At 41.8% G+C, this 72,089-nt stretch overlaps 1 protein-coding gene across 1 annotated transcript; it reads right to left on the bottom strand.

Annotated features, from left to right (window-relative positions):
- Positions 1-38,981: 38,981 nt before the first annotated feature.
- Positions 38,982-52,978, bottom strand: LOC147427489 (CRAL-TRIO domain-containing protein C23B6.04c-like). Its single transcript, XM_086496523.1, has 8 exons — positions 52,875-52,978; positions 52,614-52,759; positions 40,962-41,220; positions 40,323-40,359; positions 40,130-40,235; positions 39,797-39,862; positions 39,583-39,693; positions 38,982-39,484 (listed from the first exon to the last, which is right to left on the bottom strand). The coding sequence occupies exons 2-8, from the start codon at positions 52,755-52,757 to the stop codon at positions 39,377-39,379; spliced, it is 831 nt and encodes a 276-aa protein (XP_086352649.1). The 5' UTR covers positions 52,758-52,759; positions 52,875-52,978; the 3' UTR covers positions 38,982-39,376.
- Between the last annotated feature and the right edge of the window lie 19,111 nt (positions 52,979-72,089).

Genomic DNA, 72,089 nt, shown 5'->3' with positions numbered 1-72,089 from the left:
AGTGAGAGAACCATTTGTATTACTCTTCATGCGGATTGATGGCATTGCCTGCAATAATTCTCATGTCCATGCTATCTCAATTGTTCTACCACTTTGGGATTTAATGAGACACACACCATTATTGAACATCAAGTTTCCTCCACATTCTTCTCCTTACCACAATAAAAACCTCATATGATCCTTGTTTGGACCAGCTTTAACTAGCAATGCTCATTGTATTTCTATTCCATCTACAACAAGAAAAAGATGCAATTCATACAAACAATTACCATTGTAGTGTTGTGAAATCTCTTCAACCAATCCAATAATTGTAAAGCTAAAAGTGATTTTTCTTAATCTATGATACTTATGCTTAGTTGAAACAATACATTGCAAAGTGCTTTCGACAGCTACTTCTATAGACAAAGCACACACAAAACCTTCCATGTTGGATTATGTGCAATGGCTGTATAGTTGCAAGGAAGCTATGGTCATGTACTATTCCTTTGTTGTGACTGGCACTATTTTCCTCAAATTAATTAGAAGAAACAAAAATTGGTTTTTTTCTCAAGCTCATGCAAAGAGCTATCTTAAAGATCAATAAAAGGAACTCTGTTATCTTTGGGAAACATGTCTAGAGTGAGATTACTTGAGGATCCTTCATTTTGAATGAGCAAGCATTTTTTTTCAAATACTAAATCCAGCACACACACAAAATTTCATTACCTATTGTGACACCATTCCTCACTCGAGTTTGAATGTAGAAACAGTTGCAAATATCTCAGTGTTGCTTGATCATCCATGATCTTCTGGATTGATCATGGCATATCTCTATGGAAAACCAACAAAAATTGGATGCAAATCAACAGATCCCAAGAACAAAATCACCTTGTTAGAGGAATCCATAAGATGAGACTCGATTATTAATTTGTACATTTAGGTGCTCTATTTATAGAAAAATTGGTTACTTATTGCTAGAAAATACGAGAACATCAATTGACCACTTAAACATGGTTATAACATTGTTGAGAGAGAGAGAGAGAGAGAGAGAGAGAGAGAGAGAGAGATCTTGAGCTCTTGAAAGCTGTCATAATAATCAATATCTAATTCTCCTCAATGATTTTCTCATATTAAACTGATCATTTAATGTGGGGAAGTGCCAAGGGAGAAAAAGCTAGAATATTGGTTAAGTTAGCAGACCGGCCACAGTAGGGATCCAAAGGAGGGAAAATAGGGATCCAAAGGGGGGGCCATCTGCAAAAGAGCCATGTGAAACAATGGGCTAAAAAGACCCTAAGGTTCAGCCCATTAAGACTTCCAAAATGCTAAGGTTCCAAAATTCAAAGGTTGTGTCCAAAGGTCAACCTTAGGGAAAATTGGATGCTTAGTGTATGCCCAAAAAGTCTTTCTACATCCCTACATGGGAGGGGGCGAGCCCCAAAGCTAGGGGATGAGAGAGAAAGCCACACACACACACACACAGGCTCCCTTTACACAAAGGGAATGAGGGACACATGTCAGCTCCCTAGGCCAGATGCCCACAAGGTGTGCCCAATTCCTATTGGAAGACCCTTGAAGTGGACCAATGAGAATTAGGCTAGAGTAAATCTAGTTTAATTAATTTAAAAACATTTAATAAAAGAAACCAATAAGAATTAAGTGTCCTAGAAGACTATTGGGCAGTCTCCCAAGGGGTCCAATGAGCATTCAGGAGCCCCATGGCTTGCCTGATTCCTATTGGCCAGGAGGAAAAGGGGTCCAATGAGAGTTTAGTTTAATTATTTAATTATCTAAAGCTCTCACAAAAGGGGAAAGGGGGACACATGTCAGAAGGCTATCACTTATGCTGCTTAATCCCTATTGGCTTGACCTGGGGAGGTCCAATGAGGCAAAAGCCAGACTAACTTAGCAGCTAGGGCTCGCCCAAGAGAGAGGGGGGCTGATTTTTGCTTGGCATTGACACACACACTCTCACACTTGACCATGTGTGAAGGGAAAATACTCTATCTCCTCCCAAGCTTTAATGGAGAGCTCATCACCTACTCCAAGCTTGTGAGATAGAAGCCTACATCAACACTCTCTTGGCATGTGGATGCAAATCCAACCAAGAGCCAAGCTTCAATGCATGCTCATCTTCTCTACCAAGCTAATTACTAAGCTAAGCTATGCTAATATGAGTGATTATGTGAGGAGATGTACTTCTTTCTCGTAAGATACTTCTTTTTCCTCTCAATCTACTCTCATACCCTGCTAGCTCTCACCATCTTCGAAGGTGTGTGAGGTCTTGGGTCTGAGAACGGGGATAATTCAAGTTGTGTTTGATTAAGTGTTTTGCTTGGTGTATGAAGCTTCCATCTTCATTGCACTAGCTAGTCTTGAAGGAACACAAAGAATTGTATTGTACAATGTCTCTCTTGATGGGAGAAACCATAATACAAAGCCTTTTGGAGGGGGGACCGGCTCCATGCAAATCCGGTCCTCAACTGTTGTCAATAGCTTAATTGCTCTCTCTTTTGAAAGTATTGTCGATGCTATCTAACTAGGTGTTATGCTTTTGGTTGCTCTCTCCACCCAAGCACTCTTGTAATTCTCCTTAGGAATCTATTCTAATGAAATGCCCACTATGTTCATGCTAATTTCCGCTACAAATAAGATTTTAGGCCATTAAATGTTACATTGGTATCAGAGCTCAAGGTTTCTCTTTTCTTGCTCAAGAAGGGAGGTCCTCAAGCTAGCTACAAATGGTTGGTATTATTAATTGCCTGTGAGTAAGTAGAATAGGGATTTTTCAGCCTTGCAGTGCGCCTGCCTTTGTGCAGTTAACGGGGCATCACCGTCGAGAGCTATGGTCTTAATAGTGGAGTCCTACGGGGCTTGCCTACGGCTTAACCACTATTGAGCTATTAGAAGCTTGACAGGAGCCGGTGCTGTTTTGGTGTCGAAAGACCCTCTCTTCTATTCCTTGCAATTAATGGTATTCGAGCCGCGGGTACAGTAGCTTGAGTGCTTTTTCTAAAGGGGTAAAGAGGAGTAGCAACTAGGGCTTGAAGTGCCAAAGTACACCTAAAAAGTTTACACCTAAAAGTTGTTAGAATGGCTGACAATATTAAAGAGAGTGAAATTAATGTTGATAACTTTGATTTTGCTCATGAGCAAGCTACTAATGATGCTTCAATGCTTGTTAATTATCTTGTTTCTAGGCTTCAACAAGCCATGGGCAATCCATCTCTCCAAAGTGAAGTGCAACGGCAGCTCCGTGCTCACGGGATTCTCCAAGCTCATCACCATGACGAGAGAATACCTAGGAAGCCTCCTTGTGAGACTACCAAAAGAGGTCTCTCTCCGATTCGGGAAGAAGAAGAGAATCCATATGAAGGGCTCAAGAACTTACTTCTTGATGATGCATCTCCTTCCCAAAGGAGAACTCAAGAGCCTCCACCGAAGGAACGAGAAAGAAGCGAGTCTCCCGCCACCTCGGCGGAGATGGCTCCACGAAGACGGCGGGCTAAACGCTCTCCATCACCACCAAAGCGGAGAAGACCATCACACTCTTCTCCACGCCATAATTCAAAGAGGGATGATAAAAAGCAAGAGAAGAAAAAGGCGAGAAAGAGGACACCCTCTTCTCCATCTTCTTCATCCTCTTCCTCTTATGAAAGCTATGGTGAAGACGACAAAGATCAAGACAAGAAAAAGGCGAGAAAGAGGTCACCCTCTTCTCCACCTTCTTCAAATTCTTCATCTTCTGAAGAAAGTGATGGTGCAACTTTTGAACCATCAAAAAGAAGAGGCCATAGGAAATCCTATGCCGCATGGAAGAGGTCGTCCAAGCTGAAGAAATTCAAAGAGGGAGGGAAGAGCATCTCTTTCCTTACCTATGATGGCACCTTCGGTGCTACAGACAAAGTTTTGGCCTTTATCCAGCAATTCGATGCGGCGTTTGGAGATGAGGGCTTCACGGAGTCCTCTAAGCTACGCCATGTAGCTATGCACTTTCAAAAGTCCGCCAGACAATGGTGGTCTAGCCTACGAGCCAACGGTGAAGCTCCACGAACATGGAAGGCTTTAAGAGCTTCCATTATGAAGCAGTTTTTGGCCACCGATGCCAAAGACAAAGTACTCACCGAATGGCGAAGCTTAAAGCTCTCTCCCAATGAATCCATCCACAAATATGTAGACAAGTTTTGGGACCTACAACTCAAAGCCACTGTCTTCAAAAAGTTGGATTTTGGAGAGCAAAAGCAACAATTTTGTGCGGGCTTAACCGAAGAAATGGCGGAGTATGTCAACTCCCAAAGGCCACGTACCATATCGGCGGTAATACACCATACTATGGTGGCCTCGCGAATTAATTTCCAAACGGGGGTAAAAGAAATAATAAGCCCCCGGAAAACAAGGGTTCCAATGAGCCTAAGGGGAAGGACAACGTCCAAAAGTCTCCTAAGGGCAATCCCAACAAAGCTAAAGAGAAGGGAGTTTACAAAGGAAATAATAAACTCTCTCCTGAAGAGCTTGAGCGTTATCGTAAAGATAACCGGTGTTTCAAGTGCGGCGAACAAGGGCATGCGTACCGCGCTTGTCCCCAAAAGAACAACCGCCAAGATCCTCCTAGAGCTTCTTTGGTTGAAATCCAAGAGGAGGAGATTCATCAAACTCACCACAAAGGATCTCCTCTATGCCATGCTTGGGGAAAGGTAAGAGAACATGATGTTTTTATTCTCTTTGACCCTGGTTCTACTCACAATTTCATATCTATGGAGTTAGCCACCAAGCTAGGCATACAATCCTACGAGATGGGAGATATCCTACCCGCAGACAGTGCCTTCAAGGGGCAAGAAGCTTCAGTCACTCCCTTAATCGGGAAATTGAGGCTTCATGTCAAGGCTATGTGGACAGAGGACTTCTTTATCTCTCCTCTCAAGCATGAGGATGTAATCCTAGGGGCACCATGGTTTGACCGTCTGGCTGCCCATGTTAAATTTCCTGAAAGGAAATCTCCTTTAAGTTCAGGGAAAAGGACATGTATATAGATGCTAGGGAGATGGGTAACACCATTCCCATTGTACATACACCAGCTTTCAACAAGTCAATAAAGAGCTCTATTTCCGTGTACATGATTTTTGTTAAAGATTCTCAAAATGAACCTAATGCTTTAGCAAAAGAAAATAAAAGCAACCAAAAGGAATTAGAGTTATCCAATTTTCTCAAGGGGTTTCAAGATGTCTTTATTGACGACATCCCTTGTGAGCTACCTCCTAAACGAGGTAATGACGACCATGCAATTGAACTTCTTCCAGGAAGTTCACCGCCTAACAAACCTCCTTATAGAGTTTCTCAAGCTCAACAAGAGGAGATTATGCGGCAAGTGCATGAGTTAGTTGAGAAGGGCATGGTTAGGCCTAGCTCATCTCCATTTTGCTCACCTGTGCTATTAGTGCAAAAGAAAGACGGCACATATCGTATGTGTGTCGACTATAGAGCACTAAATAGGATCACTATCAAGAATAGGTTTCCCGTTCCACGGGTAGAAGACCTATTTGATAAGCTACAAGGATCGACCTACTTCAGTAGGATTGACCTAAAAAGTGGCTATCATCAAATAAGGATAGTTGATCAAGACATTGTAAAGACCGCATTTCGTACTACATTTGGTCTTTACGAATACATTGTCATGCCTTTTGGCTTGACTAATGCACCAGCCACATTTAACCGCTTGATGGAGAAGCTGTTCAGACCTCATCGAACCTTCACTGGAGTGTTCTTTGATGATATTATCATCTACTCTAATTCATTAGAGGAACACAAGCAACACCTCCAGGTAATATTTCAAGTTTTAAGAGAGAATAAACTTTATGTTAATCGAAAGAAAAGTGAATTTTTCTTGCAAGAGATTCAATATTTAGGTCACATTATCTCTCAAGATGGAATCCAAATGGATCCATCCAAGTTAGAGGTAATAAAAGGATGGCCTAAACCAAGGAATCTTCATGAATTAAGAAGCTTTATAGGTATGTGTGCATACTATAGACGCTTCATAGAAAAGTTCTCACAAATTGCGGGACCATTACATGACCTAACAAAGAAAAATGTTAGGTATACGTGGTCTGCTAAGGAGAACAATGCTTTCGAAAAGCTTAAAGAAAAGCTTATCTCTCAACCTGTGCTTACACTACCGGATCTCTCAAAACCATTTGAGGTCCAATGTGATGCTTGTGGTGATTGCCTTGGGGCTGTTTTGCTCCAAGAAGGGCACGCCATAGGCTATGAGAGTCGAAGGCTCGACCCTGTTGAGCAAGCTCTAGGCATATACGAAAAATAACTCCTTGCAGTTCTACATGCCTTAGACTCATGGAAGCACTATTTATTAGGGACTCCTTTCATTCTGCGAACGGATCACCAAAGTCTTAAGTACTTCATGACGCAGACCAAGCTCTCCGACAAACAAATGAGGTGGGCAAATTTCCTTTCGCAATTTCATTTTCATATTGCTCACATTGCTGGCAAGCATAATCAAGTAGCCGATGCACTCTCAAGACAACCGAGAGTGAATGCGGTTTCCATAGCAACTCACAATGATCTATCTTCAATGATAGATGAGTATGCTATTGATCCCGATTTTAGAGATGTGATTTCAGCCCTTGCATTAGGGAAGAAAGAAGAACCATTTACTTTACAAGATGGTTATCTTCTCTATGGCAATAGACTATGCGTTACTAACTCACTACGTGAGAAAGTAATGTATGAATCTCATGCTCCCCCATATGCGGGGCATAGAGGGATTCAGTCTACCCTAAAGGGAATTGAAACATATTTCTATTGGCCTACCATGAAAGTGAACATACATGAGTATGTTTCCAAATGTGTGGTATGTCAAAAGACAAAATTTGATAGAGGGAAGCTACTTGGATTGCTTCAACCCTTGCCAATCCCTAATTCACCGTGGGAGAGCATATCCATGGATTTTATCTTTGGATTGCCTAAGTCTATCCATGGGAATACGGGAATATGGACGATAGTAGACAGGTTCAGTAAACAAGCTCATTTTATACCTGTCAAAAAGACTATCAAAGCCCATCAAATGGCAACCCTCTTCATTTCACAAATTTTCAAGTACCATGGCTTGCCAATGTTCATAGTGTCGGATAGAGATCCTAGAATGACCAGTAATTTCTGGAAGGGTCTCTTTGAGAATTTAGGAACAAGGCTAAACTTCTCTTCGGCCTATCATCCACAAACTGATGGCCAAAGTGAAATAGCTAACCTAACTATTCTCGATCTACTAAAAGCCTATGTAACGGAAGTAGATCAAAGATCCCAATGGGAGAAGTACTTACCCTTAGTAGAGTATGCTTACAATAACACTGTACATACTTCTACAGGAAAAGCACCTTTCGAGGTAATTGAGGGAAGATCAAAAAGTCCCTTGCTACTTAAGGTACATGGGAAGATCTTCGTTGCAGATGAGTATAGCCGAGACCTACAAGAATCTTTCCAAAAGATTAAGGATGCTATCTCTATCTCACAGCAAAGGCAAAAGGCTGCTGCTGACAAACACAGAAGAGCCCAAGCCTTTAAAGAAAACGATTGGGTCTTGTTAAAGTTTCCCAAGGCTCGATTAAGACACACAACGGGCAAGAATCCTACGGGCCACCAAAAGTACTATGCTAAACTAGCAAAAAGGTACTATGGTCCCTTCCAGATTCTTAGGCCAATCAATGAGATGGCCTATCAACTTAAGTTGCCCAATCATTGGCTCATACACAATGCTTTTCATGTGAGCCTCTTGAAGCCTTACAAAGGAGAGCCACCTCAAGAACCAACTATTGAAGACCCACCGGAGATCGAGGACCACGAGGAGGTGCTGCAGCCCGAGTCCATTCTCCGACATGAAGACAAGGTATTAAGAGGCGGTAAGACTATCCGACGATATCTTATTAAGTTTAAGAATTATCCTTTTGAAGATGCTAGATGGATGCAAGGCATACAATTAAAGGATAACCTAAACCTTGTCAATGCTTACAATGTTTCCCAAGAGTAAGCAAATGTACAAAATGTTAAAAATGAACAAAAATTTTTTGTCTTATAAGACTCTCTTTTTCTTTATTTGTGCACAAAAATGAAGTAGTATGCATGCTTAGATCAAGTTTGCGGAGACGACGTCTCCCGAACACCAAGTAGAGCTTGTCACTCTACTATGGAAGACTGATAGGACTAATGTGCAGACATGCTTGCGGCAGCCTCAAGCTCTCAAGCGCCAAATGGACTAGTCATCCATTATGGAATGATGTCGTAGGGTAACATAGGGATCCTCTACCCGCTAAGAAAAGGACTCATGCATATGCTTTATCTTCTCTACACCATAGTCGAGGACGACTATGATTTCAAGAGAGAGGTAATGTCATAATAATCAATATCTAATTCTCCTAAATGATTTTCTCATATTAAACTGATCATTTAATGTGGGGAAGTGCCAAGGGAGAAAAAGCTAGAATATTGGTTAAGTTAGCAGACCGGCCACAGTAGGGATCCAAAGGAGGGAAAATAGGGATCCAAAGGGGGGGCCATCTGCAAAAGAGCCATGTGAAACAATGGGCTAAAAAGACCCTAAGGTTCAGCCCATTAAGACTTCCAAAATGCTAAGGTTCCAAAATTCAAAGGTTGTGTCCAAAGGTCAACCTTAGGGAAAATTGGATGCTTAGTGTATGCCCAAAAAGTCTTTCTACATCCCTACATGGGAGGGGGCGAGCCCCAAAGCTAGGGGATGAGAGAGAAAGCCACACACACACACACACAGGCTCCCTTTACACAAAGGGAATGAGGGACACATGTCAGCTCCCTAGGCCAGATGCCCACAAGGTGTGCCCAATTCCTATTGGAAGACCCTTGAAGTGGACCAATGAGAATTAGGCTAGAGTAAATCTAGTTTAATTAATTTAAAAACATTTAATAAAAGAAACCAATAAGAATTAAGTGTCCTAGAAGACTATTGGGCAGTCTCCCAAGGGGTCCAATGAGCATTCAGGAGCCCCATGGCTTGCCTGATTCCTATTGGCCAAGAGGCAAAGGGGTCCAATGAGAGTTTAGTTTAATTATTTAATTATCTAAAGCTCTCACAAAAGGGGAAAGGGGGACACATGTCAGAAGGCTATCACTTATGCTGCTTAATCCCTATTGGCTTGACCTGGGGAGGTCCAATGAGGCAAAAGCCAGACTAACTTAGCAGCTAGGGCTCGCCCAAGAGAGAGGGGGGGCTGATTTTTGCTTGGCATTGACACACACACTCTCACACTTGACCATGTGTGAAGGGAAAATACTCTATCTCCTCCCAAGCTTTAATGGAGAGCTCATCACCTACTCCAAGCTTGTGAGATAGAAGCCTACATCAACACTCTCTTGGCATGTGGATGCAAATCCAACCAAGAGCCAAGCTTCAATGCATGCTCATCTTCTCTACCAAGCTAATTACTAAGCTAAGCTATGCTAATATGAGTGATTATGTGAGGAGATGTACTTCTTTCTCGTAAGATACTTCTTTTTCCTCTCAATCTACTCTCATACCCTGCTAGCTCTCACCATCTTCGAAGGTGTGTGAGGTCTTGGGTCTGAGAACGGGGATAATTCAAGTTGTGTTTGATTAAGTGTTTTGCTTGGTGTATGAAGCTTCCATCTTCATTGCACTAGCTAGTCTTGAAGGAACACAAAGAATTGTATTGTACAATGTCTCTCTTGATGGGAGAAACCATAATACAAAGCCTTTTGGAGGGGGGACCGGCTCCATGCAAATCCGGTCCTCAACTGTTGTCAATAGCTTAATTGCTCTCTCTTTTGAAAGTATTGTCGATGCTATCTAACTAGGTGTTATGCTTTTGGTTGCTCTCTCCACCCAAGCACTCTTGTAATTCTCCTTAGGAATCTATTCTAATGAAATGCCCACTATGTTCATGCTAATTTCCGCTACAAATAAGATTTTAGGCCATTAAATGTTACAAAAGCACACATACACACTCACACAAATACATGCACACAAAGATGGAGGAAAAAGATTGTACTTCTTCTTCTTCAATAACTCAAGATAAGAGGTCTACAAAACTTAAAGGAAAATACAACATAAAAGGGGACTAGTAGAACGATCTAGTGAAAACTGCTAGTGAGTGAGGTGAGTGGATAAGTGTGCCATCACTCCGGTAGGTAGAACAACTTGGTGTAGTACATATGTAGTACCATTGTAAAAGATATGCATATCCACCCAGACGTGCCAGTGATGACTGTGGGTGGTAGCCATCTAGGAGTTGTACATGTTGAGCTTGACATCTCAACACTCCTTCTCAAGATCAATTCCAACTCTTGTATGCCAAGCATCGCTCAAAATTGCCGTAGCTTCTCCGTTCCAAGGGCCTTCGCGCGCGGGGTGTCCACTAGGAAATATGTAAGATAGTACGTGCGAACAAAATAAGGAATTTATAATTAGGTACATTTACAAAAAAGTGTACTTACATTAAGGGTTTTGTAATTGAGAAAGTTAAAATTTTCATACATAGGGACTAGTTTTTTTACAAAAATACATACATAAAGGGTACATATAATACTTGAAAATATACAGTTAAGGGATTATTTAAATACTTCTTGTGCACACGTGCTGTATGAAATTTTTACATAGTGGACTCCTTGGGCACAATAAATGGCAACCGCCCTTTACATTAGGAAGAGGATGGGTCTAGGAGGGCCTCTTTATTTGCCATGAGATTATGGAGGTGATTAATATCTTGACAATTAGATGCAATCCATGTGTGCAAGAATGGTGGGTGTGTAAGAGAGGTGTAAGAGTGGTCAAAGGATGCATTTTTTTCCCTAGAAAAGAGGTGGACAACTTTATTATTTTTGGCCTTTCATAACTCCTACATATAATCTTTGATTTTAATGGACATAATAGATATGTAATCTACATGCCAAGATCTTTTCGTAGATACGCTTCATGATATGATTTTGCCCACTAAATTTTAAATTTCATTTTGGGAGGAACATTTGAATTCAAATAAACTAGCTATTTTGTATATTTGAATTCAAAAGTTGTCCTTTGATTGCTTTCTTAATGCTAGAGGTTTGACTCTCTTAAACTACCAAATAAAGAGGTCCTCCTAGACCCCATTCTCTTCCTTATGGTCCATGTACTCCAAAGTCCTAAAGTAGCAATCCCAGCCATGCTACCTCACATGCCGCTATTGTAGCACCCCTCTACTCTATCTTTGTACTCGGAAGAGAAACCATAGGTTTCTTCTTACTCGTAGCAGCACTCCCAAGCCAAAACATGAATCCAATGGTAGACCTGCAATCGTATGTACTACAAGCCCAATCTGCATCTGTGTAGCCATAAAGTTGCAACGCCACATCAACCCTATAAAAGAGTGTATAATCCAAAGTAGCACTCACATAGTGCAATTTTTACCTCACTGCATCCAAGTGTGGTTTCGTGGGAGGCTACATAAACTGACTCACCAATCCAAGTGTATAGCTCAAATCTTGACGTGAGATAGTCAAGTAGATCAAGTTGGCCACAATCTTCTTTACATGGCAACATTTTCAAGCACTTGATCCACATCATTCCCCAATTGCAAATTCTGATCTCAGGGCATCGCAATTGACTTACAATTAGTCATACCATACTTTTTTAGCATGTACATGGAATATTGTCTTTGTGATAGCCAACACCCTCTTATGTGCAAATGAATTCAATGTCCAAGAAATACCGCAAGTCTCCCAAGTCTTTCATCTCAAACTCCTGCATAAGTAGAGCATGTACACCCTCTAATTTAGCCACATTATCACCTCCAGCAATCAAATCATCCACTAAATGTATATCATCAGAATTCCTACTTCATTCTTTCACATAGAAAGAATGACCTGCATCAAACATCTCAAAGCTCAATGAAAGGAGAAATGCCACAATTTTCTCATACTAAGCTCTAGATGCTTACTTTAGTCCATACAGTGCTTTCTTTGTTGTGCATACAAGGTCACTTAGCCTCATATTTGCATAACCTTGTGGCTGCTCCATATACAAAATTTCCTCCAAGTCTCCATTTAGAAACACATTCTTTACATCCATTTGTTTCAACACCCATTTTAGCACGGTAGCAACTACAATAAACTCACAAACATTAGCCATCTTGGCTACGGGGCTGAATGTCTCCTCAAAATCAATCCCATAAGTCTGTGCATAATGTTTGGCCAGAAGCTTAGCCTTGTATATGCTCACAATGCCATCATTATTTTATTTTGTAAACCCACAAGTACATCCAATTGCCTTTTTACCTTTTGTTAATGGCACCAATTCCCATGTTCCACTTGCATCAACATTTGCATCAAGTGCAGTCATCTCTTCATTCATAGCTTGCCATCATTTTTCAGCTTTGATAGCATCCTCAAAACATGTGGGCTCTACCTCCTTCGCCATGTATGCACAATGACGAGCTACATAATTGTCATCATAAGTCAATCTCTACATAGGATTTCGTAATCTTTCAAACTTGAACACCATAAATACTAGAGAGTTTGAGACTATCAAGCCGATTTGGGAATCACCAATGTCTTAAATATTTGGCCATATGGACAGATCTATTTTTTAATGCCATATCCTTCCACATGGTAGTACTTGAAAAAGCTCTTTCAAGGCATACTCTCAAAACTTTGGCTAATATTTGGCCATGTGGTTAAATCTTCAGCTCATTTTTAAAGTGGAAATTGGAAAATTCCTAGATTCACGAATATGGTGTTCTTACATGGTCCACGATCACTTCTAGGTGCATTGTTCCCTAAGTGTAACCTTCTTCCACCCGGAGTCTTCACAGAGGATATGTCAAACTCCTCATCCAAGCTCTACTCAGATCCACTACTATCGCCATCATCATGGCCAACATTCAAATTTGGAAACTAAGGGACATAACAAGTCTTGAGTTCAAGACTGGATAAACCTCTGAGGTCTCTTGGGATTGTTCCTATGATGCTCTCTCTCTCTCTCTCTCTCTCTCTCTCTCTCTCTCTCTCTCTCTCTCTCTCTCTCTCACACACACACACACACACACACACACAATGTCTACTCATTTACTCTCCCTTAAGAGAAATGTTACATATACCACATAATTTCCACAAGTCAAATTGCAAAACCGGGTTAATTGATTGGTCATGAGTTCGCAACTTAGTGAACAACTGATGGTGATGGTGAGTTACGGCTTTTCTAAAAGTGGTGGTTAAAGGTACTCCCTTTTCTTACAAGAAGAGCTTACAATCAAATGCCTAAACTATATCAAGGGTCTCATTTCCTTGATAGCATGAAATTGGTCTTATAAGAACTGTATATCAATCCATTTCAATGTTGTTCAAATTCATGTATTTATTATCTTTTTGTAAAGAGCTTACAAGTGGTCAACATTAAGAAATATCAACTTGGAAAAAGTATGTCACTAGAAGAGATACTTCACATTAGTGACGCTCGCAATGCGACGCTCAAAAGTGAAATTCACGGAGTCGTTATGAGCATCGCTATGGGCGTCGCTATTTTGTTTCTTACATAGCGACGCCGACAGTGGTAAAAAAATAAACCGATAGCGTCAAAAACTCAGATCTCAGATCTGAGTTTTGGCGCTCAAGCAAAAGAGGTAAACTCGCGCTCTCCCTCTCTCTCTCTCTCTCTCTCTCTTTCTTCTCCACACACACACACACACACACACACACACACGAGGAGAGAAAGGAGATCCAAGTATGCTCCTTCCCTCTCCTCTCTCTCTCATGTTCCCTTCCTCTCTCTCTCTCTCTCTCTCTCTCTCTCTCTCTCTCTCACACACACACACACACACACACACACACATTGTGTCTTTGAGAGAGAGAGAGAGAGAGAGAGAGAGAGAGAGAGAGAGAGAGTACACACATGCATAAACAAAAAACACATACACACACATACATGCATAAACAAAGAATGCATATACACACACATTGAGAGAGGAAGAGAGAGAGAGAGAGAGAGAGAGAGAGAGAGAGAGAGAGAGAGAGAAAACTAAAGAGAGAGAGACAGAGGGGGGGGAGAGAGAGAGAGAGAGGGGTGGGGGGGGAGAGAGAGAGAGAGAGAGAGAGATAAAGCAGAGAGAGAGAGAGGAGAAAACAAAGAGAGAGAGAGAGAGAGAGAGAGAGAGAGAACCAAAGAGAAAGAGAGAGGGAGAAGACGGAAAGAGAGAGGTAAGGGGAGAAAATAGAGAGAGAGAGAGAGAGAGAGAGAGAGAGAGAGAGAGAGAGAGAGATAAAAAGTAGAGAAAATATATAATGAACTGTTGTATTAAGATTTAGGGTTAGGTTAGATTTAAAATTACATTTAATTAAAATTAGGTTAGATTAAGATCTAAGATTGAGTTAGATTACATTTAACTTATATTTAAATTTTATGCTAAATTTAAAATTCGATTAGATTAAAATTAGGTTAAGATTTTAATTAGATTTAAGATTAGGTTAGATTACATTTAGGTTTAGGTTAGATTTATATTTATGTTGAGTTTGAAATTAAGTTAGATTTAGATTTACGTTAGATTTAAAACTAGGGCAAAATTTAAGATTAGCCAGGATAGATTTAAGTTAGATTACATTTAGATTTAGGATTTAAGATTGGATTAGATTTAGGTTTATGTTGAGTTTAAGATTAGATTAGATTTAGATTTGAGATTAGATTAGATTTAGATTATAGTTAGATTACAATTTAGGTTTAGGTTAGATTTAAGATTAGATTAGACTTAGGTTTATGTTGAGTTTAAGATCGATTAGATTAGATCTAAATTTATGTTAGATTTCAGATTAGATTATATTATATTAGATTTAGGTTAGATTTTAGGGCATGTCAATGAAGGCTTTGCTCAAAGAGCAAACCCTAGTTACACAACAATATGTATATTCCCATCAGAATCTAGCACCTATTAACTCACCCACTAACGATGTTCAATTAGCTCACGATCACTATATGTTCAATTTGGTTAGATTTAAGATTAGATTTTGGATTTAGTTTTTATATTAAAGTCTACCTTTGGGATTACGCAAAAAAATTAGAGTTAGGCAAACGGTGATCCCTCTCTTCCTCTATACGGATGCGACCTTAAGTTGGAAAGCTTTCAACGGCATGATACTCAGATTGGAGGCCAACATGTAATGTGTGAAATAATCCCTTGAACAAGGATCTGTTGTGAAGTGATGTTAAGATGCTATGAATTGCTACAACTAGAGAAGAGGCAAAGGGGTTGTGTCCACTACATGCACTATCATGTAGACGTGGGTGTGTAGATTTCTCATACCCATAAATATAGGCATTGACCAATAAAGAGGAGATTATAACCCGGTGGTTCTGATCTTCGTGCACCTCTAGACCGAGGTGTGCGAGGATCAGACATGACTAGAGAATGTGATGTAGTTTATAGTGTGAAGAGAGAGAGAGAGAGAGAGAGAGAGAGAGAGAGAGAGAGAGAGAGAGAGAGATAAGACGGAGGCTGCCAATAGAAGATTAAATTTACGTTTAGGTTATAAGGTTTGTACATTCATTATGAGTAGTGACGAGGATGTGGGGCCGTCCAACCAAAACACCTATCTCTCAATAAGGATCTTATATCCTTGTATTCAATGCAAGCACAATATGTTTACAATGTGTTTACTTCATTAAAAAACTCTTGATGTATAATGATCTGATAGATTACTTACACAAGTGTACCGCATTTTTTTCGCTTTGTAAATTGCTCAAAGAGCACATACTGCCAGCTGATAATGTGATGCCAGATTCCAGAGAGGAAGCAAGAAAGATCTTCCGAAACTTGGGGATGGATTACAATTCGATTCACGCTTGTCCTAACGATTGCATTCTTTTCAGAGGGGAATACATAGACATGGAGAAGTGTCCAAAATGTGATTCCGAGAGATATGGAGTAGATCTCCACGGAACAAAAATTCCACAAAAGGTTTTGTGACATTTTTCTCTGCTTCCTCGCATCAAGCATTTCTTCGAATGTAAGTCCATGGCCGCCCTAGCATCATGGCACAAGGAGAATAGATCTCCAGATGGTGTGTTACGAATTCCTGCAGATTGCGCAGCCTGGTAAGATATAGAAGATACATGGCCGGATTTTTCTAGGGAAGCTCGAAATTTGTGCATAGGCATGGCTATGGATGGCGTAAATCCATTTGGTCAGAGATCAACATCTTACAATCTATGGCCCTTTGCCATCGTCAACTACAACATTCCCCCGTGGTTGACTACCAAGAAGGGGAACCTATGGTATGAAAACGCTTCATGAAAACACTCAAGGGATATGTGCGTCAGAAGGCACGTTGGAGGATATCATGGCGGAAGGTTGACTGGTATTAGAGTCCCTAGTTTACATTGGAGAGTGGCTAGATGGATTTGATAAAGCCCGGGACAACCATAGATGATGAGCACATATCTGGGATTGTCATGTGCAATCTCGGTGTGGAGAAGAACATGAATGAAGATCTAAAGGCTAAAATCAACCGATTTTGCATGCTTCACAATCAAGTGATGCAAAAGTGGATTTCACAATACGAGGATGCAAAGCAAGAGCGACAAAGGGCACGAATCGAGTGGAGAAGGGGAAGATGACCGCCGATGCATTATTAGGAGGGTCTGGAGAGCCTACCAACATTCATGAGCTTAAGATGGTTGCACAATCAATTGAAAAGCGCACAACAGTGCGGTGAAGAAGTGATCGAGGAGGAGTGGGAGTACTCTCAAAGTTGCACGACCAAGGTAAGTTTGTAATGTACGACTAGCGACTTTTTAGATGTTTGAACGGCCACTCATAATATTTGTGGGTTGTAATATAAGCATACACAGTAGCATGGTATAAAGGTCGACATTTTAGGGTGGAACGGGTCAACAAAAAGCGTTTTACTCAAGATTGTGGAATCATGGCAAAATTTGAACAGTCTAGTCGAAGACGGTCCTCTGATGCACATCCTGTGGTGGCGGAACTCACTTACTTTGGCACGCTACAAAAGATTTTGAGGATCGATTATAGAGGATTTTTTGTCGACTTGTTCGACGTGCAATGATTCAAGATAAACATGGAGGGTCGTGACGCTACTGTTCGCAAAGGAGAGTTTGGCTTCCTTGATGTGGATTCAACTAAAAAATGGGCCGACCTAAGAGACATTTTTGTACTACCCGAGCATTGTGAACAAGTAAGTCTGGAAATAGTTAACATCAAATTTTAGAAGTTGTGCTTGGAAGCGCTCATGTAAGTTATGTGACTATGGGTAGGTAATGTTTCATCCTACAAAGTTTGCATCAAACTGGTGGTATGTCATAGAGGTAGCCCCTCGTAGTGCACGGATGTATGAGGGCTACCATGTGTCAATCATAGCGGCATCAATGGAGGAGATTGAAGAAGATGCTCAGTCAAAAGCCACTGAGGTGGTGCCAGACGAGCATCAAGCTGCTACTCTATATAGGGTGCATGCAAAGGATCTACATAATGAAACGGCGGACATTTGCCTAAACGGAGAGCTCTATATAGACATAGGGAGTTATGATGAGCTATGCGAGGATGAGAGAGAGACCTCTTAAAGCCATAAACATTGTTTTTGAACAATTTTGCTCCGTTTTATAATATACATTGTATTCACGTGGCTTTTTGTCCATTCCTGTCTATATGCTATACTTGAGAAATTTAAATTCTGTTTAATCGTCATTGCTACCACTCCAGGTATGCTCTAGGTGTCGTTAAAGGCTGATACATCGACGCAGCACTGTGCTTTGAGTGCGATGGAGACTTAGGCTGCAATCCCAAAGGGGGTGATCCGTCTCTGCTCATACATGCTACTCGTCCCTCCACTAGATCTAGTGGAGGGACGAGAAACATCTATGAGTAGGGGTGGATCACCTCTTTCGCGATTGCAGCCTCAGTCTCCATCGCAGTACGAGTTTCATTGTTTTACAAGATATGTAGAATGCACACGAGAGACAAATTCACAAGAACTTCACAAGAATCTCTCTACACAGGAATCCCTCCCCCTTTATGAGTCCTCTCTCTCTCTCTCTCTCTCTCTCTCTCTCTCTCTCTCTCTCTCTCTCTCTCTCTCTCTCTCCACAGGAATCCCTCTCCCTATTATCTATAGTATAGATTATAATTTATCCATGTTTTCTTCTCCATTCAATATTAAGATTAAACGTTCATGTATTTAATGCAGGTATGGATGATGATGAGTTTCTTTCTTCTTTGTCACCCCAGCAGAGGAGGTGGTACGAGGACCGTCATCGCTCTGGAGCACCATCACGTCGTTCCACTCCTTTAGCATCTCCCTCTGTTTCGGAGCATTCAGCGCACTCCGAAGCTTTGGTGTCGACGAGACGATCTTCACACTTATCTAGGCATCGATGCTCTAGTGGTGGCGACGGTGGTTGTTATGGGGATACCGCCACCGATGCCTCGACACCGCCTCGTGTTTGATGAGTCTCCTTACTTTCCCCTTCTTTGCCCGCCCCCACACCAGTCATGGCATCGTCATCTACACCAAGTTTTGCACGGCTATCGGCCGTTCCTAGCTACACACCACTAGCTACTCCTCCGGGAGTCACTCCAGTCGACACTCCTCGCTTCGAGGCCCAGACTCCAGTGGAGACACCTGACGTACGTACCCCCATCGAGACGCCGCTAGAGACCCGTGCAGAGACACCCAAGTTCACGCGTCATAGATTAGAGGGCTTGTTGTACTCGATCGACATGAGGGGCGGCATCATCTTGGATGACGAAGGTAAGAAGGTGATCTCGCGCGTACGCGGTCTTTGCTCTCAGGTGTTTAGACACTACATACTAAACACCTGGAGTGAAGTGCCAAGTGAATTAAAAGACAGAGTCATCAGCATGCTGCATGACGAGTTTCTCGTATCAAGTCAAGATGAGCGCTTCAATGAAGACCTGATGAAGGTTCGAATGAGCGAATACTGCAAGCACTAGCGTTCTGAAGTACAAAAAACAATAAAGCATGGGTGGAACAGACCAGATTGATTGGCCAAAGAAGATTTGAAGAATGTGAAGCGAGCAGCGCACTAGAATCCTGACAAGTGGAAGCAACAAAATAAGGCAGCCAAAGCACCAATGGATCAGACTACAGTGGCTGCTAGTATCGATAGCAAGAGGTTCGGCTTCTCTCTTGCTAATAAATTTAACACTTTGGATCATTCCGGCTCTGACCCCCTCGCAGACCATTTACTACCACATTGCCTAGTGCTCCCTCTCTCTCTCTCTCTCTCTCTCTCTCTCTCTCTCTCTCTCTCTCTCTCTCTCTCTCTCTCTCTCTCTCTCTGTGTGTGTGTGTGTGTGTGTGTGTGTGTGCAGAGCGGGCGCCTAGCAAGCTTGCCGTGCAATGCAAAACACTGAAGATAGCGAGAAGAGAATATTTATTGTTGTAGACTGCTCTCAAGACAATGATGAAACATTACCCACGGTAAAGCTCAACGTCATTTGAGAGAAATGGAGAAGCGACAGAAATGGAGAGGCAGAGGAGGAAAGGGATAGAGAGAGAGTATTGAGCGTAGAGTATCGTCTTGCAATGAGTGTTGTTCGTGAGGATGAGTGTATAAGGTGTATACAAACAATGAGTACCCACTACCTCATCTGCCAATAAAAAAAAATATGAATTAAAAAATTTAACTCTCCATGTTGACATGTTGTAGCTGATAAATCCCTCTTTCTAGGGATGCTTTGGGACTTTCGTAAATGCATACTTGCCAACTAGGATGCAAATGATGTGTCACACGATAAGGTGTCACATAAACCTCAACTAGGGTAGAGAGGATACATATGGATACTCATCAAAATTGCCAAACGTTATAAGCAGCAGCTATACCCAACAATCCTTCCCTTGAGCTTTAAACTATTGACAAATGTAGAAGGCACTCATTCTCACATATTCTATTATGCCATGCTAGCTGCTTATGTCACACATGCTACAATGCCACATAGCTACAAAGGTGTCCCCTTAAGCTAGGAAACCATGGTAGGACTAGGCTCTCAAGGTTTGTCCGAAATTGGCCCTAAAGCATACAACAAAGAAAAATTTATCAGCTACAACATGTCACCATCATTATTATCACTATCCATGGTGTAAACATGATCAACGCTCCTTTCTCAACTTTTTCTTATTCTTCCCTTGACTTTGGGTTGTATATGTTGCTTTGGGTGATTTCCTTTGGGTTGTATATGTTGCTGGATTGGCTCTTTGAGTGACACTTGGAAGGAGGATGCAACTTCTGCCATGATGGATGAAACTTCTTGCAACAACGCATACAAAATTGTTTTGTGAAACAATTTGAAAAGAGTCTTTGCTTTCCACATTCATAGAATTTCTTCACATTATTGGTTTAGGATGCATAACTAGATGATGTAATTGACGCTCCTCTCCTTGAAGTGTGTTCCTTTTGTGCTTTCACTTTGCCTTCTGTGGGGTGTTTTTGATGTCATCTTGGATGGCATATGGAGGCCCTAGATGATTAATAATGTAGGTAAGGTGCTTAAGAGAGCAACAAATTTCTCATTGTTTGCAATCTGATGTATGTAAGTTGGGTGGATAGGATAAAGTGAATAGTCCAATTTGACCCTAATGTTTCTTTTGGCTTTAGGTATTTATTTTACTTATTTGTCAAAGTTTGGGCATGACGATTCCCTTAGGAGAGTTTATGAGTACACTTAACTCCTATTGTATAATAATCTATCCATTGCCAAGGTTGGTTGGTTTAGAAGTCTCTCTCTCTCTCTCTCTCTCTCTCTCTCTCTCTCTCTCTCATGCTTCCCTCGTCGGTTCATTGCTTCCGCATCGTCAACTTTGACATGGTATCAGAGCCTTGGAGGAGTCACACACGGATTGAGAAGAGCATGCCACGAAGGAGGAGAACTTGTCATCGACGGCATTTCAAAACGTAGGCTTCAACAATTGCTCTACGCCTTCTCCCTCTCCAGCATTTTGAAACACTATCACATGCTCTCTTCATCGACGGCCATAACTTACCAGGTAGCCTTTTAAAATGCTAGCCCTTTTACTCATCGACGGCCCCACAATTCTTTCTATTGTAGTGTTTTATAACATTATGCGCTACACATTGCATCAACCACCACCCTTCTCCTTTGCATTTTTAAAGGCAACTAGTGATGGGGTCTTTGTATTGTGGCATGCCCAATGTGGCATTTTGGAAAGCCAAAAGTTGTGAGGCATTAGCCAAGTTAGGTGAAGTGAGGGGCTCCTTTTGAGATAGTTGTGGTATTAACAATTTTTTAAAGGTTATTCATGATCAACTATCGGCTATGAAAGTGCATTGACAAGTACTCAGCTAGCTGCTTTGGTCGGGATGGTGTTTGGGATACTATGCTAACAAATCATGAAGGAAAAGTCAAAATTTGATGATCTCAACTCTTTTCTCATCGAGGAGGAAGTCGTGTTACTCAAGGAGAAATCTTAGTTTCTAACAAAAGTGATGGAGCACTTGTTGCTTTGGATTCCACAACGAAGTCTACTAGCCGTTGTCACAATTGTGGAAAGCGCGATCAATTGTCTAAAGATTGCAGATTCAAAGGCAAAGACAAAATTTTTATAGAGGACAAAGAAAAGGTGAAAAGGTGCAAGTAGCAAATCCGAGGTATATATAGTAGGGGCCACTGTTGGAGTGTCCATGGTAGCTTCGCCACTGTTGGAGTGTCCATGGTAGCTTCTTCATCGACTGGGTCTTCCTACATATGTCCACTATGATTTGCAGAGAGGGTATTAAAGTTTCTAGCATATAAAGTGAATAGCCCAATGCTTATTGTGGCTTTAGGTATTTATTTTAACTTTTGTTTAAAGTTTAGGTAGGACAGTTTTGTAAGGAATGTATATAAGCATGCCTAGCCTCCATTGTATAATAATCAATTCGTTGACAAGGTTGGTTGGTTTAGAAGTCAGTCTCTCTCTCTCTCTCTCTCTCTCTCTCTCTCTCTCTCTCTCTCTCTCTCTCTCTCTGTGGATCCCCCCCCCCCCCCCCCCCCACTCTTGATTCATCGCTTTTGCATTGTCAATTTTGACAATTCCACCTATTACCTAAGCTAGCAGTAAATTCTTCTTTGTCCATGATGAGTTAATGATGTTTCTTAAGGCTTACTTTGCTCCTTTTTTCTCAAAGTTTTATGTGCATCATCACACTTGTCCATGAAATAAACATAATTATCATGTAAAGATGTGATAATGACTTCATTATCATCATTTTTGCAGTTACAGTGATCCAAATGGAGCAATATCAACTACATGTTGTACACGGCATGGATAAATGGGATCCAAATTCAATCGCATAGAGAATCTTGGTTAGACATCATTACAAGCTTCCTGTAGTCTCTCTGAATTGCACTACATTTTTCATCTTTTGCCTCAAATTTAAGGTGTTTTGGTGTTGTGCAGCTCTGCTCCCATGCAAAGAAAGATGCCAGGAAAATGCACATTAAGTTTTTTTGAAGCTTATGTGTTTAATGAACAGTGATTAAGGGCTGGTTGCAGGCCGAGTTCAATGCTGAATGTATGTCAAATGCGGCTGAAAAAGCCAAAACATGCTTTAATGATGCTAAAAAGTGTTATGCTTGAAGTGAACACAGATGAGGTATTGTGCCATAGAAGTGCAGTGCTCGATGTGCTCTACCAACCTATTTTTACGGCTCGTCGATTGGAGCTAAGGTGAAGAAGTTATGGTATTGTGCCATAGAACTGCAGTGCTTGATGTGCTCTACCAACCTGTCTTTACGGCTCGTCGATTGGAGCTAAGGTGAAGAAGTTATGGTAGTTCGAAGTTTAAGTCAATTGTAGATCCGTGCCGGGTTGGGCAGCAGTAGATGAGGGGATAAAAATGAAATAAATGCATCAGGCTGAAGTGCTCACTTTGTGGAGCATGTCGGTCTTTTCGGATCAAAGATTGGACTTATGGTTACCAAATTATTGATTGTTTAAGATTTACCAGGGGTCGAGTCCACATTAGCCGGTCCACTCGATTGGAGTGCCAACACTGCTATGGTTTGTTGTAGAAAATTGAGTAACTTGGCAGAGCTTCGCCGATATGTATGCAAAATGTGGTGCTATTACGAAAGCACAAAAAGTTCTTGTCAAAAATGTCGTCTTTTGGAATGCAATGATTACGGGATAAACCTAACATAAGCAGGGCCAAGAAGCTGGCTATTTTCAACAAATGCAAGGTGGCGGTTGTAGAGAGATGTTGTTAATGGCAATGCTTTAATCAGTATGTATGCCAAATGGGGAGGTGACAAGGCTACCGAGTGTTTGGAATTTCCTTGGCCGATTTGTATGCTAAATATGATGCCTTTACGAAGTTTGACTGCCCAATTGTTGAGCCTGGTAAGTCTTTGCCGATATGTATGCCAAATGTGGTGCCCTACAAGGGCTTAAAACCCTCCAAGACCAAAGCTTAAGCGGCCGCCCAAAGTCCCAAGGGTTATACCCTAAAAGGCTGCCCGGCCATTACCTAAGAGGGGTGGCCACCCTATTAATAAAAGGAGTAAGTGTGAATGGGGAAGAAAAAGAAAAAAGGAAAGGAATGTCATGGCGTGTGCAGCCAGCAGCGGGCAGACAACCGGACAGGGACTCGCGTTGGGCGCTAGAATCATCGGACGCGCACGACACAGAAACGAGAAATGGTCACGATGCCGGCGCGAACAGATTTGGTGTTACTGCCGCTGCAAACCGTGTTGGGCATCCGACGGCCTTGCCACGTCACAAGGGGGAGGACCCATTAGCGACATCGCTAATGGGTGCCTCGCTTTTTTTAGCAAGAGGAGGGCCATGCAAAAAGAGGGAAGAACGTGTGGTTCAAAAGGGGGGGGGGGGGGGGGAGCTTTTCTTCTCCTCCTCCTCATAATCTGAGAGTTCTTCTTAAGCTCTATGCTCGGAAGCTCCATAGCCTTAAGCCATTCATAATCGAGTTCTTCTTAAGCTATATCTTCTTAAGATCCATAGCCTTAAGCCCTTCTTAATCGAGATCAACTTAAACTCTCTTCCTTCTTACGGGAAGAAAAATTGGGGAATACTCTTAAGCTCTTAATACGTCCTCTTAATCTCCATCTCCGAACCTCCATAGCCGGAACGAAGCCTAATCTCAAACTGTTAGCAGTGTCCATTTGAATCAGGAAGCAGAAGGCAGAGTAAGCAAAATTCCATCAATTTTTCTGCTTAGCACCTGGTTTTAGCCAGGGTTTCTTCTTGTAAAGAGCATTTAAGCTCCATTAGTGATCGATAAATCATGGATTTTGTCAATTACCTGGGAATTAAATGGACTGCCAGTTTTAAATACTGATGTCGATAAATTGTATGTGCTACACCTTGTTTTTCGCACCTCTCATAGCCAAGGGCCCGGTGCCTTCCCTGCTCACCTTTCGCACAATTATCCCCCGACATTCTTGATGAACCCGATGTGAAACGAGCCGGGGTGAGCAGTGTGGTGAAGAAGAATTTCGACACCGCAAGAGGCTGCCATGCAGCAAATGATGCAGCAATTTGCTGCTTACATGCAACAACAGCAGGCTTCTCAACAGCAGTACAATTTGCAGGAGAGGATCCGTAAATCTCGGCACACAGTTACCGAGAAATTACATCTATTTGAAGGCCGGGATATTAGCAAATTCTGCAATATCTATGAACAGGCAATGGAAGAGAATGGAATTGGTGATTAGAACGTAGTAGAAGGGTTCCATTTGATTGCTGAGACGGAACTTAGGAGTCGAATTAAAGAAATTATGGTGCTTCAAGGCGCGAATTGCAAGATTTCAAGGATGCGCTTCAGGAGGAGTACTTCCTGGAGGATTCTCAAAGAGTAACCAGGCAAAGTTTCATGAAGTGGGTGCAGAAGAAGAACAAAAATCTGTCTGCACAAGAGTTAATGCGGGAATTTGAGAAGAAATTTGAGCAACTGTCTTCGACAGAGAAACGTTCAATGAGGGATCAGAAGGTTGAGTTCTTCATTCACGCTGTTGATCCTCGACTTCAAAAGAGTTTCGTGCAGTTGCTAGAGGATCCAAGTGGAGAATTGGGCTTAACATCTGACTGGAAGGTAGTCACCGAAGTAGTCAACATGATTGTGAAACGACAGATGAGAGTTGACAAGATGATCGTGGCTGACATCATGGATGTTGCGGAGGAGGAATCTAAAGAGAAAACAACCTTGACAATACCCAGAGTGGAGGAGCCAGTTCTTGACGAATTGGTGAAAGGTATTCAAGAATTGAATTTGAATTTTAAAGCTGTTAAATTTGATGGTCTAGCTGCAAAGGGGTCTACATCGGAGCCTAGGCAGCAGCCACCATGCAAAGGCTAGGACCGATGAATGTGGTGTGACAGTGAAGACAGCAAGTATGTTAAGGAATGTGATGAATTTGACGAAGCATATAAAAATAATGTGGTGTTTTGGAAGGACAAGAAGATACACCTTAGGGAAACAGGTGAGATGCTCCGCCTGAACTTCGGTAGGGGCGGCATGAAGAAGATAGTTGATGAGATTCAGCATAATGTTGCTCTTGTGGAGGCAGCTACTTATGGGCTGCAAGTCTGCGGGAAGTGTGATGAAGATGGTGCAGGTACCAAGGGTCAATTATGGCCTTATGCTTTGAAGACAGCAGAAACTGGACAGGTAACTTATGGGAAGTTGCGGCAAGTAGGGAATTCAATTCGAGAAACCACAGGGTGGACTGATCTAGTGGATTCCCTCTCAGTGTATGCATTCATTGCGAAGTCTCAAGCTAATGATTCTATGGTGGAGGATAAGGGGAAAAGAGATGAAGAAGCTCCTGGGACATCAAAGAGGACAACACGGTTCAACAGCAAGAAAGAAGAAAGTCCTGCTCCAAAGCCCACTCTTGAAGTGGTGATGGAGGATGCACCTTAGGACAAAAAGCAAGGTAAACCCAGGGGACCCTCTTATAAGCTCAATTCTGACATTGAATTAGCTATAGATTTAAAGAAAGTCTTTGAAGAGCGAATTCTGAATAGCAAGGTGGAGCTTACATTGGGTGATATATTGGGGATTGCCAAATGTGAGTTTCATGAGGAGATAATAGATATCATCAAAAGGAAGCGGCAGATACCAAGTGAACAGGAGCTGGAGTCAGTGAAAAGCCAGGCGGTACGCCACATTGAAGCAATTCTAGACAACTATGAAGAGTATTTTGCGAATCTTGAAGAAGAAGAAGAAGAAGAAGAGTCGAGGTCTGTGGTGGTGTCAAATCCAACCGTACCTGAGGTAAGGCATGTTCATTTCAATGAATATGAAGATAGTGAAAGCATACCAAGGAGTCACTTTTCAAGGACTCATTGGGCAAGAGCAACAACCGAAACTGTTGGAAAGCTTGGTGACATCAAAGAACCGGTTTTAGCACTCATAGATCATGGATCGGAGATCGATTTGATGGCTAAAAGCTTGCACAAAAAGGGGAAATGGCCTATTGATGTGGACCATCGTTGGCGGATTCGAGCTGCCAATATGCTTCCAGGCGACCTCTATGGTGCATGTGCCAATGTTAAGGTAACTGTAGGGGATGTCTATGATGAGCAAAATTTCTTTATACAGGAGCATTCCTCTTATCCTTTAATTTTGGGGCAACCATACATTACGGCTGTGCAAATGGAAACCAAAGTGCTGGATGATGGCTCCGCCTATGCCAGGGTTCGGAGCCGTGATGGTAAGAAAGCAGTGCAATTCTTCACTGTATGTGTTGACCATGCTAGGAATAAGGACAATCTACGGGATCATCCAATGCCGAAGATACGCAAGGAGTTTAGAGAACAGAGGTTTGCACAGGATTTTCTCAGAGTGCCATTATAAAGCGGGACTATGGTGGTACAAGTGAGGAGAAGTTCTCGCAAAGAGAAGCTTTCTCTTCGGGGTTTTTGGGGTTAACATCTGAAGGTTCAATCTCTTTCAGAAAATTTAATGATTTGCCGAAGTGGGAAAACAGTATATCTCAGGTATTCAAAGTGAATTGCAGGGTTGCGATGTGCTTGAATCTGATGATGTGATTTCAGGAGTCTTTGAAGAGGTATCTTATGAAGATACTATGTTAGTGCTTGAAGAGATCAGGCAAAACAAGTTACAAAGTGTAACTGAAGTAGTCAAGGTTCATTCAATGGACATGTATGATGAGTTAAGTTCATATGAATCACTTATTCATATTGAAGATGAGTCAGGTGACACTGTTGAAGCACAGGTAGAGACCAAATATAAAACTGTTGCAAAGAAAGTGAGGCCAGTGGCTACACTGCTGCCAGAAGGAAGTGATGGGATGATCAAGGAGGCTTCTCGACAACCTATACTCAAAGATCTGAAGAACATAGGGCATAAGTTTACTAAGGAGACAGTACAACAGCTGAAGGTTGGTGAAGACGGTTTCCTCAACGAAGAGGAGATCAAATGTTTTCAAGGTATGCTCAAAAAACATGGTAAAGCTTTCTCTTTTGAGCCAAGTGAGATAGGGTGTGTGGATCCGAGTATTGTTTCACCAATGGTTATTTTCACTATTCCACACATGCCATGGAGCTTGCATCCTATTCCAGTTCCTAAAGCTCACTTGCCAAAGCTCATCAATTTGCTCAATGAAAAGATTCAAATGGGAATTTTGGAGTCATCATGTGCTCTTGATTCTAATCGATGGTTTACTGTTCCAAAGAAAAATGGCACATTAAGGTTCATTCAGGATATGCAACCAGTTAACAAGGTAACAATCCGCAATGTGGGTACTGGCCCAATTGTGGATGAATTTGTTGAGGCCTTTGCAGGTAGATCTATTTACTCCATGGGCGATCTTTATTCAGGATATGATCAATTCCAGTTAGCTTTGGAGAGCAGGGATCTTACTACAATGCGTACTCCTCTTGGTTTGGTAAGGATGTGCACTCTGCCACAGGGTGCTACTAATTCAGTAGCTCATCTGATGAACAGCATGAATAAGGTATTAAGGGACTTTATCCCACATGTTACCATGCCTTTTATTGATGATCTACCAATTAAGGGCTATGAAGAAGGCTCAAAAGATGAAGCAAAAGACCAGAGGGGGTGCAGACAGTTTGTTGCTCAACATATTGCTGACAGTGATGCTATATTATCAAGGCTTGAAAAAGTTAACTTAACACTTTCAGGTCAAAAATCGACTTTTGGAGCTAAGGAGGCCTTAATTGTGGGACACATGTGTAGTTCTGAAGGAAGAAGGCCAAGTCCTGCAAAAGTTGAAGCAATCCAAAAGATGAAGGACATGTGTGCTTCAGATACTGAGGCTCGTCGATTCTTAGGCGCGTGTGTGTTCTATCGTATTTGGCTGCCACACTTTGCCCATGTTGCAGAGGTGTTGTATCGATTGCTACGAAAAGGTAAGAGGTTTGTTTGGGAAGAAGTTCACACACAAGCTATTAAGAAATTAAAGAAGATGCTTCTTGAGGCTCCGACCTTGAGGAAAGATGATTATAAATGCAACAGGCCAGTTATTTTAACAGTTGACACTAGCCCGACAGGTATTGGATGGGCTATAGGTCAAGATGATGCTGAAGGACACAGGTATGCAGTGAGATTTGGAGCCAAGGTGCTCAATGCTCGTCAACGAGGATATCCACAGGTTAAGAGGGAAATTTGGGGCATTGTTACTGCTCTAAGGACCGATAAAGAATACTTTATTGGAGCTACAGTTGTGGTAGAGACAGATTGCTTTCCACTAATAGGAATGATTGCAAATTGCTCTACTCCAGACATTGCCATGCTACGATGGATAGCGTATATCAAGTCTCTTAACCCTGAATTTTGTCATATTGCAGGTAGAGATAACCCTGTTGCAGATATGTTATCAAGAGCCAGATTTGAAGATGAAGAAGAGATGCTAACCACAAGTGATGATGTTGGCTTGAAGTTCTACACGTCTTCTTATCTACATGCCAACTGCGGTAGTATTGCTCATGTTTTTGAAGTCTTTTCTGAAGAGTTTTATGATGGAGAGTGGCTTATGATTGGCCGCTACCTAAGTACTCTCACTAGACAAGAAGGATGGAGTGATCAAGAATTCAGGAAGATCAGGAAAAAGGCCTATGGTTATTTCCTGAAAGACGGACATTTATGGAAGCAACCGAAGCGCCCAGGAGGGGTACCACAACGAGTTATTTGCGACAAAGCAACCCAACAGCAGGTGATTAAAGAGTTTCATGAAAGTCTATGGGCTGGACACAGAGGAGTCTGGGCAACCTTTGTCAAAATTAAAGACCGATATTGATGGAGAGGTATGTATAAAGATGTGGTTCAATTTTTGGAATCATGCTTAATATGTCAACATTACTCTAATGTGCGACATAGAGATGGGTTGCATGCCACCTATCCATTGGCTATGCACTACAAGTGGGTGGTGGACCTTATTACAATGCCAGTAGGAGTGTGGCAGATGAGATATATTGTTCTTTCCAGGGAAGATCTTACTAATCAGGTGGAAGGCAGAGCTTTGCGTACGAAAGCTACCAGTTCAGCATGCAAGTTCTTGCTTGAAGATGTTATCTCTAGGTATGGATGTGTTGGCAGAATTACTGCAGATAGAGGAGAGCTGGACGCAGATGAAGCTCGGGAGTTTTTTGCTCAGATGGGCATTAAGCTCGCCCTCACCACAGCATATAATCTAGAAGGAAACGGGAAGAGTGAAAGAGGACATCCGCCTATTGTTAAAGCTTTAGCAAAGGCGTGTGAAGGACATATTGGTGATTGGCCTAAACTCTTGCCATTTGCTTTGTGGGCTGATCGCACTACTCACAGTTCAGTTACAGGATTTATGCCATTCGAATTAATGCATGGGCAGAAACCCATAATGCCTACGGAGGAATCAGTTACAACTTGGACCATATGGGAAGAAGGTATGTCTACTGAAGACTTGCTTGCTCTACGTATTCAGCAGCTTGAGAGGCGTCAAGAGGATATTGAGCAGGCCAAAGAGAAGCTTAAGGAGGCAAGACTGAAGAACAAGGAAGCATTTGATGGAAAGCATAGACTGAAACCACATGCTATCAAGGAAGGTGACTGGGTACTTGTCTATGGCAGTAGCTTGGAGAACCAATACTCTGCTATGCGGAAAATGGTGAAACGGTGGTTTGGACCATATGTGGTGCAACATGTTTTTGATAATGCGACATATCAATTGTGTGAACTAGATGGTACTATGCTTAAAGTGCCTATAGCAGGAAAAAGAATCAAGCTGTTCAAGAAGCGAGAAGGCGAGATTGTTCTTGAAGATTCTCATTTAGATCCGCCTCCAGAGGATCATGTTATGTATACATCAGATGATATATCTGATGATGATTTTAATGAAGCTAATTAAGTGCAATTGGCACAGACGAAGGCTGTGCAGGTTCAGAGGGGGTGAATGTCGTGCAGCTCTGCTCCCATGCAAAGAAAGATTCCAGGAAAATTCACATTAAGTTTGTTTGAAGCTTATGTGTTTAATGAACAGTGATTAAGGGCTGGTTGTAGGCCGAGTTCAATGCTGAATGTATGTCAAATGCGACTGAAAGAGCCAAAACATGCTTTAATGATGCTAAAAAGTGTTATGCTTGAAGTGAACACGGATGAGGTATTGTGCCATAGAACTGCAGTGCTCAATGTGCTCTACCAACCTGTCTTTACGGCTCGTCGATTGGAGCTACGGTGAAGAAGTTATGGCAGTTCGAAGTTTAAGTCAATTGCAGATCCGTGCCGGGTTGGGCAACAACAGCTAAGGGGATAAAAATGAAATAAATGCATCAGGCTGAAGTGCTCACTTTGTGGAGCATGTCGGTCTTTTCAGATCAGAGATTGGACTTATGGTTACAAAATTATTGATTGTTTAAGATTTACCGGGGGCCAAGTCCACATTAGCCGGTCCACTCGGTTGGAGTGCCAACACTGCTATGGTTTGCTGTAGAAAACTGAGTAACTTGGCAGAGCTTCGCCGATATGTATGCAAAATGTGGTGCTTTTACGAAAGCACAAAAAGTTCTTGTCAAAAATGTCGTCTTTTGGAATGCAATGATTACGGGATAAACCTAACATAAGCAGGGCCAAGAAGCTGGCTATTTTCAACAAATGCAAGGTGGCGGCTGCAGAGAGATGTTGTTAATGGCAATGCTTTAATCAGTATGTATGCCAAATGGGGAGGTGACAAGGCTACCGAGTGTTTGGAATTTCCTTGGCCGATTTGTATGCTAAATATGATGCCTTTACGAAGTTCGACTGCCCAATTGTTGAGCCTGGTAAGTCTTTGCCGATATGTATGCCAAATGTGGTGCCCTACAAGGGCTTAAAACCCTCCAAGACCAAAGCTTAAGCGGCCGCCCAAAGTCCCAAGGGTTATACCCTAAAAGGCTACCCGGCCATTACCTAAGAGGGGTGGCCACCCTATTAATAAAAGGAGTAAGTGTGAATGGGGAAGAAAAAGAAAAAAGGAAAGGAATGTCATGGCGTGTGCAGCCAGCAGCGGGCAGACAACCGGACAGGGACTCGCGTTGGGCGCTAGAATCATCGGACGCGCACGACACAGAAACGAGAAATGGTCACGATGCCGGCGCGAACAGATTTGGTGTTACTGCCGCTGCAAACCGTGTTGGGCATCCGACAGCCTTGCCACGTCACAAGGGGGAGGACCCATTAGCGACATCGCTAATGGGTGCCTCGCTTTTTTTAGCAAGAGGAGGGCCATGCAAAAAGAGGGAAGAACGTGTGGTTCAAAAGCCGGGGGGGGGGGGGGGGGGGGGGGGAGCTTTTCTTCTCCTCCTCCTCATAATCTGAGAGTTCTTCTTAAGCTCTATGCTCGGAAGCTCCATAGCCTTAAGCCATTCATAATCGAGTTCTTCTTAAGCTCCATAGGCTTAAGCCCTTCTTAATCGAGATCAACTTAAACTCTCTTCCTCCTCACGGGAAGAAAAAGTGGGGAATACTCTTAAGCTCTTAATACGTCCTCTTAATCTCCATCTCCGAACCTCCATAGCCGGAATGAAGCCTAATCTCAAACTGTTAGCAGTGTCCATGTGAATCAGGAAGCAGAAGGCAGAGTAAGCAAAATTCCATCAATTTTTTTGCTTAGCACCTGGTTTTAGCCAGGGTTTCTTCTTGTAAAGAGCATTTAAGCTCCATTAGTGATTGATTAATCATAGATTTTGTCAATTAACTGGGAATTAAATGGAGTGCATGTTTTAAATACTATTGTCGGTAAATTGTATCTGCTACACCTTGTTTTCCGCACCTCTCACAGCCAGGGGCCCGGTGCCTTCCCGGCTCACCTTTCGCACAATTATCCCCCGACATTGGCATCATACACTCTCTTTGAATTGCACTACATTTTTCACTTTTTGCCTCAAAATTGATTAGTGAGAACACATGTTTGGCCTTGATACCGAACATGCTTTTTCAATACGTCAAAATTATATAGTTTTGATAGTTTGTTTGGCAAATCAACCCTCCATGTCCCTCTTCAACGGAAGATAGGCCACCAAGACTCTTTGAAATCCTTTGCATTTTTTCATCGTCGTCATTTGTTCTAGTTGCAACTTTTCAAACGGAACAGGATCAATTGTGTGTGTTCTACATGCATGGGTAAATGGGATCCAAGTTTAGTTAGAGAGAAAATCTTGGCTTTATGTGCGTGCAACTTCGCCAAAGTGACAAACATCCATGTCATTCCATTCCATTGTAGATACTGTTGGGAGTCTAAATATTGCACAGTTTGTTGGCAAAAATATGATCAATGTAATCATTGAAGAGCCACCCACTCCACATCACGAACATTAGCACAATCTTGTCCTCACTCACACGTCCCTCCATCCTTGCCAACATGGAGATTTTCTTCCAAGCTTATATTGAAATAGATGATTGTCACATTTCGGTCGTTGAAGATTGATTTCAATCATCAAAATCCAAATAGCATGTCAACAACTACACTAACAAACAGCCTTGTAAAAGAAATATGATAAGGGATTTTTGAATCAACCTTGCTTAGTGCTTGCCATAATTGGTAGATCTCCCTTGTGCTCTATCATATGCTTCAAATACTAGGAGTATTCTTTGAGCTCTTTTTCTGTTAGCTTGATTCTTTCATGGTCTACATTACAAAATAGTCACAATGATATCTCTGGTGATCTCTACATTACTTTCACAACTCACTTATTTTCTTCAAAAAAATTCTACATAGTGCTTTCTACCAATGTCCTTTGGTGTTCTAGTCTACATTGGACAAATTGTGAGTCTACTCACATGCATTTGATAGAGAATGAGGCAACGATAGAACAACCAATAGAACTATAAACGCATTTCTAATCAATATATAAGAGCATTTTTTTAATCTCTGGGTTGCCTCTTCCAGATGATTTTATTTTATTGATTTTGTATTGAAATACCTTATTCCCATGTGCTAGCTTGCTTCCTCTATAAAAGAATCCAACATCTTCAAGTCCCATGGCCCAAGCTTTTGTATAATATCTCTCAAATTGTTGTCCATGATCTGGGATTCGCATTCTATGGTATTTGAAAGTACCTCCAACCACTTATATTGATGATTTCAATTTCACATAACAAAAGAGAAAACAATACTTGTTTGAGGGATCTCCAAAATCTTGACATTTACTAGATCACTTGATGTCATTCCTTGGAGAATGTATGTTTTCTTTTGCTTAGGAAGATCAACACACGCCAAGACATACAATCTATTCTTGATGATTCACTTGCGATGATTAGTCCATTCAATAGTTTAGGAAATCCCAAAAAAATAGCATGTTACAAACTACTAAAACTCCCAGGCATGATAAAGAGTATGGAAACACAATGCTTTTGTATACCTCCACTAGTCATTTCCCACATTGGGATCCACAATAGTAAGGTCTTGCTTTGTCCTCCTTTTGATTTGGCATCTACAATTGTATGTTTATTGGTATAATCTCTTGGAAATTTTTCAAAAGATAATATACCAAAAAAAATTTAATTGCAAATCTCAAATTTAATTACTTTCATTTTTTTGAGATACTTAGAAAGCATGTCTTGTCGTAGAGTTATGCCTTTTTTTATTGGGAACTCTCCATCCGCATTCCTGCCCTCCTTGATGTATGCTTCTAGATCTTCCTCGTGAGCTCTTTCTCTGATTCATCCCTTTTTATGTTTGTTAACGAATCCACTTGTACTTGCATCTTTTTAGTTATAATTTTGGAAATATTTTCCTTTCTTTGGTATACAATAGAGGGATCATCACTAACACCATGAACCGTGGTCTCACTCTATCCACCTAACTGTGTTTGTGATGGGATATCTTCTGGACTCTTAGTTGATACGGCTTCATGTCTAGCGGTGTTGAGATTTTTTTTTAAATGATTGAAATTGCAATAAACCAATCAAATTTTAGAGTACATAGGAAAACATTTAGAGAATACAATCCTACCAGTTCTTCTTTGGGCCAAAAAATTACCGCAAAGCACAAAGTTTTAGTGTCTTCATCCATAGGATTGAAATGATGCAAAGTTGTATCCTTTCCACCATAAACTTACAACACAGGTACTCCATCGCATCCTTTTGGCATCCTCAACCCAAGTGAAACGTCCATTCAAAAAATTTGGTTATTGTTCATCGACCAGTGGTTGGTCCATTGTTCAAGATTGTTATAAGAGCACCTAGCTTTTTTCGGCCTTAGATAACGGAGTAGATTGCTTGGCTTTGGTGGGAGCCATATCTTTCATAGTACTACAAACAAGAGATTTAAAATTGACTATCTAATTCAAAGCACATAAATGTAAAAGCACTAACTACCTGATGACAAATATGCGGCTCTTTTTCTTCAATAGATTGTTTTTTTTTTATAGATTTTCTCCAATTTGGAACTCAAAAACCCCAATCCTATGGCCTCTTTTATAGAGAAAGAGATAGGATTGCCATGCAGATATGTGTAGATTGTGCTTTGGAATGATTTTTTGTGTCTTGTGTGTAAAAGCTTGAGCATACTAGTCTGAGCAAGGTAGTTTATTGCAAACTAAATCTTTGTTTAAGCTAGACAAAAATCCTATGGCAGTCACTTTTCAAAATGTGTATCATATCATGTGAGTTAACCAAAGAGGATTATTGATTATCCAAATTATATACTTTTTGTATACATTAGAGAGGGCTAGGTGTTTTTTAAATAGGCCCATAGTGTAAATGTAGCATGTATCTTGATGTATATAATAACCTTTTGAATGCACGTGATATAGAGAGCCTTTGATAAGTGACCTCCTTGGGACAAAAAGTCACCAGTGGGTGACATCTTTGGTTGGATGCAAATTTGGTAAATTCTTTTGCGTGAGAACAAGGCTGAAAACAAGGCAATTTAAATGGTTGAGAGTAGAGTTGATTCTATTTCATGCGAGTGGGTGTGAAAATATGGAGTGTAAGTGTTGTAATGGGGTGCATGATTATTGCTACTAATGCCACTTGGGTAGATCTTGGGGAAACTCCATGTCTTGTAGCATCTCGGGGCACCTACCACCCTAGAAGGTGAAGGTATGGGAGAATGAAATGAGTTGTTAGGGTACCTAGCACCCCAAAAGATGAAGGTAAGGCATAATAAACCATGCTTCAATAAAGCTCGGAACACAAAATTGCAAGATGTGCCAAGCTAGGTTCAGGGATAAAAATCAAGCAAGATAGGTTAAGAGAGAGGAAGCATAATAAATTTCTCACAATTTATCTTTTATTGTGCAAGGATTTCTATATTTCATCAAAGAGATGGGATTCAAACTTGAGATAAGGACTTCTATGAAGATCCAATATGTGATGTCAATTCAGGTCGTGTTAAGCATCCCAAGGTGTGGTTGAATGCTCTGAGATCTTCCAACTTGGGGTTAAATGCCCAAAGATCTTCCAAGAAGTTGTATTCAAAGTAATTTGGGGTGCTAGGTGCTGCAAGAAATTGTAGTCAGATTAATTTGCCACCCTTGGGTGATACAAATGTAATTTCCCCCCTAATTTAATATCCCAAAATCATTTTGCAATCTTGGGTGCTAGGCACCCCAAGATACTTTTTTAAAAAATCACTAGTGAAAAATCCCATGTTATCTGCAAAATTGAATAAATCACTATCTGCATAATTAGATGTGTGAATGGCATAGCACTATCAGTATTTAAAGTTTGTATGGTATGATCGGGGTTTGCATTAAGAGCATGTCAAATGAACATCATCATTCTTATTTAGGCATGTGCAACAATTACATTTATCACATCACATTACATAAAATGTCTTGCAAGGAATCATCAAAAGGATTACATTATTTGAAATCTGCTTAATCTATTTAACATTTAAGATAGTAAGTGAGTGAATTATGGTGTGGGTTTGCATTAAGATTATAGAAAATTCTTTGAGTTAATGAGTTTTGGTGTGGGTTTGCATTGAGATTATGAAATATCCTCTGAGGGAGGGATTAAATGGATTTCGTCATTTTGCAAAGACATATATACAACAAGGTTCCAAATTTCTATTATATCAGCACAAGAAGGCTTTGTGTTAGGGACATCAGTCATTTTTATCAATGCATGCTAACATCACACAACCAAAGCTTCAAAGGTTTGGTGTTGCAGCCTTGAAATACCTGCATGCCAAGATTTGAGATGCACAATAGGATGCATAGAGAAGTTTCCATGTTTGTTGAGATATTAAGCTCCACATGTACGACTCCTGGATGACTATCAGTGACAGTCATCATCGGGCGTGCCTTGGTGGATACACATATTTTTGCTAGTGATACTATAGTTGTACTACACTGAGTTGGTCTACCTACTGGCCTCATGGCACACTTATCCACTCACCTCATTCACTAACTGTTTACACCAAACCGTTGTACTAGTCTTCTTTTATGTTTTGTAGACCCAGTCTTCTTTTCTGTTTTGTAGACCCCTTATCTTGAGTTAGTGAAGAAGAAGTACAGTCTTTTGTCTCTATCTATGTGTGCACGCACGTACGCACGTGCTTGCAAGAGCTCTCTCTCTCTCTCTCTCTCTCTCTCTCTCTCTCCCCCAACATGGTATCAAAGTTTGGTTGTGCCTGAGGAGCTTGGAGCAGTCTAGGAAGCAACCTTGGTATTTTCGGAAGCCATTGTCAAACGATCTCCGATTGAGGTGATTCCTTTTAGAGAATGTGCATCTTAGGATTTTGTGTAATCCTTTGGATTACACTTGTGCTGACGAATTTTTATTTTAGATGCGTTTTGATCCTCATTTTGGAGTTACATTGCATTCGTATGCAAAAATGTTAAGATTCGAGATTTTGCAGATTTACAGTTTGATTACAGTATACATATATATTGTTTGGCTCAATGAAACATGTGTATGTGATGGATTGTGGTTGCAGGTGATAATTTACTATTTTTACCATACTATTTCAAGACTTGATGAAGGGTTAAAAACATGTCATCCAAAAATGATGAGATTAACTAGATTGTTAGTGAGAAGCTGAACAAAAACAACTTCCATGCTTGGAACTTCAAAATGACCAATTTTCCTATGAATAGAGATATTGAGACCACATTGATCGAGAGCATGAGACAACACCACCGTTACTAGAGGAAGATGCAAGTGCTATGCAAATAAAGCCGTTCAAAGATTGAAACTAAGGAGCTTAGAAGGTCATGTATTGGCTTTTTGTGAATGTGCAAGACACTATGATTAAGCACATACAAGATACTTATACCCCTAAAGAGACTTGAGACACGTTACTGTCATTGGATGTGACCACACAAAGACAAGGAAGCTGTAGTTGGAGACTGAGATGAATACGTGCAGAAGAAAAAACTATCCATCAATGACTATTCACTGAAAATAAAGAACATATGTGAATCACTTGCACTGAATGGTGTTACAGTTGATGATGATGATAAAGTTGAAGTCTGTCTACGAGGTTTGGGTCCAACATACAAACAGTCTAAACCTAGTATCCATATTTGAGAAAACATTCTCTCATTTACAAATTTGATGTCCTTATTCATTGTGAAAGAGAAGTAACTTAAGAAAGACTCCTCTATGCAAGGTGGAAATAATTTTGAACATATCTTTTTCAATAACAAAGGAAGATGAAGAAGACATGGTACAAGTCGTGGATGAGACCGAGGAAGAGGCAACCACCAAGCACAACAAAAAATTAACAATTAGGATCAAAATGCAGATGATTAAAGAAACTTTGAAAGTAGGGGAAGTCCAAGTGGTCGTGGAAATGCACAACACAATAACACCAAGTCAACACGAGAATATAGTATGTTGAGGTTGTGGGAGACTGTTTAGACAAGAGACAACAAAACAATTATGTAACAATAACAGAAATGTAGATAGTTTATTTATGGTGCAACACATGCTGAATACTATCTGCAAATGTGACAAAATTCAATGATAGTATCTGGTATGTTGATTTTGGTGCATCAAATCACATGACTAGTCATGGTGAATGGTTCAAAGAAATGCATGTCATGGTGAATGGTTCAAAGAAATGAAGACTTTACAAAATCTTAGCTATGTAAAAATTGAGAATAATACTCCACATTCCATTATGCATATAAGGAATGTTATATTGTCCTAACATATGGTAAAGTGAAGTACCTGGCTGGTATATTGCATGCACCCAACATCACAAAGAATCTAGGAAAATTGTTGAGCAAAACTTGCATGTCAGGTTTAACTCTGATACTCTCTTTATTGAAGAGTATAAGACGAATCAAAGGCTAGTTGTAAGGAAAGAAAGTGGACATAATGTTTACTTTGGATGTAAATGTGCCCGAAGTGAATGCTGCCATGTTTGCACGAGGTACAGGTGTTGTTCAAGATATTGAGATTTGACACAAACGTATTGGTCATGTAAGTTTGCAGAGGCTGAAGATGATGCAAACTAAAGAGATGGTTAGAGGTTTGTCGACATTTAAAGTTTCTAAAAAACAGAAGATTTGTGAAGCCTGTCACATTTGAATGATAGAAAGGTTATTCCAGTTTCTTATCTTATTCACACACACACACACACACACACGAGAGGAGATATCTTTTACATCGTAGGAACAATCCTAATCCCAAGAGAGAAGAAGAAGAAGAAGAAGAGAGTTTGAACGTCGTGGGAACTATCCCAAGAGACCTTAAAGATCTATCCAACAAGGAGAGTTGAACTCAAGACCTGTCATGTGAGAGAGAGAGAGAGAGAGAGAGAGAGAGAGAGAGAGCATTTCACCAGTGTCCAGGTCTCACCAAACACCGGTAATGCACATATGCAAAACAGCCCACTTAAAAAGGGCATCAACTGCCACCAATGTATCAGTCTACCACATCAATGCTATCTAGCAAGCTTGCAAATTGCATGCTGACATGTGAGTTCTAGACCGGAACAAGAGACATCTTGCCCCCATATGTATCTGGAAGTTGATCTTCATCGATCTCATCGAGCAACACTGACTGTAATTCTTTATCCTCCACAAAGAGCATCTGCAGCATGCACCACCATTTACCAAAAGCTAGCCTGAAGCCAAACATTTAGTTCATTTTGCAATGGTGGATGTGGACACAAGGAACAGGACACTTACCCTCTCTCTGGTAAATTTGTTGAAAAATGGAGATGTAACCTTCCATGCTGCCCAGAATATGAAGGGTACATGTATCAAAATCATCTTACCCAGATGATTCATGTAGTGATCCTGCTCAATGCGCCAGAGAAGAATGAGTACGAGTGTTTTGACAAGAGATTTATGAAGGAAACTTTTCCGAATCAACAATCATTTGAACAGCTTTGGACGCTACGTATTGATGGATCAATTCCCTTCCCTTCCCTTCCAGAAATGAAACCCGAACTTGCGCCAAATAGAGCTGCAGAACTTCCATAATCAAATAATCGTCTGACCAAGGATATGGGACTTTGGCCTTCTTTTGAAGAGTGAAGGCATGCATAGGTAAAGCTTTTGCTAAATGAAGAACAAAGTGCAACGAATTTAAAAACGAAATGATGCATCTAGACATAGTATATCTAGAATCTGCCATCAGAAATTTTGAGCATAACAAGTGCCTATTTCAGCAAATGTCTAAATTCATCAAACCATCAGTTTCCATTGCATGAAGCAATAGTACAACGCAAACCTGTAGTATATCCAGAAGAGCCAAGTAACCGCGAACATCTACGCTTTTGTAGCTCCAGCCAGCCAGGTCTACTATCACCATGAGCTCCTTACACCTATGTTTTGTGCTGCAATCATTTGTGACATCAGCAATAAAATTAAGCAGTTTTCTAGTAACTTCCACAAGAAAAAGAAAATTGGGTGCCTGGGCATACCTGAAAACAGCTTTTTCAAATGAATAAACAATATAACCTGTGAGGAAGAAAAATCACAAAAACTAGTATGTAATATTAGCGTCTCAATCAAGGAAGATTAAGGAAGCTTACACTAAAAATTCGTGGAACTCTTAAATATTGAATTGTACTGAACAAATGAAACAAAGAAATAGAGTGTACAGAAACAGTCCCCTTGAGAAACCTTGCAAATTCTCTCAAGCAACAAGCATTCTAGATTCATGCTAGCGAGACATCACAAGAAACCAGGAAAAAAGTGTGTCGATGAGCACAAATGGTCCTGATCCTGGCAAAGCATTCTCTAGAGCAAGGACCAACAGGAAATGAAATCACTCCAAAACCTAAAACTCATGTGAGTAAAGAAACCGATAAATTAGCAAAAATGCTAAGGAAAACCAGAGGCTAAGAGAATCCCATGTAAGCAAGCTGTGGAAGTAATTGCATCTTTGGGCAGTGGCGCATGATTTTTGTTCTGGCAATATATAAAAGCAAAAATGCTGGCATGCCCACAATCTGCTACCATTCCTTGAAAATTTTTGATGATATGAACGCGTTTTGCAGTGTTGGTTATTGAATAGCATACATAAAGATAGACCAAATTACATAGAGACAGACACATACGCTTGAACTCTTCCAAATCTCGATCAAAAGCATCGTGCCTCACAATAAGAAATACTCCTATAGTTCTGCCCTTCTTGTCGTGGCCTTGTAAACAAAGCTTCCCCTTTTTGCGCTCTGTACTAATGTCATCTTCTGGGATATGACCAAGTGGAGCGTAAGTACGCCACCACTTTAAGTGATACACTAGAGCTTCAGATGCCTTTTTGGGATCCCAAGAGTTTGTGGCCAAAAATCGTTCAAGAGTTGCCTCATCCAACTCCTGAGATGATATAAAACATAAACATAAATCATTGATATCTCTTCTCCGAAAGTTTATACATGGTGTAACTGAACAAAAGAACATTCTAGCCATAGAGATTGATACTTTGTCAAGTGCACAATAAAATGGGTCCATGATGGGGTGCCAATGTACTGAATGCATTGTTTCATCACTCATCTTCATTGTATGTGTGTGCAAGTGTGTGCATTTGGGCTCATGCCTGTGCAGCATGACTATGTGCAAGCAAGCGTGCATACATGCAGGCATGTGTTTCAAGATTCATGCTTGTGCTGATACAAGTATACATGGGCACGGAGTATTCTGGGTGGGGTGTGTGTAAGCAATGTTAGGATTTGAAAAGCTCCTTATTCTTTCAAAAGTCAGGCACTAGGAAGTAGTATCGTTCCTCATGGAAGCGGAAATTTTCAGCTTGCTGTTCTAATGACAAAATATCACAAAAGTACAAATTGATTTTTGAAACATAGCGACATGGTTTTTTTAAGAAAATAAGAAAGAAGCATGTTTGTGTTAAGAGTTCAAATTCCTGTCCGGCGGTTGCTCAAGTATCTTCTAGGAGCAGATTAGGGAGTTGGGGCTGTTTTGTGGCTGTGCCTGGCCGTATGTGAGGTAGACATACCTTTTCAACGGTGCATTCCACGGTGCTACCCAACTGGTGGCTGGCATGAGGCGGGACTCCTGTTCCTAGGGTTTCCCGTGGTTAGAATCTCCAATGCTTTGCAGATGATGCTTTGCAGATCTGCTACTAAATGTGTGTACTAGGGCACTTTCAGTGTATTTTTTAATAGTCTAGGTCCTATTTTACTAAGTCCTGGGGTTCTATTGGAGGTAGCGCACATTTGACATTTGCCTATATAGGAAAACCCCACCTCTGTACTTTTTGACCATATGATCAATGCAAAGCAGTCATGTTTTGGGCCTCTTTCTCTCTCTAGAGTTTGCATATGGGGTTTTCTCTCTCTTCTCTCTAGCTTTTTCAGCCCCAACGTTTTTGCTCTCTCTATCCCATTTGCTCGCAATCTCTCTCTCCTTCTAGTGCTCCTCTCTCTCTGCTTGGACACCCTACACAGCAAGGCTCTCTTGCGATGTGTGCACCTGTGCCCGTTCGGTGAGCGGTGCGTGGTAGAAGATCGATTCCCGGTAGATCTATCGCGATAGATCCGAGATCCATTGGTTGCCCGCTTGCGAGAGGAGGTTTGCTTGCAATTGTAGACGAGATCGCAACCCAATTCACCCTTTTCCATTGCACCTTAGATATGGTATCAGAGCCACAATGAGCTCTCAAGTCGGATTGATGATTTGTGTGAGTTTTTGGTGTTGAAATTTCGCGACAAAAAGAGACGGTTTGTTGTTTTTCTGCTGTTTTCACTCATTTGGAGCTGACCTTGGCTGTAATGGACTGATTTGAAGGTTTCCCTTCATCTATCTCGACCTAGCCTTGTCACATGTCCAATCTCTCTAACATTATGGAGAGGGGGTGATGCTTCTTATTGCAACTCGGTCCATGATGAAGTACGACACGAGGAAGTCAATGATAGAGCTCTTGTCAACGAGGAGTGGGGAGATTGGTCCGAGTTTTACTTTGGCGTAGGTGATCAATCAATCAAGATGCCTACCCTTCCTACCTTTCCCACGGATCGGCAATTGAATGGCGACAACTATGCCATTTGGAAAGCGACCATGACGGCGGTCTTCGACTCTTACGAGCTTGGAGGCTTTGTTACGAGCAACTTTCTAAAGCCAAGGGTTCCTTCAGGAGCGAAGCTATGGGAGTGTGTCAATGCTTGAATTTGATCATTCATCATCCTCAATCACGTGCACAGTTAACCCTCTGTGCAGGTGGACATACTAACTCCTACCTCTAGGGTTTAGGACAAGCTGGGAAGTGTGCTGGCACCTTGTGAGCCTGTATGCAGGACGTGCATGTCCAGGCACTTTAGAGTAGTTTCATACCCTCTGATTGCACATGAGCACAACTAGTGTCTGCTAGGTGTAGGAACTGGGGAATGTTCGGATACAGCAACATTCGTACCAAGCCTAGGTAATAACTACATACGAAGCACCTCTTATTAGTAGTTCATCAGTTTATTGATAACTCGCATATTAGCATCATTTTATAGAGTCGTGAGGGCTCAATCTGACACTGCTCGAACCAGGCTATATTAGCTATATAGGAGACCCTAGGGGTCTCCTCTCCATGCAAAAAAGAAGTACCTGCAATACCAATACCTAGCAACACAAGTATCACCTAGCGTTTTCACCAACACCTCCAATTTTTGCCCAGCATCAGCTCACAGCACTCAATTAGTCTACAGCACCTGATCAGCCCTAGCATTAGCGGTTTTCGGCCCTAACCTTGCCGTACTGTCGCAAATCCAGCCAGTCACTTGAGCGTTCAGCCCTCATATTAGCCAACATTTTTCAGTTTTCAGCCATCCTCTGCACCTATCATCAACACCCTTGACATCGACTATAATAGGCTTGTCATCAGTTGCAAATCCCATCAGTTCCCTTTGCGTTTTCAGATTTCAAACCTTAGCCTCTCAAATCCCAGCACCTACAGCAAGATCCCATCAGCATCTCAACATCTAGGAGCAATGTATCCACATTTCTGCGATCTAAAGCAAATACCTCTTTGGGCCCTTGGAGGGGGGTTTGGGATCCCATATGGTGTTAGTCCCCTCTCTCTCTATAAATCACTCACAGAACCTTCACTCACAGTATCGTTCTTTCTTCTCTCTCTTAGTCTTTGCACATCTCTCTCATGAAATAAGAGGAACCTGGAGTACGCATTGAGCACTAATCTTGAGTTATTACCATAAATCACTTACGTTGCACATTACATCAATAGTACACAATCTGTCATCAGTCACATCCAATTGATGAAGGATGCGAAGCAGATTCGGGATCGGCTTTCATCTTTATATGATTGAGCTCTCCAATGAAGCGGATAGCTTTGGAGGTGCAGTTGAGGACCCTGGATGCGAAGTACTCATCCATGAGGGATCACATCAACAAGATGCAGGAGCTTCAACAAGAGATACTTCATATAGGAAAGCTTATCAATCAAAGGACATGGCCATCCAGCTTCTGACCCAGTTACCTCCTCTGAATACCAATTTCTATTCTTTGTTGATTACCAGAGGCTAGCTGAATACCATTTCTTGGAACGATTGTTCCAATGGTGTTTTATCAGGAGGAGCGGTTCAATACAAGGAAGAAGCCAAGCTCCAAAGACTTGACCGGTTCAATATGGGGAGGAGCGGTTCAATATGGAAAAGAAGCCAGGCTTCAACAGTTCTTCCAACAACAACAAGAAGCAGAAGGGTGAGAAGAAAAACAGCAACAATCCAAAAAAGAGAGACGTTGAAAAGGAAGCCTTGGAAGGTGGATCGGCATTGCAATCATTGTGGGGAAAAGAGCCATTATTGGTGGAAGTGTCCAAAGCGAGTTGGAGATGCTTCGACTTCTACGGCGGCAGTACAATCACTAGCCTTTGCTCATTTGGAGATTCTACCCTCAACGGATTCTCCAACAACATCGGAGATTGAGATAGTCCTTGCAGTTCGAGATGGTCGTTATTAGATTCTTGATAGTGGTGCCTCACAACACATGACACCTTAGAAGGATCTTTTGCCCAACATGCAACGGCACAGAGGTATTATTTTCATTAGCGACAAATCTGGAATTCCTTTTCATAGCGAGGGTTCCATGGAGTTGATTCCAGATAGCAGAGGGGGTATGCATACCTCCAAGGTTCTTTATGCTCAGAAGCTGGGTTTTCATCTTATGTTTGTGCACGAGGTATGCAAGCTAGACATGGAGGTGATTTTCACAGAGGATGTGGTGTCCATTCAGGATCGAGACTCTCGCAAGGAGGTCAGAGGGGACAGAGTGGAGAATGCTCTCTACAAGCTCCGTAATTTTTGTGATCAGATGATTGAAGGCTTACCAGATGTTGAAGTAAACATGAGAAATGCATTTCTTGCATTTATAGAAAGCAACATAGAGAGGCTATTCAGAAGCACTCTACACACCGAGCTACTGCAGTTTTGGAGTTGGTTCACACCGACCTTTGTGGACCCATGTAAAGTCCTTCCCTAGGCAGAGGTCTTTATTTCATGTTTTTGGTGGATGATTTCAGCCGCTCTACTTGGGTATATTTTCTACAACACAAGTCAGAGGCATTTGATCTTTTTAAGAATTGGCGTGCTCTTGTGGAGAAAGAGAGCAATAAAGTGTTGAGGACAATTTGATCGGACAAAGGTGGGGAGTTTATCGCCAAAGCAGTCATTCAGTTTTATGCAGACCATGGCATCAAGCAGGAGCTTGCAAAATCTGGATCACCCTTAGTGTAACAGAGACAAGCACCACGTGCTAACAGAAAAGCACAGACGGAAAAACTTTAAGCACTTCATACAACAACTGAATTGAAAGAGAGACGACACACAAGACGGGAAGTGGTGAGTTCCACCCCGAGAGAGCATTGGCCCAAACCTTGGCGCCCCTTTCGGTATTTCTTTATATTACTTGAACTCAATACAATGCCGATACTCGCGCTCTACACCTTCACCCAGAAGCGTGTCAGAGATTGAGCCCTCTACTAGGTTTGGGGCCAATACTCTCTGGGGTGGAATTCCGCCACTCCGTGTCGCGTGTGCTCTCTCTCTCTCTCTTTCAGTTCAGTTGTTATTGAAGTGCTAAAAGTCTGATGCCCGTCTTGTGACAGTCCAGACCAAGGAGAGAATGCATGTGTGTGTGTGTGTGTGTGTGTGTGTGAGAGAGAGAGAGAGAGAGAGAGAGAGAGAGAGAGAGAGACTTCTGAACCAACCAACCTTGGCAATAAATAATTGATAATAATACAATGGGGACAATGGGTTGTTTATATATCCACATCAATAAATTGCCCTACCCAAGGTTTGACAAGTAAAATAAATACCTAAAACCAAAATAAATACTGGGATCACATTGGGCTATTCACTTGAGATGCTACCAACTTAACACCCTCTCTGCAGCTCATAGACATAAATGGTGAGATTAAGTCGATGAAGAAGCTACCATGGACACCCCGGCAATAGCTGTCATGCTGGATACACCTCGGATTTGCTAGTATCAACGTGTCACCTGAACACCAATTGCCTTTTAGAAAGTTGAACTGTAGACCATACTACGTTCAAGAATTCCCATTTCTGGACTGCGAACACATCATGTCCAAATACTCTAAGATAATGAACTTTGAAACACATCCTGTCCATAATCCAGCCAACAACAATGGATTGGTGCACTCATCCATGGTGTTTTAGATGAGTCTAATTGGTTCCTTGCCAGATGCATGTGCCTTAAACCCAACCCACGGGTTCAAACATAAATAACTTAATTTCAACACAAGGGTCCAAATTATTTATAGGGAGTACTGCTTGCCCCTCTCTGCCACTAACAAGCCTCTACTTGGCTGAAGCTAGTGGCGGCAATGGTATCCGCTTGATTAGAAGGAGGGAGCCCTTGCCAATGTAGTCACCCTGTCACAAAGTAATGACGTGGCATGTCCGATCGGAGAAACCCCAGTGAAACTCCCGTCCAATGGGTGGATCTGTGAGGCTAAGGGCTGAAAGTTGATCGTCCAAGGACGTTGATGACAGTGCAGTACTAAGGCTGAAAACGCTGATGCAATGGGTGGCAAAAACGTTGGACAGCCACTGTGCTTGAGAGGCTCTACTGCTCTGCTCTTCTCTTCCAGCGCTAGGGTTGGTTTCTTTTATAAGAATTATAGGCTGAATCGGACAAGTTTTTCAACAAACTCACGAGTTTTGAAAAGAATTCCAAAAATCACTTATAAATAAATGACCTATAAGAGGTGGTTTACACGGTAAAATGCCTTCATGCTGAAATGACTGTATTGTACAAGAGAGGGTATGTAACTATGACTGGCCTGGACATGCACGTCCTGCTAGAGGCTCATAGAGGTGCCAGCAGGCTAGGTCCTACGCTAAGACTCATGCTAGACTGTAGCAGAAGTATGTCCACATAGTGCAAGTGAAGTGCGCACGTGACAATAGAACTTCCGGGTGGAAACTTGATGGCAAATAACTATCTAAGAAGGGTGACTGCTCACATCGTAGAATCTCGATCAAACATTCCGACGAGCTTGAACTACATATCGTTGGCAGTCTTCAAATTTTGTATGGCTGGAAGAATTTCCTTTGTAAGAGATTCCGTAATGGCCGACATTGCCTTCGCATTACTCGCATCCCAATCAACACATGATTTTTGATACTCGTCGTCTTGAAGGAGGGTGTATCGTTGTTGGAGTCCCTAGTAGGAGCGGGGCTCCAAGCCATCGACAATATCCCATAAGCCTTTCCGTGTGAAGTAGAGTGACATAATCAAGTTCCAATGTGGGTAGTTATCGCCATTACTGGCGCTCGAGCAAGGGGGGCCCATGTTGAAGTTGCAAGATCTGGAAATGGTAGCTTGATTCCTTCTCGCACTCCAAAAAAAATGGCCGCAAAATCAAGGCCGCTCCAAAAGAGGCTTCCTTTGATGCCCCCTCTTTGACTCCGAGACCCTTGCGTCTAAATCTTCAACAATGCCCAATGCTACCCACCACTCTGCTCATAGCGTTTCAAAACGCTAGGTGAATAAGAGGGGGAGAGTTTGTCGACGTTACTGCTGGGGGCCACCACGAGCCAATAGAAAAGAACAAACTGAATAGACTTTTAGCACTTCAATAACAATTGAACTGAAAGAGAGAGACGACACGCGACACGGAGCGGCAGAATCCCACCCCAGAGAGTATTGGCCCCAAACCTTGGCGCCCCTTTCGGTATTTCTTTATATTGCATCAACGCAATACAAGCCGGTACTCTAGACTCTGCACCTTCTCCAAGAAGCATGCCAGAGAATGAGCCCTAACCTCATATTTAAAGGCCCTAGGCCCCAAAAGCCGTTTACAGTAAAAAGCCTTCAAACTCAAAAGGTTCTGGTCCCGAAAGCAATGCCAAAAAAGCTGCCAGCATAATTTACGGAAATCCGTACATCTTGCCACGTCATCAACCAACGCAAAACGCGGAAATCCGTACAGCCTGCCACGTTATCAGCAAGCGTAATTTTCGGAAATCTACCACGTCATCAGTAGCTCCGCAATTTTCAGTGTGTGTGTGTGGGTCCTTCTTTATTTTATTCCTTTATGTCACCTGGGGCCCCATCGGACGGGGTCCCCATAAGTAGGTAGGTTTGTTACTTGTTCTTCTTAGGGTTTAGGCCCCTCGGCCGACATCTGCAAGTTGGCTCCCTTCTTCAAGGCTTTGACACGTCAGCAGTTTGTGACGGGCCCCGTTGCTGTTAAGACTTGCAAGGGGGGTAGCATTTCGACACGCTGTCGCAAGGAGAGGAAAAATGCAAGCATGGAAGTTCAACATTTCAAAACACAGGCGGGGGAGGGATGGCACCTTGGCCGTCAAAAGCTTCTTTTTGGCGCTAGCGACGTCAGCGTTTTAAAACGTAGCAAAGCATTGCCAAGCCCCAGAGTTTAAAACGTAGGGTGCAGTAGAAAAGTGGGTGGCGCCGCCGGCACGGGGAGGGGATCTTCCCGGCTTCTCTCTACTTCTTCTCAACGTGCTAGGTGCTCCACCAAGGCTCTCATACCATGTCGAAGTCAACAATTCAGAAGCGTCCAAACCAAGGAGAGAATGAGAGAGAGAGAGAGAGAGAGAGAGAGAGAGAGAGAGAGATTTTGGACCAACCTTGGCAATGAGTAAGTGATAATAATACAATGGAGGCAATGGGTTGTATATATACTCACCTCAATAAATTGCCCTACCTAGACTTTGACAAATAAGTAAAATAAATACCTAGAGCCAATGAGTAAGTGATAATAATGGGGGCATTGGGTTGTTTATATACTCATCTCAGTAAATTGCCCTACCCAGACTTTGACAAATAAGTAATATAAATACCTAAAGCCAAAATAGTTATTGGGATCACATTGGGGTATTCACTTGAGATGCTACTAACTTTAACACTTTCATCTTTATATGATAGAGTTTCTCCAATGAAGCGGGTTGCTTTTTTGGAGGTGCAATTGAGGACCCTGGATAACAAGCAATCATCTATGAGGGTGTCAAAGTCGACGATGCGGAAGAATAGAGACCAAGGGGGAGAGAGAGAGAGAGAGAGAGAGAGAGAGAGAGAGAGAGAGAGAGAGAGAGAGAGAAACTCCTGAACCATCAACCTTGGCAATGAATAACTAAATGTGTAATACAATAGAGGCAAGGGGTTGCATATATAGTAGCCTCAGCAAATTGCCCTACCCAGACTTTGACAAATAAGAAAAATAAATACGTAAAAGCCAAAATAAATAACGGGTTCACATTGGGCAGTTCACTTGAGATGCAAAAACCCTAACACCCTCTCTGCAGCTCACGGTGGACATAAATAGTGAGACCAAGTCGATGAAGAGGCTACCATGGACGCCCTAGTAGAAGGCCTTGGACTACTGGATACACCTCAGTTTTGCTACCCTCAACTTTATACCCTTTAAGAATGCCATCTTGAGCATCGATTGCCTTTTCATTCGTGACCTCTGAACACATCACGTCCAAAATACTTCCAAGATAATGAATTGTGGAGCACATCCTATTCATGATTGGACCAACAACAATGGATTGTTGCACTCATCCATAGTGTTTTAAAAACGTGTGATTGGTTCCCTGCCAGATGCAAGTGACTTGAACTCCGACCTATGCGTTCAAACACCAATAACTTGAACTCCAACACAAGGGTCCAAATTAATTATACGGAGCACTGTTTTTCCCCTCTCTGCCACTCACAAGCCTCTCTTTGGCTGAAGCTGGTAGCAGCACTAGTTTCCATGTGACTAGAAGGCGGGAGTCCATGCCAGTGTAGACTCCACTACACCACCAGCCTCTTGCTGTCCTTCCCTAAGTCACTACCACTGGTTTCCTCATGATGCTTGCTTTTACCTTTGTCCTTTATAGAATCTTTGGATCTGCAATCCTTAGCCAAATGACCACGATTTCCACAATTGTAACAACAGTTCTTTGTCTGCTTTCTGGAATCTGAAGCAGCAAGTGTTTCCTCTCACCGTTCTCAGAAATCTAAAGTTTGCGTTGAGTTATCAACACGGCTTCCTCCTCAATGAGAAAAGAGTTGAGATCATCAAAATTCAGCTTTTCCTTCATGACTTGTAGCCGAAGTGTCCTAGACACCATTTCATATGCCTCAAGCAACTTTGTAAGAACCAAAGCAGCTAATGGAGTACTTGTCAGTGCACTTTTCATAGCCGATAGTTGATCATGAATAACTTTAGCCTTCATAAGAAATGATTGCATGGAACTTCTTCGTGGAAACTGGATGGCAAATAACTGTCCAGGAAGGGTGACTGCTCGCATAGTAGAATCTTGATCAAACATTCCAACGAGCTTGAACCACATATCGTTGGCAGTCTTCAAAGTCTAATGGCTGGAGAAATGTCCTTTGTAAGAGATTCCGCAATGGCCGACATAGCCTTCGCATTAGTCACATCCCAATCGACACACGATTTGAGATATTCGTCATCTTGAAGGCAGGTGTACCTGTTGTTGGGATCCCTTGTGGGACGGGACTCCGAGCCCTCGACAGTATTACATAAGCCTTTCCATGAGAACCAAAGTCGCATGATCAAATTCCAATGAGCATAGTTATTGTCGTTCAATTTGTCACTGGCGCTCGAGCAAGGGGGGCCATGTTGAAGTTGCAAAAACTGGTAATCCGGGAAGCCTTCTCGCACTCCAAGGGTGGCCGTACTAATCAAGCCGCAAGATATACCTCCAAGCCGTACCAATTCCAAAGCCGGTCCAAAACCACAAGATTGGCACCAAGCTACTTAGCCAGGATTTTCTTCCTCTCTTTAGTTCAAAAAAATATACCCTCCCTTTTTAGCCCGTAGCGTTTTGTAATGCAGGGTGGGAAGGGGGTGCATCTGTGCTGCCAACAAGGAGGGCGCACAGTTTTACCCCTCTTGAGTCTATGAGAATGTCCGATTTTGTAGACTTTGTTCAAGGTAAAGTAGCCTTGAAGTAGTGGTCGGAACTAACTTGTAGCAACTCCCCCAACTCGGAAAGGGCACAAAAGGATATTGTTCTTCAAATTTCCTTCTTGGCTAAGAGGCCAAGGTTTCCATGATCAAAGCCTGAGCCAGTGAGCATACGTCATTGATTTGGTAGAGGCTCTTTGGTGCCTAGGAGTTACCTTGATTGAGCTTGGCTCGTACAACAGTTGAGTGGCAACGTTAAGTTGAGTGAGCTTCTTGTAGGCGCTCTTGGCCACGTAGATTGGGACAAAGCGCATGAAGTACTATCTTCCTAGTAGCCCGCATCTTGGAGAGTTGGCTACTCTAATGACAGACATTCGGTCGATGTAGCTCCTTTGGTCCATTTGGTCCCCTTTTGGACCTCATGTGGACTCTGGAGGGCTTAGAGGCGTTTCGCACTAAGCGGAAGTTAACCCCTACTGCGCACGTCACAGCTGAAGCTCTCTACCCCCGCCCTCTCTCAGTTACTCTGCCAAAAGAGGCGGAATTACACAAACCCCCGCCACAATCTACAGTTTCATCCGCAAGAAGACAAGGGAAATGTCGTCACTTCTACCCCCACCTTGCTGTGTGCGAAACACCTCTTACACATTTGCCCCCTTGGTCTCTTTGAATGGGTCCTCTACTTACCAGGTGGCCACCAAAGTGGTCAGACTCTGCAAACTAAGTTGATTCAATCATCCGTGAAGCTCGCGCTTGTGAAGGAACAAAGCCACGTCTTAGCCAGATTGCGTATGTTTTGCTTGCTTTGTTTGAGTTGAGCAGTGATGGCTCACTCTGTCTTCGTAGTTGGCTCAATGGGTCCCTGCTGGACCAGATCTTGGTTGAATGCATGAGAGCCTCTTTCGGGCCCTTGGTGTCTCTATCTTGTATGTGGCCATCTCTAGGCCATTTTTGAGACCATTGCAATCCATGTGTCTCTCCTCCGGGCAGGGCGAGCGGTGGGTTGGTCCCCCTGCCATCAGAGAGTGACTTCAGGGCGCTCAGTCTCGGTTTTGCCATTAAGGGATGGTGATCCATGCACCGGGAGTATGAAAGACTCTGAATCTCATTCACCTTTTCTTCATATACGCTAGGTCTTAGGGCATCATGAGAACCCCTCCAAGAGCTGCTTGTAACGGAGGGAGTGACATTCTTCCTACGTCCATTTACGCTGAGTCCTCAAGTAATGCATGTCAATTTCCATGCAGCAACAAGTCTCCCCTTAAATTTGCATGCATTTGTGTACATGCTCTCTCTCTCTCTCTCTCTCTCTCTCTCTCTCTCTCTCTCTCTCAACACACACCTGGGAGGAAAGGTCCGCGCTCTGCACGTGAGTGAGCATGAGTTGCAGCAATTTGCTGCGCTGGGATTCTTCAGAAGAGTCGTTATGCTCACAGTGTGCACAGTTGTCCTCTAGCGTTACGGCTGATAAATTGGTTGCATCCATAGCTGAAAATCTTAGAAACGCAGATGAAAGTGAGACACGAACTTAGAGGTGGACGGCTCTCTCTCTCTCTCTCTTTCTCTCTCAGAAAGAGGAGCTCTGTCAGAGATGGATACGTACGTCTAGGTGGCCAATGGAACGATCTCGACGCTCGTTCTCCAAATTGAAACTGAAAGTCTGAAATATATAGTGAGTTGGAAATGGCAATGACAATAAATTGCCATCCAATTTTGGCATGCTAGTTATCAGGCAATCGTCACACCAAACCTAGTTATAAGTTATTTAACCGATAAATGGGCCTTCTTCAATGCCACAGAAAGAAAATCGGCAGGCACACTAGAACTATACCTTGCACTTTGTGACTACCACATCGGGGGGATCAAGGGGGGCCTGCAATAGCTATCTAGGCTTCCCTTGGCGGAGGAGTTTTGGGGCAACGCCCCTTGAAGGCCGAAAATAGATGCATTTCGGGATGTGATTTTGTATGTATTTTTAGTCAAAATTGGAAGATATTCACCATGTGATAAGGAGTATCTTGATATTCACTTTTGTATGAGGGATTGACACACATTGCGTCTGTGGTAAAAAAGAACCGATGTGCTTTAGCAAGGTTTCTCCATGAACATAGCTTTCTTCTTTAGCTCAAAGAATTCTTCTTTAGATACTATGGATCAATTCAAAAACCATTTACCAACTTGTAAGAGATTATAGTATAGCAATAAAAAGAAAATCTTTTTTTACACAATAATTCATGATAGATATGGGAGCGGAGCCAATTCCATGACTTTAAAAAAATGGGCCCTAGGACCATGCTAGGGCCTTAGGGACCCTCAAAAAGAGTAGCCACAAGGGCGCAACAAACTTCCAAACAAGAGCACCAAACTTTCAAACAAGAACCCGCTCTTGTGGACACTCTTTTTGAAGGTCCATAGGGCCCTAGCATGGTCCTAGGGCCCATTTTGTCTTCTCTAGCACAAAACAATTCTTCTTTAACCACCATGAATCAATTCAAGAACCATTCACCAACTTGTAACAGATTATAGTATAGTAGCAAAAAGAAAATCTTCTTTTTCCACAATTCATGATAGATATGGGAGCCAAGCTTTTGGCTTTTAAAAAAGGGTCTTAAGACCATGCTAGGGGCCTAGGGATCCTCAACTAGAGTGGCCACAAGGGCACGCAAACTGCCAAACAAGAACCCCTATTTGGCCAAATGTTATTCCCTTGTGGTTCCTCTTTTTGAGTGCCCCCATGGACTTAGCATGGCCCTAGGGCCCTTTATTTCTAGAATTCATGGACAAAATCAATCAACACTTGAAGCCAAAGTCGTGCTTATGAAGACCATTTGAAAATCATACCTCAATAAGTTTATGTTAGAAGATCTTGAGAATGCAACATACACAAGATTGGGATACTTCAAGTCAACCCTAAGGTCTTTGGAAATGCCCAAGAATGATAAATTTAGGTCTTACTTATCAAAATATTGATTCTTACTTTATCATAGCACAAGTTGTTGATTTCTTGTTTTCCAAGAGTACATAATTGGGTAGAGATTCACCTCAAAGTTACTATTTGAGAAGATTAGTTCATTAAAGCTTCTAGTTCATTCCTATGTGTCAAATCTGAATCCTGTTAGAATCTACCAACTTGTAAGGGACTACAATATATAGACCAACTTGTAGATCTCTCTCTCTCTCTCTTTTGCTCTCTAAGAAGGAATCAAGTACTAACACAAGGAAATTCTTCTTTAACACAAGAAAATTCTCCTTGATGTGTAATCAAACAACACAGTTATATCAATATATATTAAGTTTTGGATGGCACAAGTGCATCGTGGGAATTCTGTCAAGGTTTATTCCTTAGATATCATTTAGATATCGGACTCTACTCTATTGTACCTTTTCATGTACAATATAGCCAAAGCAAGAAGCAATTTACACTTAAAATGTTACAAATCTAATTTAGGTTACTGACAAACTCAACAACAACAAAAACAATAGAGTCCAAATTGCTTCTTATTAATCTTGATCAATATATGGTCATGAAGACTATACAAGGGGCATTGTAGTCATAGTTATTGCATCCATTCCATACATAGCGTACTCATTGTAACCTATCACACAAAACTATCTCTAGTGGAGGTGTTCCATGCAAGGTTCCTCATTAGGAAAGAATGTTTTGCTTAGGAAAAGCTATTTCCCTGCTAAGGATCCCTCCATGTTAGCATAATGATTGTTGTGGTGGAGGTGCATTAATGAAATTGCTTGAGGAGAGATTTGTGGCACAAGAAGTGAGTCATGTTATGCCAACATCTTGAGCCATTGTCACAAAGACCACCACTTAACTAACATAGTAAGAGGTCACATGCTTGTACCATGAGGGTTTTGAAACCTGCTCGAACAAAAAAACAAATGAATTCTACATTTGCAAGTTGTATAATAAACACACTTTCTAAGCATATTATGTACAAATTTGCATGTATTTTCATCTAATGTTGACTAAATAGTGCTAAAATATACATTATGATGAGACTACTCACCTCCCCTAAGCATGGATTTGAAGAACCTACCTACAAGATATAACAAAGAAGGTTGTTTTAGAAAAAAAAATGGTATTTAATCTCTATTATGTCAAAGATTAGAAGGTTATGAAAACTTCACAAATTGTTGGACGGGAGCGACTCACACACCCATGAAGTGCATGCAAACACTGCCTAGATCAACATAATGTCAATCGAGGACACAGATGACACGATAGGCACACGGAGGAAATCTCTTTAGCTTGTCAGGCTGAGACCACCCTACACATACAACACTCTGGAAGGCCAACTATAACACAATCAAGAACCTCACCGCTCTCAACTACACCACCTAGCCACATACACACATACAAAAGGTAACTCACCTAATCATGCCAGATTCGTATGAAACTTAAGGAACACCATCCCCTCACTAGGATACACCTGTCCCTACGCTTCTACACTCAAAACCCTCACTCTAAACCCGTCTGCAAAAAACGCGTAGGATGACAGAGCAGAATTTTGAAAGTGCCCGAAACTGAAATTTATGAGTACCTATGCGTATCTTATGTCGCCACGATTCTATATACTACTAGCACGCAGAAAACAGACATCGTTTAATACACTTACGGCCACAAATAGCTCGTAGGTGCATCGGCATGTGCGCTTCATTCGCGTGGAATGCTTGGCATTGTCACGTAGCTCTCCTCGAGCCTACAACAATGATGCAATCGGATCTCCAATGTGTTGAGCGAGTTTGGCGTAGTGAGAGGATGAAGCTCACGCTCACTCTCTTTCTCTCTCACACACAGTAGTCGGCAGCGCTAAAGTTTTGATTATGAAAAAAAAAGTCCTCTTTACAAAATGACCTAGGTACCTTATATACTCAGGCTACCTTAGGTTTAACCAAAAATGGGGTTGAAAGGTTCAAACGGCTTTGTATTTACAATCTGGAAGTGCCATTGCACCCCAGCTTCTGAAACTAGAATAACTACTCATTACAAATGACGTTTATAGCCACAATCTGCAGCATTTCATAACTCGCAAAAGATAAGACTTTGGTACGAAACTTGAGTTTTGTTGTGTTGTTGACCCAGCGGTCAACATTCCCCCCTTCCGCGTTCATGTCGTCCCCGACATGACCTGATTGTCGATGGCGATGTGGTCTTTGCTGTCGTTTTGTTGTTGTAAAGAAAGTATAGACTATAGCCTTTGTAGTAGCTTGTCTTGTTTGTCCAATCCAATGTACATAGTCTTCACATGATTCAGGAAAATCATAATTGATGACAAACTTTATGTCTTTCACATCCACGCCTCCGAGCTGTAGCATCTGTTTCTGTCATTATAGGTCTACTGCCAGATCTAAATTCAAAAAGAACCCAATGTCATTTAACTTTACTCTTATCATCATGGATAGAGAAAGCTCCATCCATCACTTGCTCCAGCAAATCTGTCAATTCGAAGTATTTGTTATTCTCAGAAACAACTTCTACAATCTGTAGAATTGAGTGATTGGCTTTCTGATCTTGTGAGCCAATGACAACTTTGTAAGGATTTTGTAGAAATTGTATGGCTAAACCCTTAACTTCTTTAGGCCAAGTTGCACTCCAATGCAAAGTATGTCTGTCATGCCGAATCCAAGGCTTAATTATTCTAATTTGAGGTTCAAAACCCTGTCGAGCATTCGATGCGCATTATCAAGGACAAGCTTTTGAGATCTTCTGATTACTTTTATGTCTGCTCTTCTTTATTGGGGACTTCTTTGTTCCTGTGCAATCATGTTGTTAGTGTTGTCTGCAGCTGTGTCATTGTAGGCCATTCTTCGACTCGCCATTGAGGAGAAGTATGCTATGATCTGAAATTGGTGCTCCAATTCATTTGTCAATTGATTTGAGTAGCATTTCCTTATTTTTGATGTAGAAGGAATATGTACAAGAGGATGGTGATAGGTGTCTTTAGATTAGGGTCTAAAACCTGGATGACCAAAGGGAAAAAACGCGGTGGGAAAAAAATGCCTTTGGTATACGCTCTTATTGGAGTTGAGCAGTTGAACGTGAAGTACATGTTCATGAAAGGTGAGTGCTTGGGTGAAACACGAAAAGAGTGCCTGATGCAAGTCCCAATTATGGGACACTCTATATGCATATGAGAAATTTGTCACAAAAGCATGCAATGTGAAAGAAGTAGATGATGGGTGTTTCGAGGAATAAATGTAGCACATGTGATATCAAAAGATGTCTCAATAGCTTCCACCTTTCCAAGAAGGGATGTCGGTGTAGAAGTTTCTCCACTCGTCTCTCACTGTGCTCAGTACGTGAGTGTCTTTTGGACCTTCTCCTTCACTTCACCAGACTTAAGTACTTAGACTTCAACTCTTTTGCTCACCTATACCAGCATGAGCGACACAACATAAATATGCTCAACTCTTCCAGCTTGAGCAGTACCTAGAATAGCTAAGACGCTTAGACCACAGAGAATATTACTTGAAGCTTTGGGACTAACACCTCACTCATTTTGTGGCTTAGCTACTCGACTCTGACTTGTATGACTTGTCGGTTGCCTGTTGACACTACTTTGTGACAAGTTCTTCGGCTGTTGTAGTGGCTGCTGAGACATACTTCGTGAAGTTTCATCGTTTTCCTGTACCTTCTTCTCTTTGTAGTGCTCAGGCCTCTCGTCAATCTTTTCTTCATGTGGATTATGGATTTTTTTATTTTTTCTTAATAATAAACAAAGAAAATCTTAAAACAACTCAACAAAAGAAAAATCATTCAAATAGAAATCTAAATGCTATGTACACTATACACATGTCCCTATGGGCTCATATATGGATTTTGTCCCCATACTCCTCTGTAACACTACTATGAGGGCATATACTCTAAATTTCGTCAAAAAATTATCACAATAAAACGCAAAAATTCAATGCATCTCACAAAACATTGCCCTCTAATAGTCATAATGTTAGGTCCGCATTCAGAATGCCTCCCCCCTTCCTATTTGGAGTCATCCTTTACGACAGGGTATCGCAAAGGGTATGTGTTGTGCTTGGGCAATTAAAAGTTGTGCCTATGCAGGCCTTGTAATGTAGCCCTATTATGCATACACAGTCAATGCATGGAAAAGATATATGTTGTGCAAGATTTGGGTATAAGAAATTTGCTTATTGGCGAGGCTTCCTATTCTAAGCAATGTAATTGTCTTTGAAGCTCCTGTATCGTTGCTTGATTGAAGCGACTTGCTCTCTTCTAACTATACTATAATCGTAGGAAGAATTGTAAGAATTCAAGCGACGATGCACTGACAGCAGTTTTGTTGTTCTTCTTTGGGACCCATTTCTTTGCAATTATTGGTTGTTTTGTTGTTGACGCTCGTTTGGGAACCCATACTTGCCCGTGCTTCGTTTGTGTTTGAAGAGACTTCTTCGGGATCCACCTTTTTGTTGTGTGAGTCGACAGTGGTCTTTGCTTCAGCCCTTGTACGCTTGGTTGGGGACGGGAGTTAGGCTTTGAAAGTTGATACTGTGGTTGTTTTGGAATCCAAATGAATTCCTGACTTTTTCGTGCTTGAATCATCTTCTTTGGAGCCCAAACCTGAGTTGTGAAAGCTTGCAATTTTGTGATATTCTTACTCGTTCGTGCACGCTTTCCTTGTTTTTGTTTTGGTGTTGGATCTTGTGATTTGTCATTAGAGATCTTTATCTTCTTGATCCATATCTGTTTTTGGTCGATCTGGCTTTTTGGTATCCAGATTTGTCGAGCTTTTTGGCTTTGACTTGTTGTCCTGTTCTTTTGACCTGTCATGGTTGTTGCTGAAGGGGTTGGTGATAGTCATGGCATGAGTTGATGATAGGGGATGTCGTAAGATTCATCAATATCGCTACTATCCTCAGCAAGGTTGACTTCTTGTACTTTCCCTTGATTTTTTGGCTGGTAGTGGAAAGTTACTGTCTGTTTGCTTGTGGGTGGTAGTTTCTTGAAGGACTTTTCTAGCCCATTGATTAGAGCATTGTTAGCTCGTTGCTCTGGTCGTATTCCTCCTAGCTGAGTCTTTGCCCTTATTAGGAGCCATGTATGAGGATGATTGTGGTGGCTGTGTCTTCACGGAGGACTTTGGAATCCACTTTTGATGCACTTTATTCGTGTAGCGATGACATTGATTCCCGGGTCGTTGATCTTCTTGAAGCTTGAAGTGTTCTACCGAGTCATAGAACTCGTCGTCTTCTTCATCTTTTGATTCTCCACATTTCTTTGTTTGCTCCTTATTTCGAGAGCTTGTTGATGTCTGGATCTCTTCGTTTTCCTGGATTACACTCACTAAGATGTGTTCCCATCCAAAAGGCTCTAACTCTTCTTCAGAAAATGGTTCTGGGATATAGTCCCTATCCTCTATAAGTCGCTCTATGATACATTCCTCACGTTTCAAGCTACCACATTGTGAAGCTCCACACATCCACAGTTCTTTAGGCTTACCTAACCAAGCTGGAAGTTCTGATCCTACTACTGTGGCGGAATCAAACTCCTCTACCGGTGTTCTCGTCACATCCCTATAGCTATGGTCCCTCAAGTTTATCTTTGTTATGGTTTCCATATGTCTCAGGTATATATGGTCATAACCCCAATCTTGGACCATTTTCAATTGTCGCATGAATGGTCTTCCCAGAATGATGTCATAGTTGTTCTTCTTGCCAAAGTCAACAACAGCAAAAGTGTGTTCATATTCAATGCCACAAGAAGTAACAAGTACTTTTTCTAGCAGTCCTAGGGGCTTTTCCTTGTGTCCGTCTGCAAGCTGCAAGGTCATTCGTGTGGATATCAAGGAAGGTTTTCCCCATTTTTTCCAAACCTCTTTGGTTGCAATGGCCACACCAGCTCCACTGTCAAGGATTGCCATGGTTTTTACACCATTGAATTCCATAGGAAGGGTGGTGTTTCCATCTTCTCCCTCGTAATACTCGCCTACCTTGTTTAATGGCACTGGCCTAGTATTTAGTTGAGGCATTTCAAGCTCTTTGATGCCTTCCTCGATTTGAGTCATTGGGGTTTTTACAACAAATTTCTCTAGACATTTACCAATATTAGCCCACATGTTTGGTCTTATTCTGAGCAACTCGGCTAACATTATTGTACAAATGACTGGGGTAGATAGAATATCTACTAGCCCCTTTGAATCGATGGCCTTGTTGGGAGACAGTCTCTTTGATGGGACTGCAACCACATCTGACTTAGTCTCGTACTCTCCCATGTAGGACGGTAGTGTTCTTAGCGAATGGGGTTGACTATCCATAGATTGTACAGATCCTTTGTCGCCCCAACATGATTGCACGTCTAGATTCATTTGAGATCCAGTCTCAAATTCCTCTATTGGTGGTAGAAACACTCCTCGTTCATCACCAGTCTTGTCTACTCGTCTTCTTAGGTCATCGGCTTCATTGGCCTCTCTGACTTGTTTCCACAATTCGTCAAGACCATCTATCTCTTTACAATCCTCACTTATAGCTTGGTGAAATCCCTCGGAAGAGTTATCCATGGTATTCAGTACTATCCTTGGTTCTAATGCTAGGTCTTTGAGGTTTGGTCTGTGTTCATGACTAGAATCTGGCTCTTTTAGTTCCTGGTTTGGTGGGATTACTTGTGTAGGCATGACACGGATCACATCCTCAGGTTTTGCAACTGGTGGTTCTAGTAAAGCTTGGGCTGTTTGAATCATTTTCTGGCACATTTCAAACCTTTGCTTTTCTAGTTCCGCATAGGGATATGTCATCCACCTGTGTTCTTGGGTTTGGTTGTTTTTGAGCCTCACATCATAGGCTTTCAAGAGGGCATCTAATGTCTCATTAACCTTCTCTACCAACACAGATCCTCCGGAACTAGCACTTCTCGGTTTCTCATCCGTGGATGGTTCTTCTAGAGGTTTAACCATATGTGTAAGAGAAGGTGCCTCCTTTTCCTCATGTTGTTTCATCTTCTCCTCAGCTTCAGTAAGCTTCTCAGCTAGGGATTTTTGCTCTCGTTCCCTGCGTGCTTTCATCCTAGTCTTTCTAGCTTTCCAACTATTTCATTTGCTCTTGGTTTTCTGACTAGGTGCGTGTGTCTTTGGTCCATCATCTGTCTTTGGACTCATGTCACTTTCCGTGTTCTTTGTCTCTGGATTCTCATCAGCTTTCTTTTGAGCTTGTGCTCTCGTAACCACTTGAACTGGTACGACATTTTCATTTTCTGAGCTACTAGGTAGCTGAACAATCCCTAATACATTTGTCGTGATTTTCCTGATTTGGTTTGGTTTTTTTGGGCAATCGGGGATCAAGTGAGTGATGCCACACTCAAGACAATAGGCATTTACTTCAGTGATCTTCGTATGAGGACATTGTTTGACCAAGTGGTTGTCACGACTTTTGTGACAATCTGTCTCTGGTTGAGGAGATTCTTTTAGCATTTCCTCTTGGCTATAAGCAAGCTTTGACCTAGATAAGCCGCTATTTGCAATGAATCGCAATGTCTTTTCGTCCATTTCATACCTTCTTTATTTCGATTGAAACCCAAGAGGTGGAGGTTGTACCGGCCTCACCACTCCATGTGTTTCTCTCACATTTTGTTGCTTCGAAGGGTAGTAATCACTCTGGTTGCCAGACCACATTGTAGCTGGTATTGGCGTTGGTTTATTTGATGCTTCCATCATTGGCATGTATCTCATGTCTACCGGCATTCTAGCACCTGGCAACGGAGGTTGTTGTCCTAAGACAAGTTGTGGCCTTAAAACTCCTATTGGTCCTGGTGCATTCCCCGTAATGTATCTAGGTGGAGTAGGTGCTTTTGGAACAGGTTGTACATACCTCTCCCTAGCATTTTCCATGCTATAATAGCACTCTTCCCCCGTATGGTTCGTCCATTTTCTCTCAATTTCACACCACTTCGGCTCTCCCGAATCAGACCTTACAAGAGGAATCAACCTCTTGACCAAGTCATCGATAAGCTTTTCTTGATCAATAGGTTCCATTGGCTTGGCAATGGACTCACTTATCTGTGAAACACTGTGCTGAGAGGATGTGTCATCTCCTTGACTCTTTAAGTCCTTTTCTTTGTATGCCTCACAGTTATCCACTAGATAAAGAGCTTCTTTGATCAACTCGTTTAGCGTCATCCTCCTTATCATATGCAGATCCTTCTGAAGGCCCGCATGTCTCATTTCCTGGATAAAGATCAGCATCAGTCGTGCTTGCGTAGGTAATTCAGCTCTCGGACAGAGCTTAACATATCTCTTGAGCCGTAATGATGCTTTGCGTACTGATTCGTCCTCTTTCTGTTTGAATCTATGGATTTGTGAGACCGTGTTGTGAGCAATGCCTTTTGGCGAGAATTCTTCAATAAATTCCTCAAACAACTCATCTAGGGTCTCAAAATCCCATTTTTCCACCGAGTCAAACCATGTAGCTGCATCATCTTCTAGAGTCAATCCAAATCCCGCAAACTGTGTTGCAAAATCTGAAACTTCCTCTACTCTAATCACTCTTCTAAAAGCCGTTACGTGATCTCTCGGATCTTTATCTCCGGAGTATTTTCTGTTTACCCATTTCTGGACTTGGGATGGTCTAACTCGTCAATTGTCTACAAGTTTAACCAGGTATTCTCTCAATCCTTCTCTCGTTATCGCTCTTGAAGGGAATCCTGGTGGCTCTCTTCTTGGAATTCCTATAGGAATTATCGTGTTTGGTGGAGGCATTTGTGGTCCTTCATTGACCAAATATCCACCTCTTTCTAGTACAGTCTGTGGATTTGTGATTTCTACAACTCTGTATTCTCGCCCATACTTGTCGACAACTATAGATCTCCATTAACAGTCGACCCCGTATGTGTAGACATATAAGAGCTTGTAATCCGTTATCTCTTCTAGGTATGGATCTGAGCACCTATAAAGATTGACCTCATAGTCGTCAATGTATCTATATAGTCCTTCACTCTCATGACCAATCATCCAAACTCTCTCAACAAGATGGATCTTTATCAATTGCAAGTTTGGAAGATCCATTGTGGGAGGATATTCCTCTATCGTTGGGATCTCCAAGCTTGTGGAAGCTGCGTTTGAATCTAGGGTAGACATGATTTCTTGGCTTAAGAGCTTTTGCTTGGTTCAAGTAGACTTAGTCCACTGTGTTCAAGTGCTTTGGTTAGGGAAAAGTCAAAACTATGTCCAAAACCGCAACCGTTTCGTCACAATTCTTGCAAATTGTCGCTTTCAGACACCCCTAACTTCCGGATGTATTTTGAGGCCTTAAACGATGTTTTGATATAAAAACTTTTCCGATCCGATACCGTTTGTGAAAGTTATGGCTAAAATAGTGAAATGCAGTTTAGAATCGTCAAAATTACAGTTGGACCCTAAAACTGGCATAGAGACATCCTACGCGTAGGATGTCTATATGCTCATAATTTAACAAAATTTGGTCCATAGACTCCCCTTAAGTCCAGCAACACAATGGTATGCTCAGATTTTCATTTGGACCTAAAAATGGCCTTGAGACATCCTACGCGTAGGATGTCTTTTTGCTCAGAATGACTTGAAATTTTCACCCCAGATTCTCCGTGATGTGCTGATCACAGTGGTGTGCTCATAGGTTGATTTGGAGTCCTAAATCAAGCTGGAGACATCCTACGTGTAGGATGTCTTTTTGCTCTGTTTCAACTCAAACTTGCACTGTAGCTTCCCCTTGATGTGCTAAACTCACAGCTATTTTTACTTTTTGATTCTGACACCTATAGGTTGGTCAAATGATCAAGAATCTGTTCCAGAAGCCTGATGTCTGTTCTAATGAATTCCCAAGTCAAATCAACTCCAAATTGGACCAAATTTGCCTAGGACGCTTATCTAAGGCTATATGACAGCATGGTATGGTCACAGGAGAATTTTGGTTTCAGAATCATGCAGTAGACATCCTACGCGCAGGATGTCTTTTTGCTCAGAAGGAACCCAAACTTGGACCAAAGATCCCCCTAGTCTTTAGCAACCCATTGGTATGCTTAGATTTGAGTTTGGATGTCAAAAGACCCCAAAACTAGCTATTCTTGCCTTTTTTCAGTAAAAAATGCTAAAGTCTGTTCAATCTTCCTTTCACTGACCCAAATGAGATGAAATTTATCACATGCACTCAATACAACATTTAGAACATGCCTTTGGAGTCATCTTATGGTTTGGTTTCAAAATTAGGCTTTGGACACAATTTGGGTAGGATGTCTGGCAATTCTTGTCTTTTGGCTTTGATCTGTCAAAATTTGGTCAAATTTCCACTTTCCAGGTGAAAATAGGGTAAAACCTACCTTCTAAACACAATGGTAACCTCATATTTTCCAAAAAGTGCCCAGATCACTCTGTAGACATCCTACGCGTAGGATGTCTACTGCTTATTTTTTGAGACTGAAGTGTCCCTGATGCTTCCTTATGCTCTCAGCAAGTGCAAGTATGCTTCACAATTGCAAAACCATGCAAAAATCACTCAATTTAAGCCTTTTCTGAATTTTTACGTTTTTTGACTCCGCCTTTTGGCTTTTGGTCAACAAAAATAGGGAAAAACACTCAAGTCAATATGTTACTAGGGTAAAACCTACCCTCTGAACACACGGGTGCAGTCAAAATTTTCAAATTTGGTCTCCAGAAGCCCCTTGAGACATCCTACGCGTAGGATGTCTATGTTTACAAAATTGCAGGTTTTCTTCACAGAACCCTTGCAAATGCTCTTTTATATGCACAACATCAATCAGTCATACAAAAATATCCACAAAAGCTTGTTTAATGCATTTTTACCCTCAAAAGCACACTTTTCCGCGATTTCAAATGCAATCAAGCACTTTAGCAAATAATTCAGTGCTGAATAGCTCTAGATCAGAATCGGATCACTTACCTAAAGCTACTCCTACAAATCATATGGGGTTTTGCATCTATGAGTAGAAAAACGCTTCACTACCACTAGTAAACGCTTTTATCACCTCACAAATCACTCGACCACCAAAAACTACTCTAATCCACAGATCCTAACTAAACCTATCTAGTCGCAGACCCTCGACAAGACACACGCTTCCTGGCTATCCACTTGATCGCGGAATATCCTCTCTCGGATCCACTTAAGAAAAACGCTTTCTTTAGCCAAAACTAAATCAAGCAACCATCACACGAGTGTTAGTAGGAAACCTACTTAGGTCCTTGTGTCCCCGGCAACGGCGCCAATGTTGGACGGGAGCGACTCACACACCCATGAAGTACATGCAAACACTACCTAGATCAACATAATGTCAATCGAGGACACAGATGACACGATAGGCACATGGAGGAAATATTTTTAGCTTGTCAGGCTGAGACCATCCTACACATGCAACACTCTGGAAGGCCAACTATACCACAATCAATAACCGCACCGCTCTCAACTACACCACCTAGCCACATACACACATACAAAAGGTAACTCACCTAATCATGCCAGATTCGTATGAAACTTAAGGAACACCATCCCCTCACTAGGATACACCTGTCCCTACGCTTCTACACTCAAAACCCTCACTCTAAACCCGTCTGCAAAAAACGCGTAGGATGACAGAGCAGAATTTTGAAAGTGCCCGAAACTGAAATTTATGAGTACCTATGTGTAGCTTATGTCGCCACGATTCTATAGACTACTAGCACGCAGAAAACAGACATCGTTTAATACACTTACGACCACAAATAGCTCGTAGATGCGTCGGCGTGTGCGCTTCGTCTCGCGTGGAATGCTTGGCGTTGTTGCATAGCTCTCCTCGAGCCTACAACAATGGTGCAGTCGGATCTCCAATGTGTTGAGCGAGCCTTGCGTAACGAGAGGATGAAGCTCACGCTCACTCTCTTTCTCTCTCTCACACAGTAGACGGCAGCGCTAAAGTTTTGATTATGAAAAAAAAAGTCATCTTTACAAAATGACATAGGTACCTTATATACTAAGGCTACTTTAGGTTTAACCAAAAATGGGGTTGAAAGGTTCAAATGGCTTTGTATTTACAATCTGGAAGTGCCATTGCACCCCGGCTTCTGAAACTAGAATAACTACTCATTACAAATGACGTTTATAGCCATAATCTGCAGCATTTCATAACTCGCAAAGGAGAAGACTTTGGTACGAAACTTGAGTTTTGTTGTGTTGTTGACCCAACGGTCAACACAAATGAAATCCAAGGAGATGAGTAAGTGTGTGTGTGTGTGTGTGCGATATGTGTGTGTGGTATGAAAACTTCACAATGAAATCCAAGGAGATGAGTGAGTGCATGTGTGTGTATGATGTGTGTGTGTGCGCGCGCGTTGTGTGTGCTGGGTATAGGCTATCGCTTACATTATCCCAATAGGCATGCCTTCCCTCTCTCAATATATTGAAGAAACATCGAGAGACTTCTTAAAGTAGGATGGGAGTGGCGGTCGCATGGGTACAAATGTTATCCACTCAACGGTTGACATTGGTGTCAACCTGTAGCACGACATTGTTGTCATGACCTTTGGTCACACGTGTTTGATCACCCACATGTGACACTTTTGATGCAAAATCTATGGGTAAGTAAATATACACATTGTGGTGTGCAAGTATAATGGTTTGTAAGATTGTTAAGCACTATGGCTATTAAACTTCAGGATGAAATGGAGGAAGGCAATGGAAGGGAGAAGAGGGAGGGAGGGGAAGAGGAGACGAAGAGAAGAGGAGAGGGAGAGTGCGCGCGCACACACATACATACAGAGTAGAGGAGAGAGAAAGGAGAGGAGAGGGAGAAGGAGAGGTAGGAGAGGGAGAGGGTTACTTTTTTGGAGGGAAAAGAAAAATTCAAAATTTAGCCTTCTAGTGAGGGTAAGTAAAAAAAAAGGTCAAAAAATGTTTTTTTTGATATGTATATAGGTTGAGAGGAACTTTTAAGTAGAAAATATGTGAAAATGGGATTTTTTAAAAAAAAACTCTTTTCTTTGCTTGGGTTTATGCATGTTTTTGATGATGTGGCATGGGAAAGGGATGGAAGTAGTAGTTAATGCCACAACACCTTTTTCCCATCACTTTCAAAGAGCTAGACAGAGAAAGGGACCTCTACGAGGACCAGAGCCTACATGCCCCTAAAAAAAATCCTAGAGAATCCTACTCAAAAGTAGCTTATTGAATAGACTTGTCCCCCAAAGTCTACACAAATTTAGCCTTATAGTAGTCAAGTGTTAAGATGTTGTATGAGAGCCTCACATCCACCTATGCAATTTTAGTGAGGTGTCAATTATGTTGATTGAATATGGTGAATTTTTTTGTTACCAAGCAGCCATGCAAATGGATGACAAGTTGAAGTGGGAGCAAGCTATGCAATTTGAGGGATGACTTAATTGTGAGCACTAAGACTTGGGATTTGGTGAATTTCCCCACTGGAAAGAAAGACACTCCTTGCAAAAGGATTTACAAGATAATGGTACATCAAGAGATGTGATGCCTACGAACAAGGTTAGAGTTGTTGCTAAGGGATTTGCACAACAAAAAGGCATATATTTCAATGTTATCTTTTTGCTTGTGCTCAAGATAACTACCTTGCATATTGTGCTTGGATTAGTAGCTACTAGTGAGAGGACTTAGAATTGGTCTAAATTGATGTGAAGATGACTTTCCTTCACGGAGATCTCCATGATGATGTGTATATGTAGCAACTTGAGAGATTTGTGGTTTTAAAGGTGGATAGCACTTGGTATGTAAAATGTAGAACGCTCTTTAGAACTTGAGGTAAGGATCTAAGAAATGGTATCAGAAGTTTGATACATTCATGCAATCTCATGGTTATAAGATAAGTTAAGAGGATCAATGCTTATACACAAGAAAATTTAGTTTGCTTATTGTCATTTTGTATGTTGATGGCATGCTTATTGCTGTAAAATCCACTCACAAGATTGCCAATTTGAAGCAACTATTAAGTCATATTTTTGCTATGAAGGATTTAGGAGGAGCTAGTCACCTTCTTGTTGTATGCACATTAAAGGAGACGAGAGTTAAAAGATTACTAGATTGTCTCAAGAAGCATAATTCAAAAGGTTTTGCATAATTTCAATATGCAAAGAGAAAAGGCATCGAGTACCCCATTTTTTACATATACGAAGTTCGGATGCTGGTACGGAAGAGATGAAAAATGTGTCATATTCCTTAGCAGTTGGCAATGTTATGTATGTGATGGTCGCAACGAGGTCGTACATTGCATTTGCAGTGGGAGTGGTGAGTCGCTATACGAAAAATCATGGCAAGAAACATTTGGAAGCAGTGAAATATATCCTCAGATACTTGAAAGGTATGTCAAGTAAGTGCTTATGCTTTGGGACAAGAGATGCATCCATTGTTGGATATATGGATGCAGATAATGTAGGAAATGTAGACAACTGAAGGTGTACATCTTGCTATGAAGGATCTAATTTTTGGAGGTCATGTCTTCAAGATTGCACATCCTCTTTCACTACAAAGTCTAAGTATGTTGCAACATCAGATGCCATTAAGGAAGCAATTCTAGTGGTACATTGTGATATTCATATTGCAATTCCTTTGGGAAAGAATCCAGTGTTTCATGTGAAAACAAAAAACATTGATGTGAGGTATAACTTCATTTGGAATGCCTCGACAAAAAAGCGGATTGGACTAGTCAAAGTCCACACCAATGACAATCATGCACATGCTCTTACAAAGAGCCTAGCCTTGGAGTTGTTTTCACATTACATTGACTTGATGAGTGTAGGCTGAAGCCACTGACATGACTTCACACATGTACATGTTTTACACATATTACTTGTTTTTTAACACCTAGGGCTACATTTGCCTTTAAGTGGGAGGTTGTTGGGATAAAGGAAACTACGACAAGGCGACTCGTCATGGTTGGTTGCCTGGAATACCCATCACTAACACATCATTATGTACTTTGTGGATAATAGAGAAGAGGAGTTCCATGACTACTATGCATGTGCTCCACTAGATCAATGTGTACCTCTCTCTCTCTCTCTCTCTCTCTCTCTCTCTCTCTCTCTCTCTCTCTCTCTCTCTCTCTCTCTCTCTCTCTCTCTCTCTCTCTCTCTCTCTCTCTCTCTCTCTCTCTCTCTGTGTGTGTGTGTGCTCAGTCCAGCGCGGCCTCTGCCCCTTAGGCTTGAAACTCTGCTCAGTCCAGCGCTACCTCCGCCCATAAGCTTGAAGCCCTACTCTGCATAGCACGGCTGTTTTGGCTGTTGTACGGCCCCGACCTCTACTGTACGACACTGACCCGGTTCTGCTACACTTGGCTCTGCGAAGATCTGGTACGAGCTTGGCTCATCAGCCGCCCACTCAACCCAAGCCCAATCTAACCTCACCCAATCTATTCGGTCTGATCCAAGCTCTATTTACCCGAGCTCTGTGACTTCACCCAAGCTCTAAAGTTAACATTTGATTTTGGGAAGAGTATGTTCTCACCAAAGAATCCAGCGAGGGAAAAGACGACGATCAACAAACCATTGGGAAGGGTACCGGATAGTTTTGCTGCTGTCCTTGCGGCCCCGAGCAAGACGGATCGCATTGGACAGTTGCAAGCTGCCCTCGACATGGTCATGGACGAAAATCGTGACATCAAAGCGCGCCTTAGCACGCTCGAGGCACGATTTGACTCCATGATCGGGCTCACAACAGACAAGGTGAAGGAAGTCGAAGAAAAGGTCACTCAAGTTCACACGATCGCAATCGCCAAAGTGGAAACCTGTGTGAAAACAGAAATAAGGGAACATCAACTTCAAGAAGAGAATGCCCTCAAGCTTCACATCGGAGGGCTGCCCCAAGCCTGGGATGAGTGCCAACAGGATTTCTGCAAGTTAATCGATCTTCTGAATGAGACTCTCGAACCGGTCCATGTCGACTACGATGTAGTAGAATGTATCGTCAACAAGTTCAACACCAAGCGCACACCTAGTGGACACGCTATTCTTGAGTTCAAAGACAAAGAGGAGCGGCTCCGACTACTCCAGCAATCACGTCTACTTCGAGACACCAGGTTTTGGATCGCCGAAGAACTCACCCCGACACAAGTCAAGCACAAAAGTGAAGAGTTGAAAAAAGTACGTGAAGCACGAGCCAAAGGCAAGTGGGCAGTATATCGCGGAGGGAAGGCCATCATCCAGCAGTTTCGAACCCCTAAACCAGCCCCTGATCCATAGGACCCCCCCTTATACTTTTCTTTTTCTTTTGATGGATCCTCAGTCCTTAACTGATGTGTATCGACTGCCCCTACTTAGAAGAAGCGGCTGTACTGTTTTGATTTTGGTCCCATGGGTCATATCTGACCTCCGAGGACGATAATTCAATATCTCTCTCTCTCTCTCTCTCTCTCTCTCTCTCTCTCTCTCTCTCTCTCTCTCTCTCCCCTTTTTCGTGTGCTCTCCATGCCCACACAATTGTTCCTTTCATTTCTCACATACCCCCAACTAGGGAAAAACAAGCCCAAGTCAAAAACTCCATGCATTGCCTAGTTGCTTTAACTTGTCTCTCTTTGATTGGGGGATTAGGGAAACCCTAACGAACCTGGAAAAAGTAAAAGTGTTGGCCTAGAATCCCTAGTGAGCTCCATATTCTAAACCAAGCCTTCTTGATCCTTAGAAACCTTGATATATGGAGTTCTATCCACTCAAGTCAATACTAGTGTGATGAACCTCATTCATACAAAGGGTTAGGGAGGACCTAAATAATTGGAGGCATGTCTCTTGTTTGACTTTTATGTATAAGGTATATGAATTGCCCTTAGCTAGGAGACTATCCCCACTCATGGACTCTATAATCTTGAAGGATCAAAATGTTATAATAAAGGAAGATTTATCTTGGATGCAATATTGACTTAGTGTGAAGGTATGGCTATGTTTTCTCCAATCAAGATTATATCTTTTTCCAAAATAGACTTTAATGAGGTTATGATAGAATATAATGCGAATCTATTTTTTAATGTCTACATTTTAATGGGCTAGGCAAGAAGTTTACTAGTTTTGTTCATGTTTTATTTGGGATGACAATGGAAAAAGTAGCAATCAATGGTTCAGAGACCCTTTCACTGAAGTTATTTATATAAAAATGTTAATTAGGCAAGGTTGCCCTTGACACCTGTTATCTTTGCTACTACCTATAACTCTCTTGGGTAGTTAATATGCACTAGTACGGCCGGCCGCCTTCGGTGGCCTCTCTCTCTCCCCCTCTCCCCCTCTCCCCCTCACTCATATAAACTGGAACTCACCGGATGCAGCAAACTTTGACACGTGGCACTGAAAAACCAGTCTCCTTAATATATAGTATAGATGAGAAAGGGTTTAAGATTTCAGGTTCCCCTAGAGTCTTGTGATTGCAATATCTTGTAGGTGACACAAACTCTATTATGTATTAAGATCAAATAGTGGACACCTTATTGTATTATTGAGATCCTTCCGCCTCACTGGAAAAATCATCATCAATCAAGGCAAAACAAGGTATGGAGCATGATCTAACAATGTCCCTAAAGTTGTGTTGGATGCAAATTGTTTCCGTTTTTTATGGTTAGATTTTTTGGCTTCTAGGTCTACTTATGGGCCTCAAGTTTCTAGCATACAAGGATGGAAATGAATCTTGGAAAATTTTAAGAGCAAACTCAAAAGGTAGATGGATGCATCATACACTCTTCTCCAAGTTTTTTATTCCCAAACAATACTTGCTTCAAATATATTCCTTTTTATATCTTTTGATGGTGCCCTTTCAAAATCAAAACAATTTGTCGTTGCTATGGCCAAAAGATTTGTGGGGTAATCTAATTAGGAAAATTCATTAAGCGGCCTATTCT

The sequence above is a fragment of the Adiantum capillus-veneris genome, chromosome 23 (genome assembly GCF_014529385.1).
Source record: "Adiantum capillus-veneris isolate H3 chromosome 23, ASM1452938v2, whole genome shotgun sequence".
Classification (NCBI taxonomy): Eukaryota; Viridiplantae; Streptophyta; class Polypodiopsida; order Polypodiales; family Pteridaceae; genus Adiantum; species Adiantum capillus-veneris.
This window is presented reverse-complemented; position numbering and strand designations above follow the sequence as displayed.

What these genes read in the sequence shown, in the direction of transcription:
- LOC147427489 (XM_086496523.1), bottom strand. Translation starts at nt 52,757, where the DNA reads ATGGATGCAACCAATTTATCAGCCGTAACGCTAGAGGACAACTGTGCA. An exon ending in GCGCGGACCTTTCCTCCCAG is followed by an intron (nt 41,221 to 52,613) that starts GTGTGTGTTGAG and finishes ATATCATCTCAG; the next exon opens with GAGTTGGATGAGGCAACTCT. An exon ending in ACAAATTTACCAGAGAGAGG is followed by an intron (nt 39,485 to 39,582) that starts GTAAGTGTCCTG and finishes TGCATGCTGCAG; the next exon opens with ATGCTCTTTGTGGAGGATAA.